This window comes from Macrosteles quadrilineatus, unplaced genomic scaffold, assembly GCF_028750875.1.
Source record: "Macrosteles quadrilineatus isolate MER2022 unplaced genomic scaffold, UCM_ALF_1.0 Scaffold_2__2_contigs__length_208266976, whole genome shotgun sequence".
Classification (NCBI taxonomy): Eukaryota; Metazoa; Arthropoda; class Insecta; order Hemiptera; family Cicadellidae; genus Macrosteles; species Macrosteles quadrilineatus.
This window is the reverse complement of record NW_026542595.1, coordinates 47169650-47241738: the sequence shown is the minus strand read 5'-3', so window position 1 is coordinate 47241738 and position 72089 is coordinate 47169650. Positions and strand designations below refer to the sequence as shown.

Here is a 72089-nt window from a genome sequence, read left to right as displayed (position 1 = left end):
CGTCCTGATCGCTGTAGGCCAGTGAAAGTGATGATTGAGAAAGTGGCGTGTCCTCTTTTCTTTTCCTGGTTACCGATGGAACAAATTTGTCTGCTGGTGATACATAACCTTTCAGCTTCTCATAGTAGTTGCGAGCAAATGAATTGGTTATAAATTCTACAGGTGTACTTATATCCTTTAAAGCATGCATCATTTGCTTCCATCCTTGTGGTTGGACGGCTTTCCTTACTCTTATGATATCATGCAATAAATCAATGACATTGGAATCTTTCAATGTCTCCCCATCAATATACACTGTACCATTATCATCCCAATCAATTTTATCATTTCTTTTTCTAATATGTTTTAACAAACTCATAGCCTGTGTTTTATACGTTTTTGGAAAAGATTCAACTATTTCTTCTATGTTTAAGGAATTATGTTTCTGTGTTGCTAAATCAATAACAGGTATCTGAAGAGGCTTACGTTGTTGACTGGCAAAATGTAAGTACCTTTGTAGAACCTGTTGGTATTGACTCCACTTATCTTGATCGCTAAGACTTTTATTATTAAGGAGACTGAGCATTTCCCTATCGAGTTCACTAACAGTATCATGCTTGCTACTACAAGGTTTTGTTTGGTTTTGAGGGTTAAGCTGCATTCTTTGCAAATCATCTGGGGAGATAATTATCATTTTCTTCGCATTTTCCATTTTGATTTAATTGAGTAGAGTTTGTAACACTGCACTTAAAAGTATTGGTAAAACGAAACCTCCTCCTTGCTGAACGATATATCGTTTTTTAACCTTAAAATTTTCACCTTTCTTCGCAAGTCGTCTAAGCACAACTTTATACTTGGCTAGTTTACGCTTTACTGGAGGAGTAACACTAACATTACCTAGTAACAGATTGTATGCACATTCACAGACTGACTGAATCAGGTCCTTGTCAGCTACTTTTAAAACACTTCGTCGCTGTCTTGGAGTCATGAGCGAAAGCGCTCGTAACAGATGAACATTCTTTTTGATAGTGTGAGACATTGTGAAACACTGAATGCTTTAACACTTACACTAACCTTATATCTACTTTCTACTTTGTTTTGCTATTTTTAGGAATATAGACATAATTGTTCGTGTCATTAGGAAATATGTTTGTCCTAAATCTAATTTCATCAGGAGTTGATTGTTTCATATCTAGTAATAAATATCCATGAGGTTGTTTCGTGGCATCGCTGTAGGCGTCCTGGATGAATTTTGGATTTTCTGGAAATACTTGCTGTGCTAAATGTCTAATCTGAGCTTTGTCTCTAGGATTTTTAAAACAGACTATATAATGTGCGTTTAATTATATATCTCTCTGACCTCTACCTTGGTGAAATAAGTTCTGAGTTATGAAAAACACACTTATGTTTTTATGGTGACAACCCTTTGTGAATAAATCAACCACTCTACTATCTGATTCACGCATTAAGTCGTCAATAATAATTAAACTAGGTTCAGAACAATCAAAGTCACTCATATTAGGAATACCTTCTTTGTACACCACATTTTCTAAACTATAACCTGGTTGCCACTCAGCATAATGCCAATAAATATTTGTAAAGACTGTATCACAAATAATATTTATAAATTTAATAAACTTGCTAACAAAGTGGGATTTTCCACAACCTGAAGGACCTGCCACAATGGCCGAAAATGGATGTTTCCACCTCGGATCCATAATACACACTACTATAAATGACTGTTTCTTAGGCTATTTTATAGAGGGAAAAAGGGATTAATAGATAAAAACAGTTATAGCATGAAAAATAGTTTAATAATTATTAAGAAATATACATACATGAAACGTGAAAGAAAAAAAAACATATAATAGGAAAAGTTTATAAAAAAAAAATGACTAGATTGATTTTTAACATTTAAAATTTAGATGTTTTATAAAATTTACAGAAATTCAATTCCCTTGCCTTTGCCGAGGTACTGTAGAGACATCCGAGGCGCCTCATCCTTGTTGTAGCTCTCAATTACGTCGTCACTCAGGAACTTCATGAAGCGCTCAGGAAGGTAGACTCGAAGATATGTATCCTCGTCCATGAAGCCTTCAAGGATCGCCGTCACGGTCTCCCCAAATCTTGTGGTGCACCTCTCGAACCTGGCGATCCGGTACGGCGTGCCGGGGCGTAGCTCGGAGACTCTGGTATACTGCGGAGCCCGAAGACTGTTCAAGTTTTCTTTTAACTCGTAGATGTTCATAACGGATAGTAGATGGTTACCGTAAACAGAAAATATAAAATTCACTTTAACACAATCGTTTACTAGCGAGGAGCACTAGAGCGGTAACTCTGAAGGAGTGGATGACTTTCACATTCACCGCCCGGGTTTATATAGCGCTTACCGTTAAAGGGAAAGTAGAACGTGATTTCCCTGCAGGAATAGACTAAAATTGCTTTCTAAAAGCCGAGAACTCTAGCTAGTAAACTTATAACGCTTGCAAACTTGTTGAAATTATTATTATATTCTTTTTTTTATTTTTTTACTTGTTTGTTATTTGTTTTATTTATTTATTTTATTTTGTGTTTTTTTTTTACATTTTATTTATTGTTTATTTACATTTAACTAACACAATGATAATATATCTTATTACTACAATTACAGACTAACATTCTATTCTTAATCTTCGTTTAAACCTAACAAAGTTTCCATTAATTCTATATCATCTCTAGTACTAAAAGGAATGGTGGAGGTAATTTTATTGTCCTGTATTGGTGATTGTTGCTGTTCTTGTTGTTCGCCCCTCCGTGGCCGTGGTCCTCTGAGATATTCGGGAGCAGAGGAGGAGATGGTTGGATCTTGAATAGGGTTTCCTTGTGTGGCATTTCCTGGGGTAACATTTCCTTGAGACATTTTTTCAGGTCTTAGTTTTGCGAAGCGATGGATATAGACAATGCCTTAGTCTGGAGTAACCAAACGAAGGGACTAGTTGGCTAGTTGTTGGCAATATGATTCCGTATTAAGGTGAGGATTCTTAAATACCCTACCACTGAAAGCTACTAAAAGTAGCTTTATATTGCTTAGTAACGTAAGAAGGAATTACCATATTTAAGATCAAACCTACGAACTTACACTAATTCAGTCCAGTGAAATTATATTCCCCAGCGGATTAGGAATTGCCAGCCATCCATTGTTAGCAGCTTTCACGTGCATCAGTGAGGTCACCAGGTTCCAAAATCGAGACTTAGTCTAAATAACTATTCTATTAATCCATCCAGGCAGGGTGGGAATAACCCTTAGTACCATATGTAAATATTAATTTCAACTTCCATTAGCGAAATATAACCCACAACAGAATATTCTACTTGTAGCCTACACGTTATATATGTACCTAACATCAAAATATGATAGTCCAATGCCATTAAGTATTTTTTTCTCTCAATATATTTATATATTTTTATTTATTTGAAAAGAAAAAATTAATCCAATTAATTTGGAGAGGTATTGTATGTTTGACCGTGGCAGATGGGTTAAACAAGAAAGTGGGGTTGGCCGAAGGTCAATCCCACTTTTCTTGTTTATCCCATCTGCACAGGGCAAACATACAATACTCATCTACTTACATCTCATTTAATTTCAATAATATTGTTTGTGTAGAACTAAATTCTACATTTTTGGTCTTATCTGCTATAAACCGATTAAAAACTTTTTGACACAGGTACCAAAATTGCTATTTAACAAACGCCCTGGGCTTTGAAACTCAGTTTCAAATTTCAACAATGGTCATCTTGAACAACATAAAATGCGTTGGTGTTACATTAGTAGTCTGATAATAAAACATGTATATCTCAAGACTAGTGTAAATTGAGCCCTTATTAGAGAAGTAAAAATGTAATCAAACAGATTAGGTTTGTTAGAAATAGCATAAGGCAAAACAAATATTGAAAAACTCATTTATCCTAAATTTACATATCACTTTTTAATTGCTTGTTTAACATACACGTAGAGTGGTTTTCCCGATTGTTTTATTTGTTTTAGTGTATCAAAACATAAAACAAACCTTAGTACTAGTACTAAGTTTCAAGTTCCTAGGTTTCATATGTTTTGATAAGTAGTATTAAACTGTTAAAAATGATGAACTGCTGTACCAGTGTACCATCGTTACACTGCATTTTTCAATGGAAAGTATCAGGGAATATCCCTGCTCTAAGTAATTTTATATAGTAAGTAGTTCAAATCATTCAGTATACCTAAAAAAAAAATACTTTATGAAAGTTTTAAAATAATTGTTCAGCTGTTCCTATGAATTTCTCTAACATTTAAAATAATTGAGATTTAATCGCAGCTGGTCCTTCTTTTGTTTTGTTTTTAATCCCATCTATAATATTAAAACGAAAGTGTGTTTTTTTATTTCACGATTCTGAATCAACCACTTGACGGAAGATAATTTGGAGAACTAGGGAATGTCGAAGCCATAATTTTAGTTTAGGGCCCCAGTTTTTTAGAAATTAAGTTTTAATTTTGAAAAAGTCTAGCAGCCGACGCTAAGATTCTAAACTAGCTTTTGGCATAAAATAATTTGCTAAACATAACAGCTGTAAACATTCAGCTTTTGTGTCACAAATTCAAATTCAGCATTTGGATAAAAACGTAAAGACATACTTAGGGTTGACTTATTTATACTATGTGTAATGCTAATCATTGATACGTTCAATTCTTCTGTAAGAGGATTACAGATTAATTAAATATATACATAGTAAAATACTAGGATGTTCAAATTATTTTTTAAAGCAATCTTTGTAATCTTCGATTTGTTTTAGAGCAATATAATTTGTTTTAACTAACAGCTGGTTAAATACAAACTATGGAACTATGAGATTATTTTATTTACCCTTATTTTGTCATTGATTATAGGAAATAAGTAAGATTAGAAGAGATAATTATACCACAGTTAAAACCACAGTTTTAACCAAAATTAATTAAACCACAGTACAAATCGAGGCTCTGTACACGAGTCTTAATAAAAATGATAAATGCAAATTATTATACCGCTACACTTTTCAAGGAAAGATTAGAAAAATAACAAGGTTTATATGTTTTAATTCTTCATGGTAGCTTTTGTTTACAATTAATGTTTGTCTGCTTTAACTTTGTTTGGATTAGGCCCGGAAATATTGATGACATAAAAAGAAGATCAAGAATAATCAGGAATCATGATTTTAAATTACCACCACAACCTTAGCCGGGTTTTATACAAAGATAAACAGATAGATGACAGACTGAACACAACGTCAACATTGACCTAGGATACTGCAATTAGACAAACCATCCTTTTATGAAATCGTGTTCAGTTGTGGTTACGTTTGGGGGTGCCTATATCAGCGCCCCCAAACTTGAAAATATCACTTTTAGCGAATTTCCCTATAGGGAAGTAGCTATTACCGTAGGTCTCATGGTAAGACCTAAGCCTGGGACCGATTTACTTTTTCATTTTGATGTCCCCAGAGGCCAAAAACACCATTCGTTCAAATTTTTATATATCTATATATATATATATATATATATATATATATATATATATATATATATATATATGTGTGTGTGTCCATCCGCACGATAACTTGAGTAATTTTTGTCCGATTTTGATCAAATTTGGTTTGAAGGTGTAAGGCGGGATTAACTTGAATGAGTTCGCGAACCAGCATGATCGGACTATGGGAACGGGGGTTTATGGGGGGTTTTATGGGGTAAAAATAGGTTTTTCCCATTTTTGACCCTAAAAACACAAAATTTCACAATTTCTTTTTAAACCATTTTGTAGAGCTTAAAAAAACAAATAATTTAGTATATTGAAGCGTTATTATGCGCCTAATTGTTACGGAGAAAATTCCAAAAAATTGTAATTTTAAAATTACCATGTTATTCTTATGAAGAATAAGTCAACTGTTGTTGTTTGCTTGTTTGTGAACATATTTTGATCAAATTTGGAAAATTCATTAATTTCTTACTAAACCACAGTACCTTTTAATATTTTACATAAAAAAAAACTTTTTACCCCCCCCCCCTGTTGCAGCAAACCTAAGTACTCATTAAACTAATTCTGTTTAAATTGGGAATAAATGTGATATTTTTAAGGAGACATTTTAGTTTAAATCCAATCAGGCAAATGGAAATTCGCTAAGTCTGCAGGTCTGCTGCGGCGGGGGTATTATTTCAACTATGAATATATTGTAGTTTAAATTAAATAATATGGGAAATTACGATGTACATTTATTCAATGAGGGTGGGTAATTATCAAGGATAGAACTGATAACGGTATGAATAATAAACATTGACAATTACGTCATTAGCTTTACTAGCGTGTTTACTTTTTATATTCCTGCAACATGTGACCAGTTCTTTTTTTCAAATTAATGTTATTTGAACCAAACAGCTGTTTCAAAACAAACTGTTATTGTTTTTACTTTTCTTTGTATTAATTTCTTAACAGCTGGTCATGTTGTGTTGTGAAAATCAAGAATTTAATTATGTGAGTTATTTTCACTTAAATTCTCGGTAAGAATTTCACAGGACTTTTTATATTCTGTTAATACGATCCTTTTGGTCATTAGTCTGGCAGAAGCTCGAAGGACTCCAGCGGATTAGGCTACCCTTCGCCCACGCACGCGCACTCACCAGCGGCTGCTCAATACCTGCCCCATCCCTCGGCCGCCCGGCAGATGACTCACCACTGGCTTGCGGCCATAACAAAATATGAAAATGAAAATTTTTAACATTTTTTGTTTTAATTGCAATTATTTGAATTGACAATAAAGTTGTGAGTTTAACAAGCTAAAATTCGACTTGATCCCACGACTTTAAGCTTTGAAAACACTATTTTGATTTCTGGGGTAGCCTATAGGTTTTTGCATAATATTTTATTAATGCGAGTTAGCTTTGATAAGTACTATGAATAGCTATGTATAGTTAATGTTGTAGGTCAAATATTTCCTAATTGGCAACCAACTTAAACTTTAAAATACTTAGAATAAAAAGATTCATTAAAATAAACGGTAGGTTTGTGTCAAAATTTACAAAGGTATTCTTTTACGTACCCCGTCACGTAAAAGAATACTAAGGTTATATTATAGACCAATTTTCCATGAATTAAAAGGTGTCAATGATTGTTGTGTCTGTTTTTAAAGTACTATAACAGACTAAAAACCATATTAGACTGTGGTAATAAAACTTAAGATAGTTAAAACCTTTTTACTTGCGGCGCATTGGACCGCACGGGCTTACTACTTAATATTTTTTTTTTTAAACGTGATGGTTAATAGAGATTTGATCAAGTTATCCCTTTTTAGAGTTTGGGTTTGCTCTGTAACCCCTAACTATTTACCCCCCTTGTATTAACCCCTTGCTATTTACTCGGATATTAGTATTTTCGGATATTTTTATTTTTACCTTAAATATGTTTACTGTTGGGCATGTATTTTTTACTTTAAATATGTTTACTGTCGGTCTTGTATTTTTTTCTTATATATTTATGATGTTTAGGCCTATTTAGTTTTTCAATCAGTTACAATACATTACAAATTGAAAAATAAAAGTTATTAACGTAAATCCTGTTTATTTATTCTTACAATGTTGCGCTGTAACCTGGTATTAAATTATTTTATTTTTAGTTTTATTAATTAAACATTAGAATGATATTATATTACATTATCTCCCGTTGATTAAGATTTGATATTTTATCGTTTTGTTTGATATTTACCGTTTATGTAGTTTAATTAGACCCGTTATGCCAAACTGGGTTTCACTTTGTTGTTATTATTATTATTAGTTTCAATATTATTTTTAAGTGTGTATTAATCATTATTAATGATCATTATTAATTATCATTATTAATCAATGGTCATACATATATATGAAGTTAGTCATTAACAGTGTGTGTGTCAGTTATTTATAAATTGATATTTTCTACCGTTTTATTTGTATGTCATATTTTGAGGCTAATAGTACGTGTTTATCATATCTTAAAGTTTTTAATTAAAACAATTTTTTTCCATTTTTACTCGCTAAGCCAGAAGCCAGACTAAGAATTTAAGTATAGCCTTTAAAAATATCTATCAAACTGGTTCTTACGTTGTACTGAGTATTATCACTTATTACGCATGTATATATTGTACATTTGTATTTTTCTAAGTCCTCTACGTTATTGCGTATCATAGTATTAGAGATGAATAAAAGATTTTTTTAAGGAATTTGAATTTATTTTAAAGACCTTTGATTAGTGCGTATCAAAAGCTTACTCATCACAACTTAATATTATGCAACACACTTTTCATACAACCTAGAAATAAAAATAGTGTTTTTGAAAGCTTGAAGTCGTAGGATCAAGTCGAATTTTAGCTTGATAAACTCACAATTTTATCGTGAAAACAGATAATTGCAATTGAAATGAAAAATATTAAAAAATTACATTGTCATCTTATTTACTGGCGCAAGCCAGTGGTGAGTCACCGGCCGCCGGGGGTTGGAGGGGCAGGTACTGGGCCGCCGCCATGCCGCCGCTGGTGAGAGTGTGTGTGTGTGAGTGAGGGTCGCCTAATCCGCTGGAGTCCTTCAAGCTTCTGCCAGACTATAGTGTTTAATCTTTCATTAAAAACTGAATAGTTTTGTGTTTTAATAAGGAAGATTTACGTATTAGTTTTCATAACCTCAATCTTTCAATTTGTTATTTGATTTGTGTTTAACTTTGTTACCTTTGTTTCGTGCTTCGAATTGTTCCTGCTAGTCAGCTAATACTATGTTGGACCATGACTATGGTATTGACGCTGATGGTGATTCAAAAAACGGTGATGTGATCTGTAATCGTGAAAGTCCAGCGAATGAACAACTTTTTTTGTCGTCCGCTCAAACTAGTGACGTCCAATCGAATACTAATATTGTAACCACGCGTCATGATGGTTTTTGGCAAACTGTCCCGGGTAATAAGAGGGGAAATGTTAATCTGAAAACCCGTCATTCTAAAAAACCTCGACAATCGACCTCAAACAATGTGGTTCAAACGGGAAACATGTTTGATGCTCTTAGTGACTCAAGTGACATGGAAGAAACTGTTATTTCTGACAATAAGGAGAAGGAGATTAAACCTCCACCCATATTCATCCCGAACGTGTCTAATATCAAGCAAATGATGACATCAATAGAGTCAGTGATCCCTAGACATGAATACACTTACAGGTGCATAAACGGTAATAAGGTCAAAATTTGTCCATTATCCATAGACTCATATCGAAAACTAGTTCATAAATTGACTGAGCTAAAAGTTCCGTTTCATACATTTCAAGTAAAACAAGACAGGTCTTTCAGAGTGGTCCTGAAGAATATGCATTTCTCAACTGACATAGATGATATCAAATTATCAATCGAGGAAAAAGGCCATAAAGTACGTAATGTATCAAATATAAGGGACTTCAAAACTAAATCACCACTTTCACTGTTCTTTGTGGACTTAGAGCCTAGCCAAAATAACAAAGACATATATAATATTCAATATTTGTTGAATGCCAAAATCGTGTTTGAACCACCAAGAAAAAGATCAGAAATTGTCCAGTGTAAAAAGTGTCAACAATATGGGCACACAAAGGGTTACTGCTGGTATCCATTTCGCTGTGTGAAATGTGGTCAAAACCATGATACCTTGATTTGTACAAAACCTGTCGCTGAACCACCAAAGTGTGCTTTGTGTGAAGGGAACCATCCAGCGAACTACAAGGGCTGTGCAATTTATCAAGAAATCAAACGTAAAATCAACCCTTCGCAAAAGTTTTTGAAGGAGTCGAGAACTGCAACTGGGTCAGCTCGTGCCGAAGTGTCAAGTAGATCCTTCACTGCTGATAAACCTGATGTTACACATCAAACTTATGCTCAAGCTGCTGCCACTCCTAAATCAGCACCAAATGTGAGTAGTGAACGATCTAGCTTTAACAATCTTGAGCATACAGTTACCTGTTTTATTGAAAAATTTGAGAAGCTAATATTACAACAAACCCAACAAATAGGTACTCTCATGAACCTACTAACAGCTGTCATTAACAAATTGAAATGAACTCCCTCCTAAGAATATCACTTTGGAATGCTAATGGCTTGGCAAACCACAGCCAAGAACTTAAGTTATTTATCACTCAACAAAAAATAGATGTATGCCTCATTTCTGAAACCCATTTCACTGATAGAAGTTTCTTCAAAATTCCTGGTTATATTGTCTACTTTACTAACCAAATGTGAGTAGTGAACGATCTAGCTTTAACAATCTTGAGCATACAGTTACCTGTTTTATTGAAAAATTTGAGAAGCTAATATTACAACAAACCCAACAAATAGGTACTCTCATGAACCTACTAACAGCTGTCATTAACAAATTGAAATGAACTCCCTCCTAAGAATATCACTTTGGAATGCTAATGGCTTGGCAAACCACAGCCAAGAACTTAAGTTATTTATCACTCAACAAAAAATAGATGTATGCCTCATTTCTGAAACCCATTTCACTGATAGAAGTTTCTTCAAAATTCCTGGTTATATTGTCTACTTTACTAACCATCCAAATAATAGAGCTCATGGAGGAACTGCTGTACTAGTGCACAAAAAACTAAAACACTATGAGCTTCCTAACATGCAAAATGATTTCTTACAAGCCACGAGTATTGTTGTAAAATGTGGAAATAATGCCTCTCTTACACTCTCGGCAGTCTACTGTCCTCCACCTCATGCAATAAGTAAGGATCAATTTAGAGACTTTTTCTCAACACTTGGTCCAACATTTATTGCGGGTGGGGACTATAATGCTAAACACACACACTGGGGCTCGAGACTAGTAACTCCAAGAGGCAGAACTCTTTACAGAGCTATAACAGAAATGAATTTGGATTGTGTATCTTCAGGTTTACCTACTTACTGGCCAACTGACCGAAATAAAATACCGGACCTACTGGACTTTTTTGTAGTTAAAGGTATACAATTGAACTACACGAATATCGAATCATCCCTTGATCTTTCTTCAGACCACTCCCCTGTAATCATAACTTACAGTACTAGTATATGCTTGAAGGAAAAATCCCCGTCGTTGTGTAATAAGAATACAAACTGGGATTACTTTAGGACCCTTGTAAATAACAGTATTGATCTTAAAATCCCGTTACGGAATGAACATGATGTGGAAGAATCAATAAATTACTTCAACACTACCATACAAAAATCAGCCTGGGAAGCAACTCCAAAATCTAAAATCTGTGTCTCAAAATCAAATAACTACCCAATTTATATTAAGAAGAAAGTAGCAGAAAAACGTAGACTACGGAGAATTTGGCAAAATTCACGCGACCCTCTTGATAAAACTCGTCTAAATCGTGCAGCTCAGAAATTAAAACGATGTTTACTGGAACTGAAAAATACATGGTTTGACGATTTTACCAAAAATCTAACCCCAACTGAAGCAACCGAGTATTCTCTTTGGAAGTCTACTAAATATATTAAACGTCCAGTTCAACATGTACCTCCAATTCGGAAACCTGACGGGTCCTGGGCTAAAACCCCTGAAGAAAAAGCGAAGGTTTTTGAAGATTACTTTTCTGATGTATTTAAGCCTATTACTCCGAATCCCCCCAATGACGAAAGTGAAATTTACGAATTTTTGGATGCACCAAATCAGTTGTCACTGCCTATAAAATCTTGCACTCCTTCAGAGGTTTCAAGAATAATTTTTAAGGAAATTAACCCCGTGAAAAGTCCTGGGTACGATCTCATCACTGGAAAAATTTTAAGAGAACTACCTCGTAAAGCCATTATGTTGTTGACATTTATATTTAATGCTATGTTACGATTGGAATATTTTTCTGTTCAACTGAAAATTGCACAAATAGTTGTTATCCCAAAACCAGGCAAACCACCTAATGACGCATCTTCTTACAGACCCATAAGCTTGCTTCCTATAGTATCAAAGTTGTTTGAAAAGGTAATACATAAAAGGTTAACTCCCACTGTTGATGAATTAAACTTAATACCAGATCATCAGTTCGGCTTCCGCAAACAACATTCTACCATTCAACAAACCCACCGATTAGTGGATATTATAAAAAAACACATTTGAGAAAAAACAGTACTGTTCTGCTGCATTTTTGGATGTCCAACAGGCGTTTGACAAGGTGTGGCATGTCGGACTTCTGTTTAAACTCAAAACGTCTCTCCCTCACTCTTTGTACAACCTTCTAAAATCATATCTGACCAATCGATCTTTTCAAATAAAATTCGAAAATTCGTTATCTGATCTGAAGCCGATAAAGTCTGGAGTACCTCAGGGGAGTGTTCTTGGTCCCTTGCTATATTTGATATATACAGCAGACATCCCTATGGTCCCCAACGTCACAGTTGCTACGTTTGCTGATGACACCGCACTGTTGTCGAGTCATGTGGACCCTCAAGTCGCTTACATAAATCTACAAGCTGCCTTGACTGAACTCCAGTATTGGCTTAAAAAGTGGAGGATAAAAGTCAATGAAAACAAGTCCAAACATATTGTTTTTACTCTGAGAACAGGGTACAATCCTCCTGTAACCATTAATAATGTAGCCTTAACGGAGGCAGACAGTGTAAAGTATTTAGGTCTAACTCTTGACAAAAAATTAAATTGGAAATCTCATATCTGGTGCAAGAGACAGCAAATGGAATTAAAACTTCGTAAACTCAATTGGCTACTAGGTACGAATTCAAAATTATCATTGGCTAACAAAATTTTACTGTATAAAGTTATGATCAAACCAATTTGGACATACGGAATTCAACTTTGGGGGACCTCGAGCAAATCCAACATCGAAATTCTTGAACGATTTCAGGCTAAGGCACTGAGAAGAATTATTGGCGCACCCTGGTTCGTATCCAACACTACAATTAGGAATGACTTCAAAATTAAATCAGTGAAAGAAGAAATTACAGACCTTAGCAAAAATTATCAAGAAAAATTAGAATATCATCCGAACAGTCTTGCTGTTAATCTGCTGGACAATAGTCAGTGCATTACCAGGTTAAAAAGTGTTGTGCATGTGCTGGACCTAAGCTACAGATTTCTGTAAATGTTTAAATGACTGATCAAATTTTTGGCAAGACTTGTTGATGAACAGGTGCTTGCTTCCTGACATTGTTCGATATATGTTTTACTTATTGTTCTCATATTTGAAGTTTGAACAGATTGTAAAATAAATTCTGAAAAAGAAAAAAAAAAAAAAAAACTTTTCTTTGTTTACACATATTTATTTAGCAATTAATGCAGTGAAATTAAAATAAAGGATACTAGGTGAATCCCGTCGAAATCGACGGTTACTCTTGACGTTTTACGTAAATTCAGCTAACTGCAATGGATAGAGGGAAGTCATTAAAATCTTAGTTAAATGAAGGGAGGATGGACATAATTATGAGTAAGACGATTGTTTACCTTAAAAACATGGTTAATAAATTCGTGAATGAATTTTCTGTCCTTTCATCGGCTTTAGGTTGCCCAAAAGGCTTTTCAGGAGTCTTACAATTGTTTCTTGTTCATGACTTTTGTTCATGTTAAAGCCTCTTTTTCACTATATGGGGAAAGGAGTTCATATAATTGGTCTGTCATCTGACGGAAAGAGTCAATATTACTAAAATAACTGGTTCCATCTGCTTTAGGAAAATCATTCAGATCGTATTTGGATTGTATAAGTGAATCACCATCTTTGGTCATAAAAATACAGAATTTTATCAGCGGGAGGAATATTAAATCTGTTTTTTTATTTGATAAAATTATCTGATTCGCCAGAAAGCAGTAACATTCTTACTTCAATGGGGATCTAAACAATTTTGATTCCTTCTCTTGCCACATCGACCAATGTATTTCATCATCATGTACTTATTTGCTAATTGATTAACCTCTGACGTAGTTTTGTGAAATCGTGCCATGAGGTTGCTGTCAAAATTGAACTTTATTGATACGCTAGGGGCAATTGCCTTGACCGTATCGATCACATAAAGTTGTGCATGTATTTTGTGGATGGGATGAACCATAATTGTAGTGAATTTGGCCACACATCTTGAACATTTGCGGAACCACATCCATAACCTAGTCCGGCTTTGTCAGGGCATATTTTAAGGAATCTTCATTGGGCGACATTTCCTGGGGGGTCTGGGGGGGTATGGAATTCCCCCCCCAGCAAGAAGGGGGGTCCGGGGGTCCTCCCTCGGAAAATTTTTGCATAAATTATATGAAAACAACGCATTTTTACGCATCTTTTGATGATTTTTCCTAATATATTTGCTTTATGACAGTCCATATAATTTCACTTAATCACGTGTTTTACAACGACTTGACAGGTCAAGGCTCTCTTCACAACCTCTTGGGCGAAAATCATTGCTCAATTTTAAAAGTGTACTACAGTACTACAAACATTAAACAATTTGTGAACACAAACATGTTTAAAATATCTACGGAAACCTAAAACAAAACTACAATATAAATTTCCATTTTTTATTTTTAGACAGGGAAAAATCATAATCAAAATTATTAATTGTTACGGATTTATATATAAGTAGCCTATGATCTATTATCTGTAATGATAATTATGATTATGATTTTTTATCTGTCATAAAATAAAAAGCGTAAATCTTTTAACGTATATTTCCTCAATTTACAATTTTCACATAAAAAAAACATTTAACAGTAATTTTCTACTTTCATTAGTGAGATTAAAAAAACCCAATTCTTTTATAAATGGTTTATTGCACACAACAAACAATCGCCAGGAAATATACTTTCAAAATAACTCTTAAAAATAAGCTTTAAAGAGTAATAAAATTACTAAGATTACATCAATACTTTTGACAAAGAAATAAGTAGCTTTCTGATTAAAAGAATTGACGAAGAACTTTAAATTTAAAGGTTACATGAAAATCAGTACAACAGACCGCATGCTATCTTATCTTATCTGCTTCCCCTCCCCCTCCCCAGCACACATGCACTCGTCCATCCTTTCTGCTGTCAACGTCAACCTGCCAACCAGTCTTTCTCTCTCTCTCTCTACCCCCTCACGCTCTCTCTCTTTCTCTGGCTCGTTTGAAATCATAAAAAGCGTGGCAGTTTCACGTTAATCACTTGTTTTAACGGAAGAAAATGAGAACACTATAAAATATTTACACAATGTTATTTTTTTAACTTTTATAATCCCGATACATGTGAGTCATTAAAAAAAATATGCCGGCACTACCCATAGCCACTGGGCGACGAAATCTCGGCACTGGGCGACACTTGTGTCGCCCAGTTAACATGTTATTTTATGCCCTGGGCTTTGTTGGCAACATATTATGCAAATGAGATGAGATGTGATGACACTGTTTTATTTCCTAATGTTTTGTATGTAGTGAGGTTTAGATGCGTTGTTGAACCTAGCTTGATGTGTGCATCAAATTAAAAACCCTGTACAATTTTTTTTAATACCACCTGACCTTTTATGCTAATAATCTCACAAACCTCTTACGATTTTTCTTGAATGTAATAATAAATGATTATTGAAAGTAGACCAAAAAAAAAACAAACGCCAACCCCTACAATTAATATAAGCTAACCCGATAAGGATTAATAGTTATCTGTTCCTTTAAAATTGATATGCCCCACTGATTTCATAATACAATAATTTCTAAGTGCATTAAATCATACATAAAAAAATAAAACGTATCATAAATTCATAATTTTATTCAAACTATAAAACACTTGCCATGCAGTGGAAAATCAATTTTATAATCATAAATAACTAGTGTACCTGTTGCTCGAATTCGAGCAATTGCGAAGCATTACAGGCGACTCAAAGATTATGGAAATACTCACGATCTACACAACAGTTAGATATAATCAAAATCCTTTGTAAATATCTTTTCTTTTTTCAAAAAGTTGATCTTGATTTTTAGTGTTTTTAGTGTAAAAAAACATTATTTCTATTTCTTCTACTTGGTTGTGTTCTATGACTTTTTCTATGTTTCCATTGTTTGCAAATCGGTTATTTCAATGATTGCTCAAGAAATGTAGCACAGTGTTAATTCAGTTTTATTTTTAGCCTATATCAAATTGTATCAGGATTTCTCGCTCTTTTCCATTGTAATTATTACACCAACCCAAGTTGCGTCTACAGATGCAATATGCCAAAGAATATCACCTACATACAATCTCCAAGAAGTGGTAAAAAAGGAAGGAACCAACCCATACAATAGATATAAGTTAACTCCATAAGAAATAATTTTAAAAGTTACTGTGATATTAGGATTTTCCACTGATTTGGTAATAGAACATTATATTGCAAAACATGACACGATGCAGAAGAAAATCAATTTTAAAATCAGAAAAATCCATTGCAAATACTGTACTTCATTTTGACAAATTCAATAAATCACAATTTAAATATTAACAGCTGTTGCATTAAAAAGTAGTGTAGAATTATGCATATGATCGTAATGTAAACAAATCTGAAGAGGCAACTTTAAAGGCTTCTGGGGCAGAGCCCCAAGGGAATTTACCTCTTTCCTCTTTTGATGGCTCATCTACAGACCAAGACCTTTCTTTAGAGACCCCTACCAAGTTTCTACGCCCAGCTGTTCTCTCAAATTAGCTGTGACAAAAACCCCGTTTTCCTCCATAAGAATAACATGGGATAGGAATTTAAAGGCCACGGGGGCAGAGCCCCAAGGGAATTCACCATGTTTTTCTTTTGATGGCTCATCTACAGACCAAGACCTTTCTTTAGACACCTCTACCAAGTTTATACGCCCAGCCATTCTCTCAAAATAGCTGTGACAAAGAAAAACAGTTTCAAATTAATATATAGATGTGTGACGATTAGTTTTGATGTTAGGACACAAAAGTTAAATTATGTGTACTGTGAATTTTATTGGATATTATCGTTTTATTTTAGGTCGTTTCTATTCAGACCTACTGGAAATTGTGTATAGTAGTTGTATTGTGGTGATAATAATTATGGAAGAGGAAGGTATGCTATGGAAGGTGGTATCGTTGACTAGGTCTATACACTTCTCAAATTAACTATTACTCTCTCTACTGTAGGCTACTTATAATCAGTGTGCGTCTGTGCGAATCGGCTGCAAATCTCACTTCAACACTTTTCACATCGTAAAAATTGCAGAATTGCTGTTTTATTGTAAAAATTATCGGATTTAAAATGCATATCGTATAGGCCTATGATGGAATGAAAACATATTTGGTCACACAACATTTGTTTACAAGATGATTTTTCACACTAAAACTGCAAGAAACTTTGTCTTTATATGTGTAAACTAGCTGATCTGAATTGTACACGGTTTTAACTGACTACTGAATTCCCGTACGTAGGACGGGCTAACACCTCGTGTTATTTAAATGGGCCAAAATCGTACTTTGAGGGCTTGCCAAGGGTTTATGGGTCAACGCACGGACTTGAGACCCTCAAAAGACACATCTACACGTTAATGGCTTTCAAACAACATAAAGAACATTAAAATTGAGCCAGTGGTTTGGGCTGTAGGTCTGTCAACATTCAAGGAGAAGGAGGAGAAGGAGGAGGAGAAGGAGAACACGGAAAATTTGTGAATTTTCTAACTAGTTTTTCTTGACTAAAACACAACCGTTTTTTAAAATCTTTTTTTAAATTTTGTTGAGAATGAGTGCCCCTATCCAGTAGATGAATAATTATTTTAATAGCTTTTGTTTCTTCAGAGCTATAGACGAGTAAAAAAGCCACTTTGTCACGTCATGTATATATACACTGCAGCAGCTGTGTACCCCGTTAAGGAGACTTGGCGGGGCGGAACGCTGCCGCGTTCCTTAATTTCCATTAGATTTGCATTGGGCGATCAGCTGATTTACTAATAATATTAGTTTGTACTTTATTATGAAACTAGCAACAGTGCCCGTTGTGGTTAAATACAACGGTCTCTAGTAAAATAATGGTTATGAAATCCATACACCACTTTACTCACTAATATTAATGGTACAGTTTAAGCACATAACATTAGAATCACACATTTAAGATAAGGAACACTCTTTAAACATAAATGCAAATTGTTAACAACAACATTTAATCAAAGAGAAATTAATTAGATAACAATATAACAATAAGCAGTTGAATTATTAACAGATGTTTCGTATGATTAGATTATGCATACTGGTAAACCGATTATTGCCATCTATAAAAATAATTGGTTTTTCTTTTCCGAGTCGGGTTAGCTCTTCTACCCGACCGATATTCATAATTTTGGCCTTAAACTAAAGGTACCTTAAACGTACCGCAGATTTGCCATCAAGCATCGGCATTCATTTTGACGTATATTTCGAGTTATGCACAAACTGCCTCCATGTACATTTCTTATGGGAGTTAAATTTGTTTTTTTCGAGTTCAATGTTTCGCAGGTTTTTTTCCTTTTCAATGGTTTAAAGAAGGGCTCTTCTACCTGCCCGATTTTCATAATTTTGGTCTTTAAATAAAGCTATGCAAGCACATATTTGTCATCAAGCATCATCATTAATTCATCTAATGTATTAGGCCTACTCGACGAAAGAATTTTTTTCTCTTCAATTAAAGATGTATTCCAGCCAGCAGTTCTAATTACATGATACATTTTGGTCTAAAAACCTTAAGTGAAATACCAGCTTTCATTTGAGCTATTGATTATTAAGATCGGACTACCTTAAAGCACACTGCTGAATCACGAATCAACGATAAATACAATCGTTTCAGTACCTATCAATGATACGTAACTCTATTTTTATTCAAGTTATTTTATATGCCTTTGTCTTAAAATACTTCAAAGGCTTTCACTTGAGATATTGATAGTTTTAATCAGTTAAGTTCAAGATACTGTATCGCTCAATCAGAAAATATAAATTTGATTATATCTTGGATATGGAATTTAGTTTTAGGTACATTTACTTAATTCTAATTACGTTATTCTATTTGTTTTGACCTAAGAACCTTCATTTAAATACCAGCTTCCATTTCATTAAAGCACGCAGCTAAATCACGACCAACACAAATTGTTCAAAAAATTGAGTTATTTATCATCGATTTATAGCCAAACGATCTTTTTGCAACCTCAACAGTACTTTCATAATTATTTGCAAATCTTCACAAATTAGGCTACCTAATGACCTATTAATTAATAAAATCGGTTCAGTAGAACTGTAGATTTAATAGTACAAAGTTTAACAACAACATAGTTAATTCAGCATATTCTCACTACTATAAATCTGGAGGTTGCTTAACGTTTTTGCAAATAACTTTGAAACGGCGAGGAAATCGACCAGAGTGGAAGGTGATATTCTGAAAGAGAATAAAATTTCCTACAAATTACTGATATGAATTTCCTGAATATACCGTACTCAATAAAGGCAGCCAAAAGTTGGCTACAAATATAAAATTGAAAATATAAACCTGGAATAAAAGGAGTTTTAAATGTATTATTTTTATTTTTTATTTTTTTACCTTAAATACCTAATAAAATCAAACTTTCATAATTATTTGCAAATCTACACAAATTAGGCTTTCCAACGACCCATTAAGTAACAAAATCGGTCCGGTAGAAGTCTAGATTTAGTTGTACAAAGTTTAACAAAAATATATCTAATTCAGTATTTTCTCACCACTATAAATTTGGAGATCACTTAGATTAATGCCAATATCTTTTAAATGGAGGGGAAATCGACCAAAGTGAATGATATATTCTGAAAGAAAATAAAATTTACTACAAATAACTACTATGCAATTCTTGAAAATACTTAATAAAGGCAGCCAAAAGCTGGCTACAAATAGAATCTTGAAAACAGAAACTTGAAAAACCCAGTTTTTTATGTATTTTTGTTATTTTTAATTTTTTACCACAAATATTTAATAAATCACAATTTTATAATTATTTGCAAATTGACATGGATTAGGCTTTCTAATGACCCATTAATTGACAAAATCAGTCCAGTAGAAGTCTAGATTTAGTTGTACATACAAAGTTTAACAAAAATATCCCAAACTCAATATTTTCTCATTACCTACTATAAATTCGGAGGTTGCTTAGCTTTTTTGCAAATAACTTTTAAATGGCGAGGAAATCGACGAAAGTGGAAGGTGATATTCTGAAAGAGAATAAAATTTCCTACGAATTGATACCATGCACTTCTTGGAAATATTAAAAAATGGCAGCTAAAAGACGTGCCAAAATAAAAAATGTGAAAACACCGTTTCCAATGTATTTCTAATGGAAAACACGTTTTCTTTAATTTATCACCATAAATCATAACAAAAACAAACTTTCATAATTATTTGCAAATCTACACGACTTAAGCTTTCCAACGACCCATTAATTAATAAAATAGGTCCAGTAGAACTCTAGATTTAGTTGTACAAAGATTTTTAAAACTGAATTATATATAGAATAGATGGGCCCCTGGGCATTAGTCGATGGACTCTTATATTATTGGCAGTAAATTAGAGGAAATTTGTTGTCGGCCACAACACATATCCTGGATGGGAAGCATTTAATTGGTATCATATATCCTTACCAGCTAAACTAATTTAGGTTTACGATCATTTTATACTGGTTCCTCCAGAGGTGTCAAGGAAAATTATCATTCTGTTTGCTGGAATCTGTGTAGGCCTATACAGTAGGCTCCTAGAGTCTTACTAGAGATAACAGGATCATAAAACTAAAACGGTTTCCGCCAAAGTTCTGTGCGACAAAACTGTTCAATTCATCTCGGTCATACTTAGCCGACATACTCAATGTTAAATCAATATTTAATACAGCTGGAGCTGAAAGTCCATAATTATTTAACTAAAGTCTTCCGATGCATTGATGATTTGCTGTATAAATGGCAGGCACAAATCATTTGGATATATGACTAGATTTAAAAAGTCCCCCATTGGCAACATAACAAAGAGCTCCTGACAGTCCTTGGAGCTAACGGCCATCCTGGATTTGCCCGCCGTGCCCGTAAGACCGATGTTCATCTTGGATCCTCTCACGAATATGACGAACCCCTGTTTGAGAAAAGGCTGTTTCCCTGACGCACTGAAGACTGCAGGGCCATCCCAGTCTTTATGAAAGGTGGCATCTCACTGCTGGCTAAACTTAATTACCATGCTTAACTTACAATTGCCATGCTGCCTGCTCTCTCCAAAGTAAGAGTCTGCAATTTGTTTTAACTGATAGAGTATTTTGAGACGTAGCCTACAGATGCCAAACATGGCTTTCGGAAAGGACGATCCATCACAACAGCCCTCGCTATCCGCCTAGTCAACTAAATTGTAGATGTTTTTAAGCCAATGACTCAGTCCTACTAAGCGTGTGAGTAAAGTATTCGACGTGGTATCCCATGAAATTATTTTCTCCAAGCTCAGAAAGAAAAGTGTAACTGGTGTGGACCTGCAGCCCATTTTATCCTATCAAGCAGGTCGAAAACAAAATGCCTCTCGCAGCGGTGCGACATCTCGTGTGAAACGTCTAAGGCACGTGCCACGGAGTCTCTCAAGGGAAGGCTCGGTTCTTTGCTCCCTCATCTTCACTACCGTCATTAACGACCTGTCTTTAAACAATAAACCCTTGATATTTGCAGACGACACCACGCTGGTCACCAGAGGCAGAGGTACCTAAACTAACTAGGTACACACTGACGTAGAATGCATTTTTTGGTTGTAAAAACGAGTGGTTCAGCCATAAGTTGCTTGAAATAAATAACAAGACTCAAATACCCCCGCCTCAGCAAACCTGCAGACTAAGCGAATTTCAACTTGTCTGATTACATTTTTACTAAAATATTTCCATAAATAAGACATATTTATTCCCTATTTAAATAACATAAGATTTAACGAGTGCTTAGGTTTGCTGCTACGGAGAAGGTGAAAAGTGTTTTTGACCATACGTCAATAGTAGGTATAGGATGAAATAAACAAATTTGCCAAATTTTATCAATATACTAGCTGTGTACCCTTTCTACGCACGGGGATCTTATAGTACCGTAATCAGTTGAAACCTTATTTTATAAAGAACAGCAGTTGGTTTGCATATTTTCAGATATGCTGGCCAAACTATTTATTATACATAACTCCATTTTATGTCGTTTGTTGTTGTTTCGGATCGGTATGACAATCAATAAAAGGCTAAATTACCTGTGTCCGCTGGTCGATCCTAATGTATCCTATTACAGGAGATGCATTTCGGCGAAATTAAATCGCCATCATCAGTCCTAAAGGTCTTGAGCTTCCCCATTAGGTGCGTCTTGGAGTTTTTGAAACACATACACGAACTGTACACTTATACACATGACGAATAAAACATAAATACACAGTAGGCCTACTTTTATTTTTACTATAGACAAGTAGACGCGCGTCGGTCGTGTGCCGAGTCTCGACTGAAAACGCTCATTTAAAAAATATAAGTTTCCCAGCAATATACAACACTGATTCAAGGTCTATTTCCCGGTTATCAAAACTCAAGAACAATTTTATACACAAAGAATCTCTATTTTCATTTACTGTTACCCTACATATTATTGCACTTGCGATTAATTAAATCCGTTATGTAAGGAAAAACGTTTTTAATCTTAATTGGTGTGTATTTGCTTTCAAAACGTGATCGGAAATGGTTGCGGTATTCGTAAACAACATTCAATGTAAACATATCAGTGACAGCTAGAAGAAATAATCTTGATTTGAACAGCTGTTCGTTATTTCATAGAAGAATATGTGCTAATAGTGCTAAACATTGGGAGAAAACTTTACAAAAAATCGCACAAAATTGGGTTTTTAAACGTCCGTTATTTTATTTACAAAGTGGTGACGCCATATTTTAATGGCTAAAGACAATTTCGCCAATCCAGTGAATACATTAAAATGATTTGGAACTTGATAGGCACTCTCGTTTTTCAGGAGTAGGCCGCGTAAAATGGCTCTTGGGTCGTAACAGACATGAAGACAGACAGAAATTTAGATGAGACTTGTTTCGGTTTCTCTAATGTATAAAACGTAAAAATAACCTAAAAGTTTATGATTCTGAGCAATGTACAGACAAAACTCTAATTTTATTTATATAGATATTCATAAACAAGTAAACCACAAACAATTCTCATTTTCTCCATAAGAATAACATGGGAATTTCAAATTACACTATTTTTGAATTTTCTCCGTGACCGTTAGGCATACAACAGCACTTCAAAATAGGATTATTTCTTTTTTTAAGCTCTACAAAACGGTTTAAAAAGAAATTGCGAAATGTTTTGTTTTTAGGGTAAAAAATGAGAAACCCCTATTTTTACCCCATAAAACCCCCCCCCCCATTAACCCCCGTTCCCATGGTCCGATTATGGTGGATCGCGAACTCGTTGGAATAAACGTAGGTTTACACGTTTGTACCAAATTTAATTAAAATCGGATCATTTTTGCTCGAGTTATCTTGCTAACGGTCACACACACACACACACACACACACACACACACACACACACACACACACATATATATATATAACTTAGAGGGTACTAAATGTTTAATTATTTATTTCATTTATTAATATATATATATGAATTTGAACGAATGGTGTTTTTGGCCTCTAGGGACCTCAAAATGAAAAATTAAATCGGAATTCGCTAAAACTGGTGTTACCATTTATATTTCCCCCTTCTCGATTTTATTTTATTTTATTTCGGTCAGTTGGCCAGTAAGTAGGTAAACCTGAAGATACACAATCCAAATTCATTTCTGTTATAGCTCTGTAAAGAGTTCTGCCTCTTGGAGTTACTAGTCTCGAGCCCCAGTGTGTGTGTTTAGCATTATAGTCCCCACCCGCAATAAATGTTGGACCAAGTGTTGAGAAAAAGTCTCTAAATTGATCTCTACTTATTGCATGAGGTGGAGGACAGTAGACCGCCGAGAGTGTAAGAGAGGCGTTATTGCCACATTTTACAACAATACTCGTGGCTTGTAAGAAATCATTTTTCATGTTAGGAAGCTCATAGTGTTTTAGTTTTTTGTGCACTAGTACAGCAGTTCCTCCATGAGCTCTATTATTTGGATGGTTAGTAAAGTAGACAATATAACCAGGAATTTTGAAGAAACTTCTGTCATTGAAGTGGGTTTCAGAAATGAGGCATACATCTATTTTTTGTTGAGTGATAAATAACTTAAGTTCTTGGCTGTGGTTTGCCAAGCCATTAGCATTCCAAAGTGATATTCTTAGGAGGGAGTTCATTTCAATTCGTTAATGACAGCTGTTAGTAGGTTCATGAAGGGTACCTATTTGTTGGGTTTGTTGTAATATTAGCTTCTCAAATTTTTCAATAAAACAGGTAACTGTATGCTCAAGATTGTTGGCGCTAGATCGTTCACTACTCACATTTTGGTGCTGATTTAGGAGTGGCAGCAGCTTGAGCATAAGTTTGATGTGTAACATCAGGTTTATAATGTTACACATCCTGAGTGAAGGATCTACTTGACACTTCGGCACGAGCTGACCCAGTTGCAGTTCTCGACTCCTTCAAATACTTTTGCGAAGGGTTGATTTTACGTTTGATTTCTTGATAAATTGCACAACCCTTGTAGTTCGCTGGATGGTTCCCTTCACACAAAGCACACTTTGGTGGTTCAGCGATAGGTTTTGTACAAATCAAGGTATCATGGTTTTGACCACATTTCACACAGCGAAATGGATACCAGCAGTAACCCTTTGTGTGCCCATATTGTTGACACTTTTTACACTGGACAATTTCTGATCTTTTTCTTGGTGGTTCAAACACGATTTTGGCATTCAACAAATATTGAATATTATATACCGTATGTCTTTGTTATTTTGGCTAGGCTCTAAGTCCACAAAGAACAGTGAAAGTGGTGATTTAGTTTTAAAGTCCCTTATATTTGATACATTACGTACTTTGTGGCCTTTTTCCTCAATTGATAATTTGATATCATCTATGTCAGTTGAGAAATGCATTATATTCTTCAGGACCACTCTGAAAGACCTGTCTTGTTTTACTTGAAATTAATGTATGAAACGGAACTTTTAGCTCAATCAATTTATGAACTAGTTTTCGATATGAGTCAATGGATAATGGACAAATTTTGACCTTATTACCGTTTATGCACCTGTAAGTGTATTCATGTCTAGGGATCACTGACTCTATTGTAACGTCTCAATGACTTAAATCTGAATTTCATTTAATTGTATTTATTTTATTTTGTATTTTTATCAAAGTTTCTCAGGGATGGGTTCTTTGCCACGTGACTGATTTTATCCTAACTGCAGAATGTGTGAAATGTGAGATATAATGTTAAGTTATACAGAGCCACTATGTGTAAGTGTTATTTGGTCGCAGCACTCTTAAAATAAGGTGCCAGACAACTACCAAATATGCGTGCTTGTTTAGTGTTAAGCCGCAGCACCAGCGGTCAGCCGGGGCCTGACAAATGCTTTGTATGGAGTTAAATTGTTAGTGCCACTACTTGTAAGTGTTATTTCGGTCGCAGCACTCTTTAAAAAAGGTGCCAGACAACTACCGAATGTGCGTGAGTGTTGAGTGTTAAAGCCGCAGCACCAGCGGTCTGCCGGGGCCTGACAAATGCTTTGTGTGTAGGCCTATTCTAATTTCTATCCTACTTACTTGTCTAATTCAAATTACCTTATTAATATTTCAAATGAGTACACAATTGGGACTGACCTTATTCCTTGTTTTTATTTTCTTTTACAAATACAAATTTGATTACTATTGATTATTGTTTTATTTGCGCCTGGCAAATGGTTTAAACCCGCAGCGCTGACTGTCAACTCGTGAAGTGAAGACTGGCCCGTGGACTGCTGTATTTATACCCGATTTGGTTGCTATGGAGACCATGGAATGTTCTAGAACTTTAAACCCAGATGTTTCCACCAAAAGTTATCTTCCTTTTCCGGCAGCCTGACGTCATCGCTGCCCACTTGATCGTTCTTGATCCATCAGCTGCTGTCGGCTGGAGCTCGAGCTGTCAGAGAAGCTATTGTAAACTAGTAAACAAACATTGAAACAAATGTAATAAATAAATATGTTTTAATTATTTAGTTAGTTGTTAAATTTACATGTTTATCCCTTTGAGTGTGAAATAAAATAGTAATGTACATTCATAACTGTTATTGTGTTGCTGAAATATTTACAATGGATAACCTAACCTAAATACGGTAAGTGGGTAAGCTAACCTAGGTACGGTAAGTGGGTAGAAATATTCTTTATTACCACTATTTACAAAATAAACTATTAGAAACATTATTTCATTAGTAATTTAAAGAACATTAAGAAATATTTAAACTATGAAAAATGTGAGATAGGCCTACTTTTATTACAATTGATCTAACAAAAACCTAACCTAGCCTAGGCACAACATAGCCTAAAACGGTTACCGGTAAGTTAAATTGAAACATTACATTGTCCCCTAATTTGAAAAATAAAAAAAATATTTATATATATACAAAACATTAGACAATACATAGTCCTTTTTTTTATTTTGAAAATTACTCCTCTATTTCCATATAATTTGGTCTTAAGTCCAAAATGTCTTCGTCGTCATCTTCATCTATTTTTATCAATTTATACTCATTGATTTGTGGCTCAAGCCAGTGCACTAGATTCACATTGAGAATCATCTCTTCAAATATTATTCTTAGTTCTTCATCATCTATCCTTTTTAAATTGTTCTTTCCTTCTTCTTCTCCTTTCTTCATTTCTGCCTTCTCTTGTTCTTCCTTCTTCTTTTCCACTGTGATTTTTCCTTGTAACCTTCTCTTCTGTTCTTCAACTTCCATTCTTTTCTTCTCTTCTTCCAATTTCTTCTCCTTTTCCCTTCTTTTCATCTCTTCCTCTTCCAATTTTCTCTTCTTGTCTTCTTTCATTTTTTTCTCTTCTTCTTTTTTTAGTTCTTCTTTCTTTTTTCTGAGTTCTTCTTCTAACATGTTCACTACTTTCTGGGCTGTCTTAATTTCTTCATTTTCCATGATTTCTGCAAATTGTTCAAATTCTACCTTCCACCCCAAATTTTCTTCTAATTGCTTCATCATATGTTGTCGTTGCAATCTTGCCTTTTCTCTTTCTTCAGTGTAAATCTTCGGGCCAACACATTTTACTATTGTTTCTTCTGACACCTTTGTAGCCTCATGCTTTTCTTCTAATTGCTTCATCACATTTTGTCGTTCTAATCTTGCCTTTTCTCTTTCTTCAGTGTAAATCTTCGGGTCAACACATTTAACTATTCTTTCTTCTGATGCTTTTGTAGCCTCATGCACTAACATGGCAAAACTTCTGTCATTATGTTTCTCCCACATCTTTCTTCCTCTGTCTCGGTGCTTCCCAGCTCTTCTACTTCTTTTAATCTTGAACATCTAAAAATAAATGTAAAAAAAAAAAATTAGTTTGTATTAAAATTTAACAGGTAATTATTTTTCAATGTAAATGTGTGGGATAGATATATTTCTTTAATAAATTTATGTGATATGGTCCTTTAAAATGCCCTGTGTAGTCGCAGAACAGTCTGTAAGTATTTTCACCAATTTTTTCTACTACTTCATAAGGTCCTTCATAAATGTTAAATAGTTTAGCTGTTTCACCATAACCGGCATTTGATGTTAAATTATTTTTTAACAGAACTTTGTCTCCTTCGTTGAAACTAGTATGTTTTATCTTTTTATTAAATTTGTTTGCTCTATTTGTTTGTTTCTTCAAAATCCTATCTCTTGCTATTTCACACTTTATTTCCCAAGGTACATCTTTGAGTTCAGGCATATTTAAAATATCTGACCAAAAACGTTTGTTTCGCTCATTCAGTTGTAATTCATTTGGTGTAAAACCCGTTGTTTCATGAGTTATTTCGTTCAAAAATTCATTAATAATAGGTATATGATTTGCCCAGTTGCTTTGATTAGAATGACAATATGTTCTCAAGCATCTATTCACTTCTTTATTTATTCTTTCAGCCAAATTACTCTGTGGTCTTCTGACTGCAGAAAAGATCGGTGTAATTCCATTATCCTGTAGAGTTTCAACCCATTTTTTACTATTAAACTGTGTCCCATTATCAGATTGTATCTTGTGAGGTGTCCCATATCTAGGGATGTAATCTCCAAATACTTTTTTTATTGCAATGTCGGTTGTTGCTCTTTTTACTGGATATAACTTCACAAACTTTGTGAAAATGTCAGTAATAACCAAAATATATTTTACTCCACCTATGCTTGTGGGGAAAGGACCAGAAAAGTCTATGGCTAATTGATCTCCTTTCTTGTTACATTTTATACCCTTTATAACACCTTGATTTGTATAATTTGATGTTTTGGCTTTTTGACAGGAATCGCATGAGGATAATAACTTCCTAATTTTTCTACCCATATTTTTAAATATGAAAGTTTCTTGAAGTATCAGTAAGCATTTCTTCGCTCCACAGTGCAAGTGGTATAAATGACATTCCCATATCAGTTTTTCTTCTAAGTGTTCAGGAACAATTATTTTCCATTCATCTTTATGTTTCTTAAACAACACTTCATTATATAATAAATATTTATCATATCCTTCACTGTTTGATATTTTTGAATCATATATTTCTTGTAGTTTCTGATCATGCCTTTGGTGTGTTTTTATATCTTTGAGCTCTTCAATCATCTCCATATTGACTTGTCTCTGGATTATTGTAATTGCTAACCCAGGATCTATTTTCATTTCATGCTCACTGCTTGTTTTCTGTCTACTCAAAGTATCTGCCACTATGTTTTCCTTTCCACTACAGTGTTCTATAGTGAAATCATACTCTTGTATTGCAAGTATCCACCTGGTTAAACGGGAATTTAAAAGTTTACATGTTTTTAGAAAAGTTAACGCCTGATGGTCGGTGATAATTTTAAGCTTTGCTCCTAAAACTAAATATCTTGCTTTCTCTAAACAAAATACTATTGCTAATAATTCCTTTTCACTTGTATAATAATTGAGTTCACTTCCTTTAAGAGTTCTGCTCATAAACATAATTGCTTTTTTCTCCCCAATGTCGTTATATTGGTAGATGTGGCCTCCAACAGCATAATCTGAACTGTCTGTTTGTAGGATGTATTCCTTGTTTGGATCTGGGTGTTTGAGTATACATGTATCCAGGAATAATCTTTTAGTATTTAGGAAAGCTTGTTCTTCTATATCGGTCCAAATAAACTTATTCTTTTTTGATGTAAGTTTTAATAGTGGCTGTATCGTCTTTGAATATTGGCCAACAAACTTGCTATAATAGTTTATCATTCCAAGGAATCCTTTTAATTGTTTTGGGTTACGAGGTCTTTGAAAGTTTTCTATAACTTCAAGCTTACTGGGATCGGCTTTAACTCCTTCAGTGGTAATAATAAATCCTAAAAATGGAACTTCTTCTCTGCAGAATAGTGATTTATTAAACTTAATGGTCATTCCAGCATTTCTAAACTTAGTAAATATAGTTCTTAAATGAATAAGGTGATCTTGAAATGTTTCGGAGTGGCATAATATGTCATCAATGTAGACCATAGTGTAATCTTCAACTTCATCTCCGAGTACCAAACTTAGTGCTCGCACTAAAGCTGCTGAAGATGTAGCTAATCCAAATGGTGTAACTTTAAATTGGTAAACATTTCCTTGAAACATAAATGCTGTGTATTTTCTAGACTCTTTAGCCAGTGGTACCTGCCAAAAACTTGAAGTAAGATCAAGTGTAGTTAGCCAACTTGTGCTTCTTCCTTTTGCCATTATTTCATTTACTCCTCTATTACATTCATGGTCTGGAATAATCATACTGTTTATTTTTCTTGCATCTAAACATATTCTTATTTCATTATTCTTCTTTACAACTACTACAATTGGGTTTATGAATGGGCTATTACTCCTTTCAATAATGTCTTCTTCAATCATTTTATTTAACTCTCTTTTCACTGCATCTTGGTACTTAAATGGTACCGGATAATTCATTTGTTTAAAAGGTTGATTCTCTTTTATTTCAATTGAGTGTTCATACATATTGCATCTCCCAGACCTTTCTGAAAATATGTCTCTAAATTCCCAAAGTAAGCCTGATAATTGTTTCCTTTCTTTATCATCTATATGTCTAATTCTATTAATTTCTTCAGAAATTCTTTCTGTAGTTAATAGATTGTCTTCCTTCTCATCCATACTTTGAGTGAATTCTCCTGTTTGTAATATATTGCATCTTAAGCTTTGAATGAAATTATTGTTGAATTTGATGTTTTCTTTTCCTATAGTAGCATAGTTTTTATTTAAATTTATAACCATGTTCAGTTCTTTCATCGTATCGATTCCAATTATTATTTCCTTAATCAAGTTTGGTATAATCAAACATTGAATTTGTGTACTTATTGAGCCTATTTTTGCATTTATTAAGATAATACTCTTAACTCGCTGGGACTTCTGATTCACTGCTGTAGTTATTATAGTATTTGTTAATGGAAATTCTTCATATTTTCCTAAATTGTGTTTATTTTTTAAAAACCATTCCCTTTGCATACAAGTAACAGTGCTTCCAGTGTCTAATATACACACTGTACTTACTTTTTCAAAATTAATGTCAATTTCTGGTACATGATACATGTGTTTAGTTTCTTCAACATTATTGATGTTGTCATTTAGTAAGAATTCTTTGTCGACATAAATATTATTTATAGGCCTAATATTTTCTAATTCATTTTGCACTGAAAATTTATTAAGTGTCTTGTCCGGTGATGTCAAAATTTCCCTTAGGCCTGCATTATTTCCAGTGCTATCTAGTTTAAATATTTTTGTTTAGGTTCTTCTCGGTTACTATCCCCTGGTTTTTGATTGCGATCATAGCTTTTTCTATTTTCATAATTATTTTGGAAATGATCCCTCCTATTTTCATTTTTCTTTTCAAAATAGTGTCTGTCCCCTGATGGCCTGTGATTAAATGAACCTCGTTGATCCATGTTTCTTCCTGATGGTCTGTGACTGTATGAACTTCTTCGTTCTACATTCCTTTCTGCCTCGTTCCGTATAGATTCGTTAATTTCTATCGTATCTTCTCTACTTAATAGTTCCTCCATTTGATGTATTGAAACTATGTTTTGCACTCTGGAGGCCTGTTGAATTGTTTCGTCAAAATGTCGAACAAGGCGACGAACTATTTCCCTCTCTGTGAATTTTGGTGTCATATTTTGCAACAGTATTACTCTGTCGATGAAATACTCTGTTCTTGTCAGTCCCCTTCTTGGTATGTATTTTTCTAAGTCTAATTTAGTTTTAATTCCATCTTGAATCTCCTCATTCCAATATTTGTTCATAAAATATTTTTCAAAGTCTTCAATATCGTGTACTGAAGTCCTAACTAGATCCCACCATCGTGCTGCAGTTCCTTCCAAGCATATATCTAGGATTTCTTCTAAATTCAGTGATTGTTCATCCTGTGAAAGCCTTCGTTCATTTTCCCTGTTATAATAGTTTTTCAGCCTAGAAAGGAATTGATTTGGGTTTTTTGATTTTCCATTGAATTTTGGTAAGTCTTTAGCTATGGTGCTAGGACATGTGATATGTAGGCCTACTGGTTTCCCACTATTCCCAGCTTTTAACTTTGCCTCAAATTCCTTATTGATTCTTTCCTGATTCTCTTGAATCATTGTGATTCTTTCCTCAATATGGTTGTGTATTTCTTCCCTTAATTCTGTTATTTTTGTATCAAATTTGGATTCGATTTGTCTTATTTCGATGGTCAGATCCTTCCGAACTTTTTCTATTTCTTGTTTAGTTTGTTTAAATTGTGACAATACTTGTTCTTTAAACTCTTCAAGTGTCTGTAATATAGGCCTAATTATTGTTTGGTCCATGTTTGTGTGCTGTGTTCTACTGGGACTTGTTACGTTACTATGATTTAGATTGTCGCCAGACGCTAAATTTTGATTATCGATACTGTATAAGTCATCTCCGGGATTGTCATTATTAGGGTTTAATAATTCTTCCATATTGATTTCGTCTAATTGCCGGCTCATATTTAAGTGTGCTTCTTGTGCTCTAAGTGTAGGTGTTATATATTTTCGTAAATTATATCTCTGCATTAAAATAATCTATAACCGTGATAAAATCAAGCCACCTAGTTGGGCGCCAATTTGTAACGTCTCAATGACTTAAATCTGAATTTCATTTAATTGTATTTATTTTATTTTGTATTTTTATCAAAGTTTCTCAGGGATGGGTTCTTTGCCACGTGACTGATTTTATCCTAACTGCAGAATGTGTGAAATGTGAGATATAATGTTAAGTTATACAGAGCCACTATGTGTAAGTGTTATTTGGTCGCAGCACTCTTAAAATAAGGTGCCAGACAACTACCAAATATGCGTGCTTGTTTAGTGTTAAGCCGCAGCACCAGCGGTCAGCCGGGGCCTGACAAATGCTTTGTATGGAGTTAAATTGTTAGTGCCACTACTTGTAAGTGTTATTTCGGTCGCAGCACTCTTTAAAAAAGGTGCCAGACAACTACCGAATGTGCGTGAGTGTTGAGTGTTAAAGCCGCAGCACCAGCGGTCTGCCGGGGCCTGACAAATGCTTTGTGTGTAGGCCTATTCTAATTTCTATCCTACTTACTTGTCTAATTCAAATTACCTTATTAATATTTCAAATGAGTACACAATTGGGACTGACCTTATTCCTTGTTTTTATTTTCTTTTACAAATACAAATTTGATTACTATTGATTATTGTTTTATTTGCGCCTGGCAAATGGTTTAAGCCTGGTTTACACGAGTAGAGTTGTGGGTAGAGTAGAGTTGCTAGTAGAGTAACTATCTTGTCCACTCTACCAATTTCATGCAAGCGCCTGTTCACACACAGTAGAGTGTTGATGATAGTGTCCCTCTTCTTCTTCCTGTTCCTGTTGATGATAGGTTTGAATTCCTCAATATGAGCGTTGTTGCAAAGAAAAGAAAATTAATTAAATCAGTAATTCCTAGATATTTAAATGTGCTTATAAGAGAAGTTGCTGAGGCTATAGATGAAGAGTCAAATAGACAAAGAACGGTATGGGTAAGGGAATGGCTTAAAAGAAGAAATACATGCGGAGCATCCTCTCTCTTGTTAACTGAGTTAGCCATGGAAGATGTGAAAGAATATAAGAGATGTTTGAGGATGACACCAATAAAATTCAACAAACTTTTGGACATGGTTGGGGACAAAATAAAACGGGAAGACACAATGATGCGTGAAGCGATACCTTCTAGGTTGAAACTAGAGGTTACCTTAAATTTTCTAGCAACGGGGAACAGCTATAGGAGCCTATCTCATTTCTTTAGAGTTTCAATACCAGCAATTTCTAAATTTGTGCCAGAGGTTTGTGAAGCAATCTCTGAAGTACTCAATGATTCAATAAAGGTAAGTGTAATAAGTTTATAGATGTACTTAGATAATTAAAAATATAATAAGGTTATAAACATAGCAAGGACAATGAAAAATTCTGTTAACTCTAGTTATATTCTCAGGTGCTGTAATCCAGTCTTAACTAGGTAAATTAATGGGAATTAAACATGTACCGATTAGGTTAAATAAAATAATGTTTGAAAAAAAACACACTTTTATTGATAATTAATTGACAGTTTGACAACAAATAGAACTAGTATACAGTCAATGCTCATTTTTTTGTAATTTCCATTGCACGATTAATCAGAAGTGGTGTAGTTAACATTACCGGCATCTTCGATGGAATCATTTTGTTCATATTGCAAAATTACTTCCTGAGGTAGACTCCTTCGTCAACAATATACAAATCAGGGGTGGGATAACGGCGACTTCCATTGACTGTGTAGCTATTAGTGGGAGTGGGCGTCCATGATTCCTCCTGTGAGATAACACTCAGTCTGTGTTTCATTAAAACACCCTGAATCTCATGTTGAGCTAGCAATGCTGTTGCCGTCGGTAATACTTTTAGGCTAGCTGCAACAAAGTTGCCAAATGCATCATGTTCATTATTTGGATTGTTTTCTATTTCATAAACGGATTCGGTGACATGTCGGAGATTCTTGACTGCATCAGCTAAATGTTCTATCTTCCTCTTCTTAATACTTGGCTTTTCTTTGGCCTTTTCTGATGCCAACCTGTTGACGGACAATTTCTCCCGCGTAGGCTGTACATGTGTTTCAATTGTTGACTCCAAATTGGATTCAGGGTCATCAATAATTGACTCAATCTCTGTTTCCTCATTGTTTTGAGTCTTCTGTATAACAGTTTCCTGAAAAAGAAGAAAACAATATATAATATGTATAGTATCATACATTTCTTATTTTTGTTACAGGTTCCACACAAAGAAGAATGGCAACATATTGCTGAGGGATTTGAGAAAACTTGGAACTTCCCCAACTGTTGTGGGGCAATAGATGGGAAACATGTTGTAATTAAAGCACTTATCAATTCTGGAAGTGAATACTATAACTACAAGGGAAGCCATAGCATTATACTTATGGGAGTCGTTGACCACCGATACCGCTTTGTGTATGTTAATGTGGGTTTTAAAGGATCAAGCTCTGATGGAGGTGTGTTTCAAAATTGTGGACTGTACGAAGCATTGGAAAATAATTTATTACCTGATGGCTTATTTCTTGTAGGGGATGACATTTTTCCATTGAAAATGTATTTGAAGAAGCCTTACTCTGGGTACAGAAGACGTCTTACTATTATGGAACAAGTGTACAATTACCGGTTGAGTAGGGCAAGAAGAATATCTGAAAACGCATTTGGAATATTGGTCAGCCGTTTTCGGGTTTTTGAGCGACCATTGTCAGTGCATACTACTACCGTAAACAAAATAGTTAGCGCTTCATGTTGCCTTCACAACTGGCTGGCAGACACGTCCCCTGAGACATATTTTGCCCATGGTTCTGTTGACATTGAAAATTTGGATACTGGTGTTGTAATTCCTGGCAACTGGCGGCAAGAAATAAGTGAACTAAGAAATCTTGAGCCTTTTGGTGGTCCTCAGTCAACTAAAATGGCAAAAAAATGAGAAATCACTTAAAACATTACTTTAGCGGCGAAGGAGCTGTTCCATCTATATATAAAATCCAATGTATGTTTGTATATTTGTATGTTTGTATATTTGTATGTTTGTCCTTTATGGACTCCAAAACCGCTCGATAGATTGTAATGAAACTTTCAGGCATTATTAAGCATTATTCAAGGATGGTTTGTGTGAAGTTTGGTGCAGATCCGTCAATAGGGCTCCGCCCCAGTGGCTCTGGAGTTTCCCATGTTAACCTTATGAGTACTGGAATTAAAGAATCTTAACAGCTGGTGCAACTAAACAATTTGATTCTGTGATGTTCAATAGCATTAAAAAGTGAATAGGTTTACCAACAGGGTGCAGCACTATATTTATTTTTAATTTATGAGAACAGTTAATTTGCAACTAAAAGGTAAGTGAGCGTAGCGAACGAACTTCAACCTGGAGGCGAGTTAGCGTAGCAAACGAGCTAACCTGAAGGCAAGTGAGCGCAGCGAACGAGCTCCAACCTAAAGGTGAGTGAGCGTAGCGAACGAACTTCAACCAGGACGTGATTGAGCCATGCGAACGAGCTCATCTTGAAAATGAACGAGCATGTGACATAAAACCACAATAGGACAGGACGACGTCTGTCGGGCCAGCTAGTGGCAGTATAAAAATGTATATTGATCTTGCTTGTTACTCACACAATATGTATACTCACGCTCACAAGTATGCATAATATTGGCTAATTAATGTATTAATTAATTAATGTATTAATGTTGTAGAGTTGTAGTGTATAATTTTAAATTAAAGCATAATGTTTACTAACCACAGAGTCTTCAGTTTTTTTATTTCCTTTTGAACTTTTAACTATGTTATCCATTATAGGGAACCATTTTAGGCTAGGGACATAAACTTCAGCAGAGCCCGAACCAGATTTCTTCGACCTCTGTATTTTTACGCACTCTTGGTTATAAGTGCATCTGAGGTTTTTGATTTTCTGCTTCAACTCGTTAACTCCAAAGCCAGCCATTCCAAACCTTGTTACGATTTCCTCTTCTGCGGCTTGTCTTTTGTTTCTATTTATATAATGAATAGTACCGAGGTTCCACAGGCAGTCATATTCATTGTACAACTCAATGAGTTTACAAGTTTCCTCTTCAGTAAACTTCATAATAAGTTTATTCACACGGAACACGCCTGGACACACGAAATACAACAACACAAGTCTCCAAAAACAGCAGACGGCAGACATTCAAGACAGCTTCACTCTACTGGAAACTCTACTCTACTACTGACTCAATCATGTTTACACGGGTATAGTGTGCAGGAGAGTGACAATTTTGCTAGTGGTGGGGGAAGTAGAGTAGAGTTACTATGCCACATGTCGCTAGTAACTCTACTCTACCACCTACTATCTACTATACTAACTACTAGGCGCTAGTGAGTGTTTACACGGGTAGAGTTACTCTACTAGCAACTCTACTCTACCCACAACTCTACCCGTGTAAACCAGGCTATAAACCCGCAGCGCTGACTGTCAACTCGTGAAGTGAAGACTGGCCCGTGGACTGCTGTTTTTATACCCGATTTGGTTGCTATGGAGACCATGGAATGTTCTAGAACTTTAAACCCAGATGTTTCCACCAAAAGTTATCTTCCTTTTCCGGCAGCCTGACGTCATCGCTGCCCACTTGATCGTTCTTGATCCATCAGCTGCTGTCGGCTGGAGCTCGAGCTGTCAGAGAAGCTATTGTAAACTAGTAAACAAACATTGAAACAAATGTAATAAATAAATATGTTTTAATTATTTAGTTAGTTGTTAAATTTACATGTTTATCCCTTTGAGTGTGAAATAAAATAGTAATGTACATTCATAACTGTTATTGTGTTGCTGAAATATTTACAATGGATAACCTAACCTAAATACGGTAAGTGGGTAAGCTAACCTAGGTACGGTAAGTGGGTAGAAATATTCTTTATTACCACTATTTACAAAATAAACTATTAGAAACATTATTTCATTAGTAATTTAAAGAACATTAAGAAATATTTAAACTATGAAAAATGTGAGATAGGCCTACTTTTATTACAATTGATCTAACAAAAACCTAACCTAGCCTAGGCACAACATAGCCTAAAACGGTTACCGGTAAGTTAAATTGAAACATTACACTATTGATGTCATCATTTGTTTGATATTAGACACGTTTGGGATGAATATGGGTGGAGGTTTAATCTCCTTCTCCTTATTGTCAGAAATAACAGTTTCTTCCATGTCACTTGAGTCACTAAGGGCTTCAAACATGTTTCCCGTTTGAACCACATTGTTTGAGGTCGATTGTCGAGGTTTTTTAGAATGACGGGTTTTCAGATTAACATTTCCCCTCTTACAAGTTCGTATTACCCGGGACAGTTTGCCAAAAACCATCATGACGCGTGGTTACAATACTAGTATTCGATTGGACGTTACTGGTTTGAGCGGACGACAAAAAAAGTTGTTCATTCGCTGGACTTTCACGATTACAGATCACATCACCGTTTTTTGAATCACCAGTGTCAATACCATAGTCATGATCCAACATAGTATTAGCTGACTAGCAGGAACAATTCAAAGAACGAAACAAAGGTAAACACAAATCAAACATCAAATTGAAAGATTGAGGTTATGGAAACTAATACGTAAATCTTCCTTATTAAAACACAAAACTTTACAGTTTTTAATGAAAGATTAAACACTAATGACCAAAAGGATCTTATTAACAGAATATAAAAAGTCCAGTGAAATTCTTACCAAGAATTTAAGTGAAAATAACTCACATAATTAAATTCTTGGTTTTCACAACACAACATCTGACACAACAGCTGACAAACTGTAAATTGTACAGGTAAACATTGAACTTCATTGTTTTTCAACTAACAACTGATCATAGAAAGTATAAAGGACACGACATACTGTAGTTGAAATGCGTGAGCTGGGCATTGAACCTATTTTGGGCCTTTAAAAATACAATGAATATATACACTTAAAGATAGACTGAGGGTATATTTGGTAGACAGACCTCTGTATTCATATGGAGTGAAGTGGATGACACATCACTTTTTGGCAACTAGCCACCATCGTAGTTAGTTTTGTTTTTAGATTTAGTTTTAGAAGTGCAATCTTCTCCGTCTTTGTAGGTCACCGATGCAGTATTCAAGTACAGTAAGTACCTATTCAAAGTTCTTTGAGTATGTTGTGTGACACGGCGCGTCTTTACTTGACCAAGTATGGTACCAGTATTATTGGTGTACTAGTTGGTTGATGTGGCATTTAGTTTTGACTTTGGAACCATCATCAGTCTGGCACCTGCTTTTATCAAACTGTTGTTTAAAGCAAGCTTCAGGTTTTACAATAGGATGAGAAGTCTGCCACCACTTGTCGTATTCAAAGTCAGTGATGATAATTAATTATGATACGAATTTAACATTTAACTGCAATCTAAGTGTAACCGAATTAACAGATTAAAATAATGTATCCTTACATTCGCAATGACTATATATCCTCCAAGGTTGTGAGTTATAAAATCAATGGTACTAGCTTCAGCTTTGAGAGTACGTGTATGTTTAACCTTTGCCTATATTCTCCTATGACGTCATCACAAGATAATAAGTCACCTTAAGCCTGTGTCACACTTGGCTACTTACTAGCACCTACCTAGTAGCAGCTACTGAAATAGCAGCTACTTTTCCGGTCACACTTATTTTGGTAGCGTCTATTCACTAGCTGCTACTACTAGTTTAGCTCAAGAGAGGTTATGTCCCAAAGACACGGATATTTTTTATACAGGTACAAAAAATAATCACATCTCCCCCACCCTACTTCGGATCGCTCACCTCAGAAATTATTCAAAATGAACGAGAATAAACAAATCAGGCAGACAGCACGTGGTGCAAGTAGCCGCTAGTCTGCTATTGAAGCTGTCACACTGGGCGACAGTCGCTACTTGATAGCTGCTAGTTGGTCACGTGACTCACTAGCGCAGTTTAGTAGCACGGAAAGTTGGACATGTTCAACTTTCCATGCTAGTAAAATTTCACTAGCGCGCTATTCTTAGTAGCTGCTACTGCCTATGTCACATTGGCTACTTAGTAGCTGCTATTTCGCTAGCTGCTAGTAAAGTAGCGTAGTGTGACACATCAAGCCTGTGTCACACTACACTACTTTACTAGCAGCTAGCGAAATAGCAGCTACTAAGTAGCCAATGTGACATAGGCAGTAGCAACTACTTAGAGTAGTGCGCTAGTGAAATTTTACTAGCATGGAAAGTTGAACATGTCCAACTTTCCGTGCTACTAAACTGCGCTAGTGAGTCACGTGACCAACTAGCAGCTATCAAGTAGCGACTGTCGCCCAGTGTGACAGCCTCAATAGCAGACTAGCGGCTACTTGCACCACGTGCTGTCTGCCTGATTTGTTTATTCTCGTTCATTTTGAATAATTTCTGAAGTAATCATGTCGAGTGATCCGAAGTGGGGTGGGTGTGATTAATTTTTTGAACCTGTATAGAAAATATCCGTGTCTTTGGGACATAACCTCTCTTGAGCTAAACTAGTAGTAGCAGCTAGTGAATAGACGCTACCAAAATAAGTGTGACAGGAAAAGTAGCTGCTATTTCAGTAGCTGCTACTAGGTAGCTGCTAGTAAGTAGCCAAGTGTGACACAGGCTTTACGGTAGAGTGAATCCGAAGAGTGTTGTACTACTCGCTTCAGCAGAGGACAAGGGCTGGCTGAGATGCAATGCAAGACGACGCTTCTCATTCGGTCGTTCGTGGTTCTCGTCTCAGTTCAGTTTGACATTTTGACGTTATACAAAACAATCAAAATATACCGCACGATAAACAATAAATTTTAATAACAAGATAAGTGACTGACTAGTGAAGTGAGGTAGCGGTGATTTAATCGAAGTAGTATTTTGTGAAATATGATTATGAAAACCGAGAAGAAGCCTGATAATTTCAACAACGAGAAACCCACTGGAGACAATGAAGATTCGGAATCGTTAGAAGAACAGCCCCTTGACATTGGAGAACACTATCTTGTTCGGAGGTCCGACGATTCTTGGCGTAAGTAAAATAAATAGCACTTAACATAAGTGCTTCCGGTAAATATTTTGTAACCCCCATGTTTAGGCTTGAGCACATTAAGTTACCTCAGCATTACGCCTAGCGTAAAAGCTCAACATAAAAGCTATGATAGCCTAGGCCATGTTTTCTTCAGTTAAAACCAAAGCTTATCTTTATGAATGAGATAACCTATTTAAGTCAGGTCGGCTGCACTTTACTTTAGGTCCTACACTCATCCGAATGAAAATATCGATCGATATATCGATTAATCAATTGTTTCATTCGATATATCGGTTGGTTAGTTAGGTAAGGTTATCCTAACCTACCTAACCAAACGATATATCGAATGAAACAATCGAACAAGTTTCATTCGAATGAGTGTAGGACCTAAAGTAAAGTGCAGCCGTCAGGTCATTGAATTAAACAAAAGGATATTCAATATAGGCTAGGTGCCTCCAAACAAATTTTTAAATTTGATAGCCTATCTTACATTACTTACATTTTACCTGTAGTTTTTTTACCTGCACTTTACGTTCTACACTCATTGGAATGAAACAACCGAATGAAATTAACCTTACCTAGGCCTAATTAATCAAATGATATGAACAATTGATATATCGATCAATATTTTCATTCGAATGAGTGTAGGACGTAAAGTAAAGTGCAGCCCTGAATTCAAACATACCATCACTTTTCACCGCAGATGAATATTACCGAAGATATGTAGGCTGCACTTTACCTTTCGCCGTACATTCATTTGGGTAATTCTGAGCAATTGCTTAGTCAACACCAAACTTTTTCATATTTTACTACAGTCATAACAATGTTCTTCTTTCAACATGTTCAATAGAACAATGTTCTGGTATTCAATAATTAATAATTTAGCTGTAACCTAAAGGTGAGTGAGCGTAGCGAACGAACTTCAACCAGGACGTCCGATTGAGCCATGCGAACGAGCTCATCTTGAAAATGAACGAGCATTTGACATAAACCAACATTAGGACAGAGTCATTCCACGTCAAATCACCCAAAAAATTTAGGTTATGAAACCCACCATCTCAGAATTTGATGAAACTTTGTGAAAATGTTCATTCCTATGCCCTAAGTAAAAATACAAAAAATGTTGAAGATACTGCTGATACTTTTTTTATATTAATTTTTTTCCGATACACCGTTTTGACCATTTCAGGCCTCGGAATCGACAACCAAATGTAGCCTGGGCCAGGGCCGGATTTCCCAATAGGCCCGGTAGGCCCGGGCCTATGGGCGCAAGCTCCCAGAGGGCGCACGGCCGAGAGGAAAAATATTTTTTAATAAAATCTAAAAATAAAATAAATAGCCATAGCTTAACATATTTTGCGAGTTGATAAAAAAGAACTCTTGCCAATAAAGCAATATAATTATATAACTGTTACAACATTACGCATCAATTTCGTTACAACATTGGTTAACTTTTTAACGAACATTGGTTATACGGGAGTAGCCTGTAGAGATGTTGTCAAGCGCCCGAGCGGTACGCATCGTATTGCCACTGTAATCTCTTTGCACTGTCACAATGCTGGCTCGGTGCTACTGATCGGAGTGATTAGGGGCGCATGCGTGATAAGACACTATTATTGTTTACCACCCTCCACCTCACAAATTAATATTAACTAATCTTTTGATCAGTTTACCTGCAGGGCCAAGTTAAAATATATAATACGTTTTGTTGAATATTAAAAATACGATAAGTTTATCTTTAAAATTCAATAACGATAAAATATTTACAGTATCTGAGTTTGCAACAGGTTTTAGAAAAATTAATTCCCCTCCAAAGCACCATTAATGGTGTCATTTTCTCCTCAGCTTAGACCTGAGGATAATTATGGTCGGCGGGACTATTGCTTTGTTTTGCTTTGCAAATAATCTGGATGCAGTACTACCATAGATTAACCATAAACTCAAGTCGACTTTTTATCACATTGTTAATTCTAAATATTGTTTATCATATCTAGTTCATATGTTGGTGACACTGGAAGTTACTTTTGAAGTAATTTTGTGTATATTATTTTAGGGATAGTTCTATGTTGTGTGTTTTAATTTCTTGTAATATAACCAGGGGACGACCTATTGTTTATGATTACATCGTTTTATTTTGGATAAACTAGGTTTAAATAACTTAAATAAAAAGAATTGTTTTCAGCTAATCCCTAAGGATGACAAATCTACTAAAGGAGTATGTTTAATCTATGGTATCACTTACTGTTACATGGAGTTCATGATTTGGGGCCTGAAATCGGAATCAATGGATATGCTTTTTTGCAGGAATGCTCTGTGGGTTGGAGGTTGGATTGTTTTGTTTCAGTCCCACAAGCGTGAGCATTTGCCTAAAGCATAAAATTGACAAAAGTGTTGAAGACGGCATTTTGTTAAGGCTAACCAAGACAATTCTTCAAAAAACTTGCAATGATAAAATTCCGACGAGGAGTGGTGTTCAAGCAATTAACATAGGCCTATAGGCATGATATAGTTTTTAATAAAGGTTTGTAGGAAAGAAACTATGACCAGACTAGGGGGCGGAAAAATTATTTGGGCCTAGGGGCGCCAAAATGATAAATCCGGCCCTGGCCTGGGCGACCAAAAAATTTAATTATTCACTTAAACCATTTAAGATAACACTTTCAAATGTTTAAGGCATGTTTCCTATGTCTTGAACATAAATAAAACAATATATAGGTCACTCTAGAGTATAATAAAAATTTTATAAAATTATTATAAATTTTAATTTAATTTTTTCAAATTTGACCGTCACGGATTGTGAAAAACGGCTATAACTTTTTTCTCCAACCAGCTAGAACGATTATTTTTTTTGCAGAATTTTCCTTAAGCTATTACCTGTTTGAAAATATAAAGATATTAGTGGTTTTTTATATACAGATATTGGAACAAAATAGTTTTATTAAAATATTAATTAACGCTAAAAATTTAGTAACATATATTTTTTATCTTTAAAAAAAATACTTAAAAGAATTTGCAGTTATGAAAGCTTAATTCACATAAGTCCTGTAGTTCTATGACAATAATAAATAAAATTTTTGAAGATTACTTGATATTTCCTTAAACAAATTTAAAGCTAAAAGCTTTTGAGCGGTATACCTTGAAATGGTTGTAACAAAATAGTTTAATGTTTTTTTTATTATTGGCTAATTTACAGCTTGAGTAAATTTTATGGCATGAGAGATTAGTCACATGACATAGTTATTTTGATTTGAAGTCCTTCCTGACTAGTAGCCATGTTTTCAGGTTTGATTCAGCCAGCTCCAAGTCCTTGGTTGTAAAGCTCTTGTCTGTCGGGCCAGCTAGTATATCAATAAAAAATTTAAACAAATTTTAACTAAAATTCTTTTATCAAATTTTTTTTATCAAATATTTTAAAACCTATATTTACCTTGGTACCTATATTTTTATTCATGCGATAATATAGATACGGTACCTATCTTAAAAATACGATGAAACAACAAAAAAAAAACCCTATATAAATCTGAGGAACTGTAAACTTAACCATAGAATGTTTGGTTGTTGGTTGGTTTAAGTTTGTTTATGTGTTTAATGATCAAATCAAAATTAGTCGATTGTTACTTGCCAAAATGTCAAACTTAGCTAAACCACAGGTACTTAGAATCTAACTCGATTGTATTTAGACTAAATATCAAACCATCCTAATCTATTAGTAGGCCTACTGTAAGTTAGTTAACTTCTCCTAACTTAATTCTACTTTTGATAGCTATCCTATAGGCCCTAGGTACTGGTAATGGTTTCATGCTTCCACAGTTTCATCCTGAGTAGGCCTATTAACTTAATCTTAATGCCTATACCGTATACAAAGACTCGCCTTTGGCTCGCTGTGGGCTCCGCCCCCAGGCCCCCTTTTTTTGTTGGGGGTAAGTAATAATGAGCCACTGGGGACAGGGCGCAAGACCTACAATCGTGCCAAATATCAGATATCCAGTTAATCTAGAAATGGGTAAACGTGATTTAGACTTATGCACCTGTAAGAATAATATTAGGGGGGAGGATTTAATATTTCGGGGGGGGGGGGGGGTTGTATTTGTAAAATTTATCTTTTCGTAATGGGCGCAATGATTTAAAATCTTATCTAGGCTATCTCTTACCATGTTCAAGCTATAGCCGTTTGAAAAAACGTGTTTTGTCATTTTCAGAGGTCCGCCATTTTGGATTTTTGGGGGGGTTAAAATTTGAAAATGGGACTTTTGCAAATTTCCCCGATAATTTAAGATAGGCCCTACCATACTACAATACTACCAAATTTCAAGTCTCTAGCACGTTTCTAAACGATTCAGATGACCATGTAACAAAGTCATTAAATTTCAATGTTATTCTCCTTAAGAATAACATGGAGCCTTCAAAGTTGCTAAAAAGCTAGAACAGATTTTGAAAACGTACTTTAAGTTTTTAAATAACTACAGTTTAATTAATTCTTACGACTTTATCAATAAGACAAAAAATACAAACATAAAAATGCATTCAACGTTGGCATCTTTCGACATTGTAAATTTATACACCAACGTCCCTGTCAACAAAACATTAACCATCATTGAAAACAAGTTATTATCCGATTCCGATTTATTACCAGAGGCAGTAAATGAAATAATAGTTCTACTTAAGGAAATACTTAATCGAAACTATTTCACTTTCAACAACAACTTTTACAAACAATGTGATGGACTAGCCATGGGGTCTCCATTATCTGGAATTTTGGCTGATATATACCTTAACCACATTGAGAATGAACATATATTTTCTGATAAAAATAAACTCAAAAATAAAATACTAATGTACCATCGTTATGTTGATGACACTATACTGTTGTTTGATGGAAGTGCTAGACAACTTGATATATATTACATTTAAACAGCATTGGTCCAAAGCTAAAATTCACCCTGGAAACTGAAAACGCCAATAAAATCAACTTTTTAGACCTCACTATTGAGAAAATCAACAACAAATTTGATTACAGTGTTTATAGGAAACCAACCACAACAGATATGACAATCCACGCCTCATCTTACCACCCGCCATCTCAGAAACATGCCGCTTACAACAGTATGGTACATAGGCTCTTGAACATACCCATGTCTATTGCGAATTATGAGAAAGAACTAGGCATAATAAAACACACTGCCATAGCCAATGGTTACCATATTAATTTAATTGATAAGCTCATTCACAAACATAAATCAAAAGCCAGTAAATCTGAGTTCACAAGAAAGGACAATGAGAAGTATGTTTGCGTTGAATACAGTAACATTCTGCATAACGGCCTATCCAAACAATTGAAAAAACATGGTATAAATCTATCCTTCAGAACAACTAATCGTTCCGTAAATATTTTAAACAATTCAACCAGATGTGGTGATAAATATGACAAATGTGGTGTATATAAATTAACTTGTGCCAGTTGTCCTAGCACGTATACTGGGCAGACAGGTAGAGATTTCAATACTAGATACAAGGAGCATAGACCAGATCCTCGTAATATAAAACAAAAATCATCGTTTGCTCAGCATTTGGTCGATAAAAACCATGATATGAACGATATTAGTAAAGGCCTTGAAATCCTACATATTTGCCAAAAGGGAAGCAGACTTAACACTCTCGAAGAATTCGAAATTTATAAGGCACAGGTTAATGAGAACAACAATTTTGAGAGCGTAATTCTGAATGAAAAACTTAAATTCAAATCCCATCACATTTTCAATAGCATATTAAAACAAAGGCAGAGTTCGACGCCCATTGGTCAGCAGTCCACATCAGCTGATAAGACAACACCGACACAACTAGTCCAGTCTGCATCCTGACCTTGACAACGGTGTGCGTGCGTCCTGCCCGTGTATTTAATAGGCCTATTTAAAGTTTTATTCGTTTTTCGTAATGTTTTCGTCCCGTCCGTGTGTATGTGTTTGTGTATGTACTTTTAGTAGAAAACAATGACAAGGATTTCACCATCCAACTGCAACGTTTTGACAATGGCCGAAACATGTAAACGACCTTCAATTAAAATGAGCTGTTTGTCGGATTTATAAGGTATGTAACCTATTTATTATATTGAATACAACAGCTCAGGAGCTAGAATGGAAATGAATTTTAACATGGAGCTCGTGAAAACTTTCAAATTTTGACATTAAAATTAAGTTTTAGGGGTCAAGGAGTAAAGTTACGAAAAAACATGTAATTAGTAAAATTTAAAGTAAAGTAAGGGGAATTCAAAGCAATAATATTTATTTAAGTATGAAAAAATAGAGAAAACCGGTAAAAATTTGAAAGAAATTTACCAAATTTTGAAAGTAGGGCGTTTTTTTAAGCTGAAGGAGTGCGATTTTCGGAAAACGCCTAAGAGGGTTTTGTAGCAAATTTAATTCCTGTTTATGAAAATTCATTCAAATCCTTTCTAGCTCTTACCGTGTTCGAGCTATAACCGTTTGAAAAGAACGTGTTTTGTCGCTTTTACATGTCCGCCATTTTGGATTTTTTAGGGGGTTGATATTTGAAAATGGTTTTTTACAAATTTCACCTTTAATGTAAGGTTACCATACTGCAATACTACGAAGTTTCAAGTCTCTAGCACCTTTCTAAACGGTTCAGATGAGCATACCAAAGTCGGCAACTTTCAATGTTATTCTCCATAAGAATAACATGGGGCTCATAAAAGTGGTTAAAAACCTTCAAATTTTGACGTTAAACCTAAATTTTGGGGGTTAAGGAGTAAAGATACGAAAAAACATTAAATGAGTAAAATTTAAAGTAAACTAAGAAGGATACAGAGCATTAACAATATTTGTAAAAAAGAATTATTTAGGTAAGAAAAAATGGCAAAAACCGTTACAATTTTTTAAAAATTTTACCAAATTTTTAAATTAGGGCGTTATTTGAAGCTGAAGGAGTGCGATTTTTGAAAAACTCCTAGGCTAATAGGGTTTTGAAGAAAATTTATGAAAAGAAAATTGATGCATAATCGTCTTTCGTGATCAGAATCATGAGCATCTTTCATGATCACTGTAAAAGTTTGGACATCTTAATGAGTTCTCAAAGATTAGCATTCTCACATTGGAAAACCTACAACCACACAATCAGCCATGATACAATGAGAAGTGCAGCAGATAGAACGGACATTATTAGTTATCCTTAAGGGCGGTATAGTAGCCTACACCACCCATGGATACCATTGGATTAGGTTGGGCTAGAGAGCTGGATGAAGGATCCAAAATAACTCGTACATTCTAAATTTCTAAGAGATCTAAGCTACATTTCTTAAAATTGGAAGATTAAAAAATATTAATAAATAAATTGTTTTATTTTTCAGATCCAGCAGAAATAATTCAAACCCGATATAATGAGCAAGAAAGTCACTATGAATATTATGTTCATTATGAAGGCTACAATAGACGTTTGGATGAATGGGTCCCTAGAGACAGGTAATCCTAAACATTGTGTTTTAATCTCACCTGGTAGTTGATGTTAACATAATATGACAAGTTCTTTTGTGTTTTTGTTGGCCTTAAAAGATTTATAGAACCTATGTCATGTGCCATAACGAACCACACTTTTGTTTCTGTCTTCCTAAAGTAGTTTCATGAACTAATCATAAAACAGCACTAGCATCATAAAACTGTGGTGGTTTCTGCCAGTTGTTTTAACACACAAAGACAAAGAATACTTAGCCAATTAAATCAAAATTTAACCAAGCCATTGTCTATGAATTTAGGATTTTAGTACACTTTTTGCCTTTTTACTTATAGGTAGACTACTTTCTAACACAGGTTCATATGGCAAAATGCCACTTGAGGCCTACATCGTATGATAAAGCATAAACACATTTATTGAACTTTTATTGATCAAAATACATGCCATCGATCTTGTCATGGGAACATAAAATACAAAAGTCAGTAATACAACCATAAAAACATGCTGCACTAAAAACATAAAGCAATATTAATAGAGCCAAAGTCTGCTTCAAAATATTCATCAAGGCTAATTAATTTACACAGTTTCAAGAACTTTTAAATCAAGTTACCTTTTATTTTGTAGAAATGCCTTTATAGTTCTAAGTTTTGTAGATCACTGATGCCCATTTCGCCACAAGTTGTGGCATCTTCAGAGTTAAACTAAACTATATCACTACTATATACAAAGTTTGTGAGTTAGGTATTGAACAGTTTATATATCTTATCACTGAGGTTGCTTGCACTCGCGGCGGGCGCGGGAAGCTTACTTCCAGCACATCTTGGACAGTTAGACTGACATTGTCAGGCGGTTTCCCGGAATTGTTGTTTCTACGGCGTTGCCTATTTTCTATGAAGTTGCCATTTTTCGTTAGATTTAGTCTCTATTTCATGTATAATTTTAAAGGTGATGGAATTGTTAATCTTCTTTTACATTAAGCAGGCTAGTATCAGGTCGATATTTGTTTATATGTTTATAAATTTTTTAGGTTTCCTGTATTTTGGCTGTGATTTTAGACTGAGTTGGTTTTAAAACTGTGAGGGAATTGGGGAATGCCATTGAGTGGGTGGGATTTTGTTTGAGATGTTTTGCTACTATCAAAGTGGGATTTTTGTAGTGGCTATTTTTGTACTCTTTGAAACGCTCTAAAATGATACGTTTGTGTAGCCAATGTATTGTTTGGTACAAGGGGGATTGCAGGTTATTTTGTATACTCCTCTGTCCTTTTCTATTGTGCGGGCCTCTGTACTTCTTTCAATGTTGTATAATGGTATAGGAGTGTTCTTGACTTGGTGTACAGGTGTGTAGCCAGATTTTTTGAATGCTTTGCAGATTTTTTCTGAAATTTTGTCAGCATATTTGATAGGTACATATTTTGGGTTTGGTTCGGGATTTTGGTTTGTAGTTTTGTTTTCTGACAAATAAATGTTTTATTTTTCTTCTCATTTTGTTTATAATAAGGGTCGAATATGGAAGGGTTTTATCCATTGTTTGTTGCTATGTTTTTTATTACTCTAATTTCTTTTTTGTATCAGGTTCGTCAATATTACAGTTTAAGAGCCTGTAGACAAATAAGCGGAATGCAGCCATTTTTTTATTGTGTGGGTGATTGGAGTCAGCAGGTATGACAAGGTCAGAGCTAACAAGATTGCTTTCCATAATGTTCCATTGAACTTTTCAACTTGATTTCCTGCTGGATTATATGGAGTCGTTTGACTAGTGGCTATTCCTCTTTCATGAAGGTAGTCCCTGAGTTCTTTTGGAAGAAAAGATGTCCCTCTGTCTGAATGTGTGTAGTTTGGTACTCCAAATATTGAAAATAGATATTCTAAACAGCGAACTACTGTGCTTGAGTACATATCACTGCAGGGGTATGCGAATGGGAAGTGTGAATATTCATCGATTATAGTCAATAGATATCGATTTTGTGTACAAGATGGCAAAGGACCCTTAAAATCTACATTTAGTCACAGGGCCGATTTACCGAATAGGCACGGTAGGCACGAGCCTAGGGCGCTAGGCAATTGGCTTTTTTGGGGGGGCGCCAACAACTTGGAAAAAAAATTGTGATTGTATTTGCATGCGATCGCGGTAAACTTCTGATAATCCCTCTCGGCCATGTACGACAAGATCGTGCCACTCATCTACATTCATACTTGGCTTAAAATACCTACTTTGTATAGTTGCCATTTCATTGGAAAGTATTTAAAAGTTAGAAATCGTAATCGTCTCCCGTGATTGCGGCAGAATTGTGACTACTTTCCGCGGTCGTGTAGACATAATTATTGTCTTTTATGATCGCGGCAATATATGAACATATTACGAGGTCATTAGGAGATTATCACCGTCTTCCGCAAATGAGGAAAAATTCTGATCTTTTCCCACGATCGAGTGAACTTTATCATATTCTTGCGCGATCGCAATAAAATTCTGATCACCCCTCACGGCCGTGAAGACATACTTATTTCGTCCCCCGTGATCGTTCGGACATAGTAATTGCCTCCCGTGATTGAGGCAAAATGGTAATAATCTCCCGTGGCCATGTGGAGATCATCCGTCTTCCGTGAATAGCAAAATTCTGGCAAAATGGTAATCATCTCCCATGGTCACATGGACATTATCATCGTCTTGCACGATCGCGGCATAATTCTGATCATCCCTCTCGTATCATTATTGTATCTCCCGCAGTCCTGTAGCCATCGTAATCGTCTCCCGCGGTTTTGAAAACATCGTAAATCGCCTCCCGCGATTGTTTCAAAATGTTAATAATATCCCGCAGTCGTGTGGAGATCATCATCGTCTTCCGCAATCGCGGTCAAATTCTTGCTGTTTCCCGTTGTCGTGTGGACATTAGCCTACCATGGTTTTCCGTGATCGCGGCAATATTCTGATCATCCCTAATGACTCTGTAGATGTCATCATCGTCTTCTGCGATGGCGGAGAATTCTGATCATCCTTCGTGGCCGTGTGTAGACATATTATCGTGTCCCGCGGTCACGGAAACGTCACTGTTGTCATGCGCGATCGCGGTAAATTGAAAATTCCAGGTAGAAATACAAATTTCATGCATAATTCCTGGTTAAAAAACTCATGCATAATTCACGGATTTCCCAGTTTTCTCGGTTGGTGGACACCCTGTTATATATTGCAAAGGGGCGCTACTATTAGTTGTGCCTAGGGCGCTGACAGGGTCAAAAACGGGCCTGTTTAGTCACTCAAAAGGTTTTGTCTTGATAAGGGGAGCATTTGTGGTTTTATAGAAACGAGGTTTAATCTCTGTACACATTGGGCATTTGTTTGTCATTTTTTTAACATCCTCAATCGAGTAAAGGAGGTTTTTACTTTTTACCCAGTGGTATATCCTAGTGATACCAGGGTAGCAGAGTGACTGGTGAAGTGCAAAAGTGCTTGTCATCACAATTTATGTTTGTGACAGCTCCATAAACGTGTGAAAATGCATCTGCGGTGACGTTTTCTTTGCCTGGTCTGTACTGTATGTCAAAAGAATAAGGTGACAACTCAAGACGCCATCTAGTGATTTTCTCATTCTTTATTTTACTAGTATGCAGACTGTTGATCGGTGATTAATAGAAAATGTCGCCCAATGAGGAAATGTCTCCACTTCTTTAGAGATTCAACTATGGCTAGTGCTTCCTTCTCAATAGAGGAATGACATTTTTCACAATCGGTCAATGTTTTTGAAAAGAAAGCCACAGGTCTACCCTTTTGACTTAACGTGGCAGCGATAGCAAAGTTCGACGCATCTGTTTCCACAACTAATGGAAAAAGATCATCAATCACGGTGAGTATTGATTTTCCTATGTCTTGTTTAATTTCCTAAAAAGCCAAAGCTGGCAAAGATGAGGGCAATATAGGAAAAGATTTGCAATCAATCAGAGGTTGAATCTTGTTTGAGAACTTAGGAACCCACTTTGAGTAGTGAGAAAATATTCCTAATGCACGTTTTAATTGAGATGCATTAACTGGCAGTGGCAAATCTAACAAAGGTTTCAGACGCTCTGGATCTGCTTGCATAGACTGGTAGCGAATTTGATATCCTAGGATTGATATTATGTCTTGAGAAAATTTGCTCTTCTCATTGTTTAGAGTAATATTATATTTCTTAGCTAACTTTAAGAATTTATTCAGCCTTTCATCATGTTCTGATTGTGTTTTTCCTGTTATGGTTATGTCATCAATGAAAGCCCACACCCCTTCTAGTTCTTCAGTAGAAATAATCTTATCAATCGTGTGCTGAAAAGCAGACACGCCATGCTGGGCGAGTCTTGGAGAAAACCAATCCTGATTGACTGGCTGCTGCCTAGGTGTCACTTGCCTATCCATAGGTACTGTTTTGGGGACCCATAAAAAACAAATAAGAACTTATCGAAGAAAGCATTAAACAAAAGATCTGGGGTTGTATTTACAGAGGGATTATCTACAATGGCTCTCCAGTCCACATTGGCCAAGGCTAGCTTAAATTGTGGAATCATCCTTGCTAAAATCTTCCTTTATTATCCTAAAAGTACAAGAATAGTTACTATGTCAATCTAAGACTAGGCTTTGATCACTCACCGAACTGCAGTCAGCATCGAGTTAACTAACAGCATCATGGTCGGTACGAATATATAGAATACTTACAGAAACAATGACTAATACTAAAAAACTAACTAAATTAATAAACCAACAGATTTACAACGGTGACAGTGTAATCCCATGAATTTAACGAGGTGGCAATAGTGTCCAAGCAATACCTCACTCGAGTAGGAGCGTGGTTGGTTATGTACATATCAAAACTTTGGAGGATGTGTCTGAAGGCAAAACACAAGTCGTCCTCCACATTTAAATGAATATTTACATCGCCCCCCAAAATTATCGGCATATTCAGTCTACTTAAGTATGTTAGACAGTGATCCAATTTTTGGAAGAAATTGTCTGTCATGCCATCCGGGGATCTATAAAGCGATATCACTATGATTGAATATTTTAGTAAAATAACTCCTGACAGCTCTATATCCAATTCATTACAGAATATTTCAAGGTCTAATGATTTGTGAGCAAGACTTGGCTTCAAGTACACCGATGTTCCGCCATTTTTATGGTTAGAGTGATAATAAGCAGAGGCTAGCTTCAGAGTATCAATATTGGCAAAAAAAATTCCTTCATCACTATTTAAGTGGTGCTCACATAAGCATAGCACATCTGGAGAAGTATTTTTCACAAACTCCTCAACTAGATTTATCTTGGTCCTCAAGCATTGAACATTACCAAAAGTTAGCTTTAGCCCTAAAGGAATATATTCCTTTGTTTTCTAGTTCCTCGACTGATATATCTATACCATTAAAGATATCTTGAAGAAATCTTTTGACGTCTTCTTCGCCGGTTTCCTCCTTTAGCCGTCCCAAATAAACCCAAGCCTTCTTCACTCTTGCACTTAAACTCGTACTTGTACTTGTTCCGATAATTACTTGGCGAACTTGGAACCCGCCGCGAGTGCAAGCAACCTCAGTGATGGGATATATAAACTGTTCAATACTTAACTTCGTATATAGTAGTAATATAGTTTAGTTTAACTCTGAAGATGCCACAACTTGTGGCGAAATGGGCATCAGTGATCTACAGATCTTAGAACTTTAAGAACTAAAGGCATTTACAAAATAAAAGGTAACTTGAAAATCTTGATCCGATTTCGGATCCGGGATCGGCAGCCATATTTAGATTTTAATTTCCATACTTTCATTTCGGTTTCGGTTGTTGTTACTCCGTTCAGCCCTATCATTTTTCGGCTGAGATGGTGGGTAGCATTTTTTGTCATGTAGCTGCCCGCCACCAGCACAAACGCTTTTGGTTTTAGTTAATTGTAGAACTTATGTGTAACTACGTCTTGTGTTAGTATTTGAGCTTTTTTCTTTGCTCTGAATTGAGCTTATAGACTGTGCTGCATTTTTATCTTCATGATTCACACACATAGTATGGTCGTTTTGCAGAGTAGTTTCTCCATTCGGTGGGATTTGGACCGGTTGTTGCCCATTCGATACCTGCTTAGTAGGTATCGATGGGCGTCTTTGCTTTCATTACTTCATGCATACCTGAGCAGTCGTCACACATCCACTTGATTTTAGTAGAAAGTTCTTGGATTTTCATATATTCCTTCAAGTCAATATCAACACACGTAGAATGGTGCCACTTGTCACAGTAACCATCGCACTGAAGGCCTTTACCACTATTTTATACGATAAAATCGTACACTTAGGACATATAGCTTCATCTTCACCTGCCGCCATCTTGTCGTGTAGTAGAAATTTTTGGAAGTGTCCTGAACCAGTGTTTGAACGCTCTACTTGCAGAAGGATTTTCACAATTTATATGAAACCTGCCTGTTTTTAAAAGCCTTTCCATTTTTATTTTTATTATCTTAATAAATCTAAGTTTATTAAATAAGTTGTGAATAACTGGTCCTTTTTAGAAAATAAGGCTAAATTTAAATTCTTACATAGTTGGAAAAGTAAAAAAATCTCTAATACAAGCAAAAAGTAAATAAATACATCAGCTGATAACTAAGAATTCATAATTCATAACACAGTTTTGAGTTAGGGCTTTAGGAAGTAAATATTTTCTGGCCGCTAAACTTGGCAACAAAAATAAAAACCACAGTGTTTGAATTCAATCAAATACTGTCAGCAAATGTTGCTCTGTTTACATTTTCGTCATCGATTAAATATTGGATTATTAAATATTAAATAATATGAATACCAATATTTAATAGGACTAAGTTTAATAAGATCCAACTGACTCTAGATGTTACATAAATTGAGCTTACCATGTATTCCACTGCTTGTGTGAAAAGAATATCAGGCTTGCCAAATAAACAAATATGATACTGATACTAACTCATAATTCTTTTTTATGTGTCCCTCTGACTTTTCGATCATAAGTACTTTACGCAGATCTCAATATTTTACATTAAAGATTTCACAAGCAATCTAATTTTCTATTGAGAGGTTTGTGTGGTTCTCAGAATATCATTTGTGTTTAATATGCTTTTCAGGATAATGAATTCAAGATTCGACATGACAGACCAACAATGGAAAACTGGAGACAGAATGCTAGATCTCTTAGATCAGTCTGATAGAAAAATCACAAGAAATCAGAAAAGACGCCATGATGAAATCAACCATATTCAAAAGGTGGGCTAGAACAACTGGCTGTCGCAAGACAGGGGTTATCTACAGCAGGCCAATCGACCAGTCAGTAAAATTTAATCCTTGTGCCTGGCTGTTAAAATTTGAGAAATATCTTCTATAATGACGAGTAGGTTGCTCAGTCAGTCGCTACATAGACTGCAAGACTAGGGCAGTGGTGTCTTGGGTTAGCATTCCCATACCACTACTTAATATTTTATCAGTTGGCCTACAATTCATCACCACTTGATTGGCTTGATGACATACTCAGCCTTTGAGGCCCATACTGCATGATGGAGAATTCAAGGTTAAATTAGGCTGCCAACTTAAAAAAAAATAGCAGGGTCATATTTACTTCAGTGAGACACACAGCTCAGTAAATGAAAATTTCCCTAGCCTCAAAAGCAAAATTGGTTTAATTCCTAATATATATTAAGTTTAATTAAATTTTAAAGGAAAAAAAACTTAAACAGTTTTTGTATTAGGTAATTGTTTAGGTTCAAGCCTTTAAAATTTAGATTTAAAAAAAATTCCATCCTTGACAGTACTTAAGTGTAAAAGCTAACTGTCGCGTTGCATAAAACCGGCCTAAACTAAACTTTAACACAGTCAGCAACCAACTGTTGAACAGAATAGACAGTAGACAGGTTCTTGGACAATGGGCCTTAAAGCGATTGACGCCCAGCGATTATCAAGCGATCATTGCTCTGCGACGGACGCAACACACGTGCCTTGGACAATGCACCTTAAAATTTACCCTTCTAATCCAACCTAATTCCAAAAAACTTAGTACACAGTCACAAATCTACATAAAACCCAACCTACCTTCCTCACATGCCTAAGTAAGAACTGATTTGACTGCAATCAACCATAATTTAAGCATTTCAAGATTGCTTTGACGTTTATTAATCTGCATTCTAATTGCATTTACACATACACATTGTATGTGAAGCTCATAATGCATAGCACCATCATTTACTGATTTAATGAATCTTCTCATCATTATCTCTAGCCTCTACTCCTAACCTTTTGTTCTCCTTCAAGCCTATATAGTATTGGAAGAATTCGTTATAATTGAATCTTTTTGAATGAATTGATTCAATTGTACATGGAATAGTGTATAGTGAGTTTGATTGTTTTGTATCGCATATAAAGAGCTGTTCACTCTCCACATACAGAAGCTTCAATCCACCATGATATCACCTATACCATTCAATAAACTTAAATTTCATAATATTTACTTTTTTTACGCTTAAAATTTGTTCCAACAAAAACTGATTGCATTCTGTAAGAAGGTTCTCCAGCTACTAGGAGGTCACGAATTGTGGATATTTATAGGCATGGACTGATGATGTGATACTTCCTGGTGTGGATTAACGTTCGCAATAGTGAGTACTACGACTATCCGCAGTACTATCCTGATAATTAGACAAATTCATATACACTAAGGCAAAAATGTGGTTCGGATTCCACTATAAACTGTAGGTCCCTTAGTTGCCATTAGCTGTAAGGGCTATTAATTAACAGCTGTGTCTAAGGAATGTCGGCCTTAGTAGCCTTAACAAGACTACAAGATCGCGCCACTCATCCTACACTCATCTCCATTCATACTTGCCTTAAAATACCTACTTTGTATGGTCGCCATTTCATTGAACAGTATCAACAGTAAGATACATACAAATTTACATACAAATTAAATTTTTTATCAGTGAAAGCATATGCAACATTAGTATATATTTTTTAATCTGTTGAATAAAAAGAGTTAATTGTAGGTTAAAAATTCAATTATTTCAGTAGGTTAAAAACTCTGAAATCATATTTTACTAACTATTACTATTGATTGCTTGATTGCAGACATATGAAGAAATGGACCCGACTACGGCAGCCCTGGAGAAAGAGCATGAGGCTATTACCAAAGTGAAATACATAGATAGAGTCCAGATAGGGAGGTTTGAAATAGATACGTGGTACTTTAGCCCCTACCCAGATGAATACGGCAAACAGCCCAAATTGTGGATTTGCGAGTACTGCCTACGATATATGAGATTGGAAAAGTCCTACCGGTACCACATGGTAAGTTGACTTCGCTTTGTATGTTACCTACTAGAGGTGTGCGGATAGTGAAATTTCATTTCAGATTGGATTCGGGTTGGTTAGTTATTGGATATTGGGAGGTTCAGATATGATAGGGCGCTGGTTAATAATAACTTAGCCTTTGAATTTATAGCAAAACCTATAACGCACAGTAAAGTTGTGTAAATAAATGTTAAAGACGATTCCGAATTATAGAAGTTTGAATTAGTCATGTTCCACCGTTTTTAGTGTTTTTACTAAAGGTTCCACTATTGCACTAAAGGTACTCGCATTATCTGGCAGACTGATAGCAGCCATCACAAGACTTACTGTCAGAATCTTTGGCTCAGGCTAAACCGTGTCTTGCTTGTTTTTTTTGTAGAGTGAGTATAGGTACCCTAGAGATAGCCCCCTGATAAGGAGATCTACAGGAAAGACACTCACATTATCTGGGAGACTCAGTGTGTCTAGTAGTCGGGAAAAACGGGAAAGTCGGGAATTATTATTGAATTTCAAATAGGTCTTAAAAAGTCGGGAATATTCATGATTTTGCCACGATTGCGTAAGACGTTTCTGTGACCGCGGAAGAAGATTATGATGTCCACACGACCGCGGGAGATGTTCATAATGTTGCCGCGATCGCGGACAACGACAATGTCGTTTCCACAACCGCGGGAGACGACGAGGATGTCTACACACCCGCAGAAAATGTTCATGTTTTGCCGCGATTGGGGATGACGACAATGACATAGCCATGACCACAGCAGTCAATGAAGACCATCATGATGATGTCTACAGGGCCACGGAAGATGTTTATGATTTTTCCGCGATCGCGGACGATGACGATGACGTTACTCTGACCGCGGGATACAACGATAATGTCTACAGAGCCATGGGAAATGTTCAGTTCATGATTTTGCTGGGAGCGCGGACCACGACGATGACGCTTCCATGACCGGTGCAGTCAACGATGATGTCTACACAGCTGCAGAAGATTTTCATGATCCAAAAAACCTAAATTGGCTGTTAGAATATTTATTGCTGCAATTTTTCTTTACTTGAAAAACACCCCATTATATTAATAATACTTTATGACATGAAGACAGGGGTTGGTGTGTTAAACTATAAAATTTGGTATCAGTATCAAGAATCGAGAATTAATACATTTTGGTATCGGCATATCACTAATTGTTGAAAAAAACTAGTCTTGAAAAATCCGGAATTAGTCTTAAAAAAATCACCACATCAATTACTGTCAGAATCTTTGTCTCATTCTAAACCATGTTTTGCTTGTTTGTTTGTAGAGTGAGTGTAGCCTACCTGGAGACAACCCCCTGGTAAGGAGATCTATAGGAAAGACACACTCAGTATCTGGGAAACTCGTGGTAGCCACCACATCACTTACCGTCAGAATATTTGTCTCATTCTAAACCATGTTTTTCTTGTTTGTTTGTAGAGTGAGTGTACCTGGAGACAACCCCCTGGTAAGGAGATCTACAGGAAAGACACACTCAGTATCTGGGAAACTCGTGGTAGCCACCACATCACTTACCGTCAGAATCTTTGTCTCATTCTAAACCATGTTTTGCTTGTTTGTTTGTAGAGTGAGTGTACCTGGAGACAACCGGTAAGGAGATCTATAGGAAAGACACACTCAGTATCTGGGAAACTCGTGGTAGCCACCACATCACTTACCGTCAGAATCTTTGTCTCATTCTAAACCATGTTTATCTTGTTTGTTTGTAGAGTGAGTGTACCTGGAGACAACCCCCTGGTAAGGAGATCTACAGGAAAGGCACACTCAGTATCTGGGAGACTGATGGCAGCCACCACAAGACTTACTGTCAGAATCTTTGTCTCATTCTAAACCAAGTTTATCTTGTTTGTTTGTAGAGTGAGTGTACCTGGAGACAACCCCCTGGTAAGGAGATCTACAGGAAAGGCACACTCAGTATCTGGGAGACTGATGGCAGCCATCACATCACTTACTGTCAGAATCTCTGTCTCATTCTAAACCATGTTTTGCTTGTTTGTTTGTAGAGTGAGTGTACCTGGAGACAACCCCCTGGTAAGGAGATCTACAGGAAAGGCACACTCAGTATCTGGGAGACTGATGGCAGCCACCACAAGACTTACTGTCAGAATCTTTGTCTCATTCTAAACCAAGTTTATCTTGTTTGTTTGTAGAGTGAGTGTACCTGGAGCAGGGTGTCTACCAACCGGGAAATCCGGGAAAACCGGGAATTGTACTTAAATTTTTACTGGCCATGAAATGTACGGAATTGTCCTTAAATGTCAGACTATGTCCTTAAATTTTTAATGGGCCATAATTTTATTGATCGCTAGTTGGTTAGGAGCACATAAAAGGTTTATCAGATGTTTGTTTACATTTTCATAATTTATTACTAGAGTAATTATGCAATAAAAATCCCATTAACAATCTCAAACCCATTAATATTTTATCACGACAATCAAGTGTCAAGTCAAGTACTTCCAAGAACTGTTGACTCAGCAGCTAGCTCATAAAAGTTATATCACTTTTATTCCTTTACAACTTCTTTTTTTATTACTAGGGTAATTATTATTAGATCCCAAACCTATTTTATCGTGAAAAATAGCTTTATAATGGCTGTTAAATTTCACTTCTTACTTGTACTTTCGGCTTGAAGATTCAATTTGCCGCGGCCAGTGCCTAGTGCCATAAAACTGTTTATGGTTTCATATTAAACATGTAAATAATCTACAGTCTTATTTTGTAAGTTAACCCCTTTTTTATGGACATTAAATCATTCAATTGACAAAACCACAAGCATTGTTGTTTGCATTAATGTTTTTTCACTATGTAGGCCTGCTTGGTTTCAAATTATGTCATTGCATTTTCTGTATCTTTGTCTTATATTGTTGGCTATTCAGGTTTCAATGTTTTTTGTTTCCCATATATTTATTTATTGAGTTGTATGCTTTAAGCAATCTAAATCTTATGAACTAGAATGATGATACATAGTGACTTTGCTGCTATTATAACCTCATTGTTTGTTACTCAGTTTATATAGGCCCTCCTAAATAATTAGGTCTAGGCCTGGGTATTTTGATTCTTGAAAGAGCTGTAAAATATATTAAGAAAATGTAATTGAGCCTAAGATAAACAACTAATGATTGCTATGTGTCGATATTAACTTTGCAAATGAAAATACAATAATCTTACTCTGTGCTTATTGCTTAATAGCCGCTTACCATACCTTGATTTTGTACTAAGAATTGAGTAACAATATGCATTAAAGATTTTTTTTTTCAAAAGTAGTCGAGAACCTAACGTTGTGCCAGGGCGAATCATGCCAAATTAATCGGCCTGGATCTGATAAGCTATTTTATGAAGTTTACGTGACCGATGCAGATATTTGTCGCTATTGCAGGAGACAATGATTGCGTTTCTCTGTTACACTATAAAAGCTTTACCTAAAGTATAGGTAGGCCTATGTTTGTTTACTTTCAATAAATTTCTATTTTGAAATGTTTAACTCTTATCTATTATTATTTACTTTTCTCTCTGGTACAACTACAGTGAATAACAAGATTAATACAGTTTGACAAATCAGGAAAATTATTCGGTAGGCCTAATAACACCGACAAAGGTTACGGCAAAGTGTCCTTAAATGTACGGGAATTGTCCATGAATTTTTTATCCAGAATGTAGTAGACACCCTGCTGGAGACAACCCCCTGGTAAGGAGATCTACAGGAAAGGCACACTCAGTATCTGGGAGACTGATGACAGCCATCACATCACTTACTGTCAGAATCTCTGTCTCATTCTAAACCATGTTTTTCTTGTTTGTTTGTAGAGTGAGTGTACCTGGAGACAACCCCCTGGTAAGGAGATCTACAGGAAAGGCACACTCAGTATCTGGGAGACTGATGACAGCCATCACATCACTTACTGTCAGAATCTCTGTCTCATTCTAAACCATGTTTTGCTTGTTTGTTTGTAGAGTGAGTGTACCTGGAGACAACCCCCTGGTAAGGAGATCTACAGGAAAGGCACACTCAGTATCTGGGAGACTGATGGCAGCCACCACAAGACTTACTGTCAGAATCTCTGTCTTTTGGCCAAATTATTCTTGGACCACAAAACACTCTACTTTGACGTTGAACCCTTCCTTTTCTACATTCTTTGTGAAGTAGATAAGCATGGAGCACATCTTGTCGGTTATTTTTCCAAGGTAAAATTTTGGTTTTCACCTTTGTGCTGTAGGGAGCTGTTTTCACCCTGTACAGGGTGTCCCGTAAGTATGTGTTACCTAACAAAAATATGTTGTAATAGGTTTCATGGGTCACATCACAATTTAAGAAGAGTTTAATTTAACATTCTTTAAATGCCTTTTTAGCAAGATGTCTGACACTAGCCATTCTATTATTTAAGCTGCAAAATGAAAATAGCTGCCATTTTTAAAGAGATTTTTTGACTGTGGAAAAAAATATGTTTAAAATCGGGGTGTGTAACTTCTAAAACCCCTTTGGACACGCCACTGCCTGTAATTATTATTAGTAATTGATTTGTAGTATGAATTAAATTGTAGTATTTAATAATAACCAGCATCATTGGTTCCTCACCCACAGACGACGACCTTTCGTCAATATTTTATTTATAAAATAATTGTAAAAATTTGAATATTATAAAAAATGTGTAATCAAAATAACTATTACGCTAGTAATAAATAAATATTTTATAAAAAAAAATTTTTTTGTATTGCCGTCTGATCATTTTAGTAAGCTAAACCCAACTATCTGATTAATTTACAAGTGATTTTAAGTTTTGTACAAATACGATATTGGTACGCAAATATAATTAGAACAAATTAGATATAAGTTAAAGTTACAGATTTACAAAACAAAATCCAGACGTCTACTAGTGACTTCAAATTCTATTTGAACATTCAAAGCTGCAAGTCCACTCAGACTACAAACACAGCTTGACTTGACAACATCACAACAAACACTGTCCTCAAATTAAATCCAAAATTTAATTGTTAACAACCTACACACAGCGCGAACGCGTCAAGGGTCAAGTGAGCATTGGAGCAACTAGCAGCACTATTGTCATTGTCTAGCCTAGCGCTGGTCGCTAGTGGCAACTTGGCAACGGCACGTAGGCACTATCACTATGAGGCAGGCGGATGAAGGGAGAACATGCAGTCAAGCTGTCTCTATTGACAACTGCCAATGATTTAAGAATTAATTAACCAATACAGCAATTTAAGTACCGTCAATTTTCAAGCAGTTTAAATTAGGCATGTCTGCATAGGCCTAAAAATATGCGTGCTCCTTGCTGTATTTAATTTAAATAGTGTTTTAATAATAGTTTTAAAGTTAGATATTTTAAAAATTTAGTGAAAAATTTACGTATATACAGCTGACTCCTGACCCTCGTAAAGAGTTAACCCTAGGTTCTTGTGGGGAGTGGGCTTAAGCCCCTAAAGCCCCCTGGGAGCGCCACTGCGCTTCGGCATCAAGAAATTTGAGGTGTGCGATAGCAAGACAGGCTACATGCATAGTGAATACTCTATGATCAATGATTGGTATTTTAATGGAGAATGTACCGGGTCTTTCAAAATGACTCGCCCGGTTTCAACGCTTTATAACTTTTATACTATTAAACTTACCGCTATAAAATACACATCAAACGAAAAAGCAACTCAAAGAGTTTATGCCTACCAAAGACACATTATTTAATAAAATCGATCCAGCAGAACTGTAGATTTAATTGTACAAAGTTAAAAAGTAATCTCCAACTTTTTTAGCACTAGAAATTTGGAGGTTACTTGACGTTTTTGCAAATAACTTTTAAATGGTGAGGAAATCGACCAAAGTGGAAGGTAATATTCCGAAAGAGAATAAAATTTCCTACAATTTACTATTATGCATTTTTTGAAAATACTCAAGAAAGGTACCAAAAATTGCTTAAAAATGAAAAAAATTGAAAATCCCCGTCTTCAATGTAGACAATAGACATAGCAAACATTAAATTTCACACTTTTTTATTTTAAGGCAAATTTAGGCTACATTTATTGAGTATTTTCAAGATATGCATAATAGTAGATTGTAGGAAATTTAAATTTTATTCTCTTTCGGAATAATACCTTCCACTTTGATCGATTTCCTCACCATTTAAAAGTTATTTGCAAAAACGTCAAGTAACCTCAAAATTTCTAGTGTTAAAAAAAGTTGGAGATTACTTTTTAACTTTGTACAATTAAATCTACAGTTCTGCTGGATCGATTTTATTAAATAATGTGTCTTTGGTAGGCATAAACTCTTTGAGTTGCTTTTTCGTTTGATGTGTATTTTATAGCGGTAAGTTTAATAGTATAAAAGTTATAAAGCGTTGAAACCGGGTGAGTCATTTTGAAACCCCTGGTATTTAAATTATTAAGGTAAACAATAACTCCAATATGCTTAACACTTAATAATTGTCTTGGAAAACTTGATATACAGTATTATTAAATTATGCCAAGCTAACACTCTAAAGAATTTAATAAAAACACAATAAGGTGGAACAGTGAAAAATTAAGCCCCTACAGTTTTTAAAGCATAAAATTGTTTTTTTTTTTTAGTTTGGCTTGAACTATATTTTATATAATAATGGCAATATTATTAAAACATTGTGATGACAAACACTGATAAGGCGGCAATGCTTTTGTTGACGTTCTGCAGACAATTCGTCCTGCTAACCAAAAATGGTTAGCCAAACTAGTACAATGCTAGTACTTTTTGTGATTTCATTTTCTAGGTTATTGCGGATCGTTTGTACATTAAAATAATGCCTATATGTATTATTTAAAGTATTAATTTTTATTTTCAACAAAAACATTCATAAAAACATTATTATTGTTTTCCGGCTGGATAATGTACTGTACCATATTAATGAATATTTATTGTAAACTACTTTATAAAATAAAAAGTACTTATGCTTAGTTATTAAAAGAGACTTTATTAAAAATTTTTTTACATAATTACAAAAAAAATAATAAAATACATTCGGTCAGTGAACCATATTATTATGTACACAATTTTACTTTTAATGTTAAGAATGATTATGATTGCAGGAGAAGGAGTCTCCTGATGGCAACAACGTGGCTTGTATCCTGACTTTGCCCCCGTACCAGCGGCAGGGCTACGGCAAGCTGCTCATTGCCTTCAGTTACGAGTTGAGCAAGATGGAGGGTGCTGTGGGAAGTCCAGAGAAACCTCTGTCTGACCTGGGCAAGCTCAGCTACCGATCCTACTGGTCCTGGGTGTTACTGGAGATACTCAGGGACTTCCGGGGCACTGTCTCCATCAAAGACCTCAGGTATCACCTGTAGACAATTTGAAGTTTTCTCTTCGATTCATGCAGATGGTGTTTTGTTTTCCTATATTTTTACAATATTCTCTATAAGAATAACATGGGAATTTTAAAATAGCAATTTTTTTGAAAGTTCAGGTTTGATTTCTTCTAAAACAATTTCCAATGATAAAGTCCGAGAAGAGAAGTGCTGAACGTTTTGGTGTAGAATTTTAATTTTATGTGAACTTTTAACATTAGTGTATAATAGGTAAAGAGGAGGGATTGGTAACTCTTGCTGGTCCAGTCTGGTTATCTATAAAAAATGACCATCACTGCTGCCAGAAATGAGAGTCTTTGGCAGTTTATCCAAACACTCCGAAGCACATTTACTCTGCTCTGCACTTACACTTACTTCACTTTGACTGTTGGACTCATGATGATGATGATGATAATTATGTTGAGATGAGTTGAGGGGTGGAAAGGTTGACATGTTTGCCAAATCAGGAGTGTCTGTAGAGCCGTCTTTGAGCTGAGATGATGGACTTGAAAAGGACAGTGTTGTATTTCCAATAGTGTGTATAACTGAGTCAAAAGATGATTTGGAGTTGGTAGATATTTTACGCTTGTTGATTTCTTGAAGTAATCTTTTGACAAAAGCCTCATGGGACAATCCGTTTCTTAATACTCTGGCAGACTTCTGGTCATAATTAACAATTATTATCTTCGCTTCAGTTTGGTTATGAAAATTCACAAGACAGGAGACAAATTGATGTAGTTCTATTTTATCCCGGACACAGCCCATCGGAGAACAGATCAGCGTCTTTAGCTTCCTTAATTTAAAGTGATCCGTCAGTTGTAAAAAAGCTTGTGTGTAATCCTCATACTTGGGCTTCCCATAATAGACAGGCTTCGTTACTAAAGCAAACACAGTAGCTCCTTCCTTTGAAACTTGGCACGTCAAATTGCTGTTCACTAAATCATTTTGTGAAGGTCTTCTTGGAACACTTCTGGTGCAGATGTTATTCCAAAGGGTAGTTTCAGAAATTTAAAGCGTCCAAACGGTGTCAGGAACGTTGTCAAATCTTGGGATTCTTCGTCCAATGTGATCTGCCAGAATCCGTTATTAGCATCCAATTTAGAATAGCATTTTGCTTCTGAGATTTGGGCAAGTGTTATGTCGATGGGTTGAATAGGATAGTATCTTCGTTTGACGCATCTATTTAATTTAGTAAGATCCACACAAATGCGAACTTTGTTAGAGTCCTTCCTTGGCACAACAACCATTGGAGAGCACCAGTCTGTGGCATGGTGTACCTCAGCGATCACCCCCTTTGACACCATTCTTTCAAGCTCTTCTTTAGTAGATTCCCAAAGAATGTTCAGGGATACAGGTTCTTCATTCGACTGCGCCATGTTCTGTTTCTTATTTAGATAAAAATTAAAAGATCAAAAGAAACTAAACTGTTTTTAATCAAGACACTAATACAAGAAAATATTATTGAAGAAGGTAAATAAAATCATATGGTTAAATATTAATTAAATAACCATAGAAGTTAAACAGTTTTAAAAACAGTGGCACCCAAAATAATAAATGTTCTTGTATATTTGATCGACTTAAGCTTTCAGAATGGTGTTTTTCCTTCAAAATTGAAAACTGCTGTTGTAGTACCTATTTTTAAAGGTGGACTAAATAACTCTTGCAACAGTTATCGTCCCATCTCCTTACTTTCTTGCTTCTCAAAAATTTATGAGAAAGTAATGAAGAGGAAACTTTAAAATTTTCTCAATTATACTGGTTTTCTTAGTAGCAATCAGTTTGGCTTTAGAGAAGGATTGAATACTGAATGTGCTTTAATACATTTTATGAATGATATCTATAACGGACTAAACGCAAATAAGTTTACAAGCGGATTATTTTTGGATATTAGAAAAGCATTCGACACTGTGGATCACAAAATTTTACTTAATAAATTGTTTAGGTGTGGTATTAGAAGTGTAGCACATAAATGGTTTGAAAGTTATTTGCCAGAAAGATATCAGTGTGTTAAAATTGGATCTGAATATAGCGACGTTGGGAAAATTCTACATGGAGTACCTCAAGGCTCTATTTTAGGACCAATTTTATTCATAATATACATAAATGGTTTATGTAATGGTAACTTCAACGGTAAATTAACATCTTTTGCTGATGACACAGCTTTTAGTTACATAGGAGACACATCTGTTGATGTGCAAAATGACATGAAAAAGGATCTTGAAGCAATACAGTGGTGGTTCACAATGGATCATATGAAGCTAAATACAGATAAAACCAAATATATTAACTTTAGCCTCAGGAAAACTGCAACATTTTTGGAGCCAATCTATATAATTAATACGCTACATGAAACTTTGTCGGTTGAACTCCTCCGCCATTTCTTAACCGATTTTATCCATTGACGTCTCATTGGAAAGAGCGTGTCGCGTAGATTTGCAAACTGACCTTACATTTTTGAAAAAGTCACTTGGGCTCTGCCCCAGTGGCTGTTAAAGTTCCCATGTTATCCTTATGAAGAACACAATTGTTTACATTTTGATCAGCTGTATAATTTAATTGCTGTTATTTATTTTTCAATTCAAAGTCTTTTAAACTCATCGGAAATTATGATGACTTTTATTTGTTTTTAAATAACTACTTTACTTCTTTGCAATTGCTCGATATCGAGCAACGTGTTTACTAGTTACATATAATTGTGCTGATTGCCTATCTAATTTAAGTAGGCATATCTGTCCAACTAAAGAACGTGCTGTGATTGAACAAACTTCTCATTTAAAATACCTAGGTATAATTTTAGATCAGGATTTAAGCTGGAAAACGCATATAAATATTACAAAAAATAAAATTAACAATGTTATTAGACTTTTCTATTTTCTGAGGGACATGTGTCCTGAAAGGATTCTGCGTATGTTATATTTCTCACTTGTGCACAGCCGGCTTGATTATGGAATTTTTCTCTGGGGAAGCGCATATACAATAAATTTACATGGAATTTATCCACAACAAAAACACCTCCTAAGGTTGATCAAATGTAAACAAATTACTGAACCTTCACGCCCGTTGTTTAATAACCTAAAAATTTTTTCAATAAAATCTTTGTTTATGTTTAAAGTTTTAAAATTTTTTTATGATGAAAGGAGTAACATACTAGCTCTACAAGAAGAAAATTCATACAGGAGAATGCTAAGGAACGCAGATTACTTCCAAGTTCCAAAGCCCAATAACACATTTTTTACCAAGACTTTTATGTTTATCGGACCTTGGTTATTAATAATAAACTGGCAGATAACATTAAGACCTCAAGGAACAAAAAACATTTTCTAAAAAACCTTAAGAAATGGTTGTTTGAACTTGATGAAGTTGACTTAATATTAAATATTTAGGCATAATTTAGATGTTTTGTGTATTATACAATTTCTTTTTCGTTTATATGTACAGTTAATACAATATCAGTTTCATATTTTTCAAGTAATTTCAAACATAAAAAAAAAATAGTGAGCTAGGCTACCATTTGATTTTGTTAAGTAAATTAAATACTATAGTAGAATAGGTTTAGGATTTTACTGATTGTGAAAACTGAACAGATGTTTTGTTTATTTTTAAACTACTGTATATTATTTTTAAATGAGACAGGTTTTTCTTTACTATTCATTATTGTCAAACGCAGAATTTTTTTTGTTAATTTAAAAATTAAAATAGAACCTCCAAACAGACATAGCCTTGGATATTTTCTCATATTTTCTCTTTTCTATACGGTATACTACAGCATATAACCAGTAATTTGCTTTTAATTGTTTTTTGTATAAATTAATTATCTTTATAAAACCTAGTATATATAAGCTAATCAATGTTTGTCTTGATTTTGTAACTGATTGTATATATTGTGAATTCTTTGTCAAAAAGAGAAAATAAATTCATTATTTAATTAAAAATGTTTCTATTTTGTGTCCTCTTCTCGTTGCAAAGCACGGGTACAACAGCTAGTATATATATATATTATGTATATACATGTATAAAAATTTGAACGAATAGTGTTTTTAGCCTCTAGGGACATCAAAATGAAAAAGTATTTCAGTCCCGGCTCCAGGTCTTACCTTGCCACTTACGTTAATAGCTACTCCCTTCAGGGAAATTCGCAAAAATTAGTGAAAAAGTCAGTTGACAATTGCTATAAACTAAGATGGCTTTGTTCTACCTCCCGTTAATATCCCTTCATGTTTCTTCTAATTTTTCACAAAACAGCCATTTTACCATGAGAAATCAAAACTGTTAAAACTCGTGTTAAATTACAAGAACTTTTACAATAACATATTAACATTAACAATAATAGCTTATTCCCATGGGAAATTTGCTACAAATTATTTAGTTCTGAAATAAAACTTTAACTTCAACTGGTCCTTTTGAAATCAAATAAATAAAACATGTGTTAATAAGAAAACAAAGACAAACAAATTATGACTTCTAATGTTGATTAATATTGAACGTACTATATAAAATAACTCAATTTACAACATCAATAGTGATCCAATACACACATGAGTTACAATTTGGACTTTGTTTCAGTGAAATGACAAGCATCACACAGACTGATATAATCTCAACGCTGCAGTCAATGAACATGGTCAAGTACTGGAAGGGTCAGCATGTGATCTGTGTGACGCCCAAGTTGGTAGATGAACACATTCGCTCAGCACAGTTCAAGAGGCCGCGACTAGTAGTTGACACAACAGCTCTCAAATGGTCCCCACCCAAGAAAACACCTCAAATACGTGTTGGCAAGAAGTAACACATGGTAAGCTGTAGATTACAAGTGGTTATGTTCCACGCCCAGACTGGCCATTTCCGCAGGTCTGGGGCCTCTACGTAGCATAAAAAAAGATTTTTCCTACAGTCACCCGAAAAAGTTGGCTTCTTTGTACTGTTTATAGTACAGAAAGCTGCTAATTGCTGAATATTTATACTTTGTCGTACGGTTTATACTTTGGCGCACATCAGGATTCCAACAAAACAACACAAAACAGTGTGGTTCTATTTTGCATGTAATTCATGTACGCTTGGAAATAGGTTGGCAATACTTAAAGATAATAATATTATGAGCAGCTGAATGACTATCATAACTACGATTTAACCTGTCATTTCGTGTTTATAGTTTATGTTCTCTTTTCGGTATTTCTGAACTTTCTGGACTTTTCTTTTAAACGTTTTTAAAACATTCCTACAATCTTAATAAACAAGAAAATACCTTTAAAGCATTTTTTTAGGCCCGGAAACCACTGCAAATTACAAAAATATACGGAACTATTATTTTAAGTCGCTCAGCACATTGCTTGCCGAGGAAAAATAGCGGAGTGATACGGACCGGGGACTACTTTCTCTAGGGCACCTATTTGTGTTGCCACCTGAACCTAAAAACGTGTTGTATAGCGTTTGAAAGACTAATTATTTATATGCTTTATAGTGACTGTAGGAAAAATATGATGTGTAACACGAGTGCGAAAGGCCTTTACTGCACTCGAGATCATTCCTCGCCTGCGGCTCGTGCGTAAACGTTGCTCTCGTGTGCAGCAAAGTGCCACTTTGCTCACTAGTTACACAAATAACTATTGTATCATTAGAAGTTATTTTCATGTTCTTGGTAATGTTTTTCAAAAGTATAAAATGTTGCTTAAATGCTTGCAGTTTATGTCTTGCCCTTCATAAAAGGTGTAGTAAAAACGTTTCATAACTTAGGTTGATTAAGATACTACACTTTATTTTGAACTCCATTTTGATCATTGGATGTTCTATAGCATGAGTTTGGTAGTGATGTAGTATATGGTAATACGAAAAGAATGATATTTTAAAAATAAATAATAAAGTCAAAAATAATTATATCTTCTATATATTAATGGGCTAGCATTTTTCTTTAAAACCTTTTTTCTCAGCTTGTGTGCATTGTTGGGAAAATCTACGCATACTGTAAGAAATATATTTTCCTTTAGATGTGCAGAATCCCTTTAAAAATTAAAATAGGCTCCAATATTAGCACAAAAAATGAATTTGAAATTTAAAAAATTAACATGGGCTTTATTGGTTGCCATGCTGGTGACGAAATAACAACAAAATATAAACAGAAATTCAAAACAAACACATAACATTGGTTATGAAATTTCTATTGAATACCAATACAGAATATTTATTCAGGGAAAAAGAATGAAGTATAAACATAAACGAGTAGCAGGAAGTGATGTCGGGACGCTAGTCTCCCATAAGCACAGAGGAAGTTTCCGCCATATGGGACGCTGGTGTTCTATGAGCACTGATGAAGTATTATTCCTACTAATCACTCTAGAACATGTCATATTTTACTATATACCAAAATAGCTATAACAGAGGATAATTAACATTTTACCTCAATCACTGAAGACGTTGACGATGTTTCCATGATGGCGGGAGACTATGATAATGTTGAACTGACAGTTGGATTTACTTAAGATTTTGCTGCGATCACAAAAAACTATGACAATGTTTCTGTGACTGTGGATGAGATGATGTCAACACAATCGCAAGTGAGGGTTTGGATTTTGCCTCGATTATGGCTCTTGTCTTGTAACGATTCTTATTACTGTCGTTTTAAGATTTTAAATTATTTCTGTAAGCAATTCAGATATAATTGGTGATTCAGATAGTTTTTGAGTTGAGATAATTGGAGTTCTACTGTTATGTTCTTTTTCAATAAAAAATGGCAACAGCTGGTCCAGATGGATTGGATATCTACTTCAGTATCCAAAAGTCAATGCTGGGACTCTATTCAGGCAAGGGAGTGTTCCATTTCCTACCTTAATTGAATTCCAAGTCAAGTGATTTTCTTCAAAAAGATAACTAATTTGTGGTTGTTACAGAAGTGTTGTCTGGTGAATGTTCTCAGTCCAGATTGCTCCTCTTGGCAGAACTTGCTATACAGCTGTTTGCTGGTCTCTTGGTGTCATCTCACTCCATCCAGCCCCTCTGTTTACATCCTCACGTATTTATTTCTCAATAGTATTTTTCAGTGTCAGTTGACTTTTTCACTTTAACTTGAAGCTTGTATGTTTCAATAAAAGTGTTTTTAATTGTAATATGTTGTATCTATTATGCATCACCCTCAAACCTTAGACTGCAATAGTCGGACACTTCACAAGACAAGTGAATAGATTAAAATTTAGTCTACAGTTTTTATTTGTGTAAATTTGATTGAAAGGTGAATGATTGCACTGCCTATTATATGTGAATACAACATTTTATGATGAGCAGGTCTAGTAGGTTCAGAGTTTTTGTGAACTGTCAGTGATAAGTGAGATTTGATTCCAGCAAATTAGATAAACAGTGCAATTACAGTTAGGCATGACATTCTCAGTGGTTGGTGGAACCTTAAGTAGTGTTAGTCACGATGGATTTAGTATCCATCGGGCTGAAGTTGTTAAACTCAAGCTGAACTGGCTCTATCCTGTACACCAACTCTGCAAACCATGATGGGTAGCTTTTTGTTTGTTTCCATTCCAGAAACTATGTAAATGAGGGTCGTGCACAAAGTATAGAAAGATTGTGCATGACGCACAGTGCAGGTCCCCCCATACTGTGATTACTTGCGCGGCCGCTTGCCCCTTACTTTCTCATCAGTGTGAGGTGATTCTCTTTGCTGTGTGATCTTGCTACTTGTTTTCGCAGCGTTTTAAAATGGCGGCGCTTATCAAAGATTCTGTTTAATGTTAAGTATGGAGTGTAATTCGCTTTTTGAATGTTCAAAAAGTTAAGTCCATTGAAATTCATAGGCAAATTAAAGCTGTCTATGGTGAAGATACAATGAATGAGTCATCAGTAAGAAGTGATAAACAGTAGTGGTTT

At 35.1% G+C, this 72089-nt stretch overlaps 2 protein-coding genes across 2 annotated transcripts; one reads left to right on the top strand and one right to left on the bottom strand.

Moving 5' to 3' along the window:
• Nucleotides 1-33687: 33687 nt before the first annotated feature.
• LOC128984150 (uncharacterized) lies at nt 33688-36039 on the bottom strand. Its single transcript, XM_054403440.1, has 2 exons — nt 35836-36039; nt 33688-34256 (listed from the first exon to the last, which is right to left on the bottom strand). Exons 1-2 carry the CDS (start codon nt 36037-36039, stop codon nt 33756-33758), a joined length of 705 nt encoding a protein of 234 aa, XP_054259415.1. The 3' UTR covers nt 33688-33755.
• A 3786-nt stretch (nt 36040-39825) lies between these two features.
• Nucleotides 39826-71323, top strand: LOC128987624 (histone acetyltransferase KAT8-like). Its single transcript, XM_054408574.1, has 8 exons — nt 39826-40112; nt 47473-47584; nt 54661-54799; nt 56648-56866; nt 60855-61085; nt 63969-64213; nt 68790-69018; nt 71108-71323. The coding sequence occupies exons 1-7, from the start codon at nt 39971-39973 to the stop codon at nt 69010-69012; spliced, it is 1311 nt and encodes a 436-aa protein (XP_054264549.1). The 5' UTR covers nt 39826-39970; the 3' UTR covers nt 69013-69018; nt 71108-71323.
• Nucleotides 71324-72089: the final 766 nt, after the last annotated feature.

What these genes read in the sequence shown, in the direction of transcription:
- LOC128984150 (XM_054403440.1), bottom strand. Translation starts at nt 36,039, where the DNA reads ATGGCTGGCTTTGGAGTTAACGAGTTGAAGCAGAAAATCAAAAACCTC. An exon ending in AAAAAACTGAAGACTCTGTG is followed by an intron (nt 34,257 to 35,835) that starts GTTAGTAAACAT and finishes CTTCTTTTTCAG; the next exon opens with GAAACTGTTATACAGAAGAC.
- LOC128987624 (XM_054408574.1), top strand. Translation starts at nt 39,971, where the DNA reads ATGATTATGAAAACCGAGAAGAAGCCTGATAATTTCAACAACGAGAAA. An exon ending in TTGTCGGTTATTTTTCCAAG is followed by an intron (nt 61,086 to 63,968) that starts GTAAAATTTTGG and finishes TTATGATTGCAG; the next exon opens with GAGAAGGAGTCTCCTGATGG. An exon ending in GTCTCCATCAAAGACCTCAG is followed by an intron (nt 64,214 to 68,789) that starts GTATCACCTGTA and finishes ACTTTGTTTCAG; the next exon opens with TGAAATGACAAGCATCACAC.